General features: G+C 42.3%; 2 protein-coding genes across 3 annotated transcripts in view; one reads left to right on the top strand and one right to left on the bottom strand.

Moving 5' to 3' along the window:
• Positions 1-16,931: 16,931 nt before the first annotated feature.
• On the bottom strand, positions 16,932-59,351 carry dennd2da (DENN/MADD domain containing 2Da). 2 transcript variants are annotated; one of them, XM_079558031.1, is made up of 17 exons: positions 59,252-59,351; positions 44,132-44,192; positions 43,400-43,483; positions 42,089-42,166; positions 32,723-32,770; positions 32,555-32,650; positions 31,715-31,881; positions 30,347-30,459; positions 29,694-29,763; positions 29,374-29,451; positions 28,171-28,311; positions 24,758-24,906; positions 24,416-24,587; positions 22,668-22,718; positions 22,512-22,593; positions 20,986-21,231; positions 16,932-17,935 (listed from the first exon to the last, which is right to left on the bottom strand). In XM_079558031.1, exons 1-17 carry the CDS (start codon positions 59,258-59,260, stop codon positions 17,868-17,870), a joined length of 1,713 nt encoding a protein of 570 aa, XP_079414157.1. In that variant the 5' UTR covers positions 59,261-59,351; the 3' UTR covers positions 16,932-17,867. The 2 variants fall into 2 exon arrangements, with proteins under 2 accessions (XP_079414157.1, XP_079414158.1); XM_079558032.1 differs by lacking the exons at positions 42,089-42,166; positions 43,400-43,483; positions 44,132-44,192; positions 59,252-59,351 and adding an exon at positions 37,798-38,010.
• An 8,443-nt stretch (positions 59,352-67,794) lies between these two features.
• The window catches only part of actr8 (actin related protein 8), a 15,207-nt gene continuing 10,912 nt past the window's right edge, over positions 67,795-72,089 (top strand). Inside the window, exons 1-5 of the mRNA XM_079558705.1 lie at positions 67,795-68,042; positions 69,303-69,473; positions 69,750-69,860; positions 70,933-71,037; positions 71,160-71,333. Of these exons, the coding sequence (XP_079414831.1) occupies positions 67,908-68,042; positions 69,303-69,473; positions 69,750-69,860; positions 70,933-71,037; positions 71,160-71,333 (696 nt within the window). The 5' untranslated portion in view covers positions 67,795-67,907. The remainder of the gene's footprint in view (positions 68,043-69,302; positions 69,474-69,749; positions 69,861-70,932; positions 71,038-71,159; positions 71,334-72,089) is intronic.

The raw sequence follows: 72,089 nt of genomic DNA, 5'->3' as shown, positions 1-72,089 counted from the left end.
GTTCCTATAATGCAACAATATTTTTTGTACATTTTATCTTAATGCCACACTGTTTTAAATATGGCCTCACTCTTGACCTACTTTTCAGCGATATAGAAGTTAAGTTATCTCTGTAGAGAAATCTCTACAGGTCTGCCTACATCTGGTACTCATGTCGATAATTCAAACTCATTTTTTCTTTGTCCTCAGTGGTAAACAGAATAATTTATTGAATATCAAAGAACATTTTCAGAACAAGTTTCCTTCGTTCTTCATACAAGGCAAGAAATAACAACAATTATACACGCATCCCTGGCAGAAGAAGGGCCGATACACCGATGGAAAAAAAAAATCTCCCTATGTTACACAACCCAATGATGGCAAGGATGGCAAAAAAGAAAAAAATGTTTTACTGTAATCTGAAAAGTAAAAAGGACAGTGTCAGTGAGGTCAGCATAATATGGGGCCTTCAACCAATCACCACACAGGCATCCTGAGAGTGTTCGATAGAGAATCATGAGCAGATATAACATAGGCAATAACTTCCCCCACCACTTCTACTACTATGAGTGTACCACTAATGGCTCGTGTTTGTTTCATTTGATTTCCTTTGCTTTGACACACTGTATGTAACGCAATATAAAGCACTGCTGTCGACCATCGGAGCTCGAGAGTAAAGGAGTGTGTGAATAAAGCAGCCCAGTGGACCATCAACTGAACTGTCATCTTTAATAATGTGACACTAAGCCTGTATGTCGGTACTATAACTGTGACTCCAGATAACATTTAACAGTGCTTATTAAGAAGATACGAGACGCTTTTGTGAGAAATATCCACTTCCGCATTCACCACCTCAGGCTCTCAGACAAAAGTACAGACTCAAAACGTAATCTAGCAGTAGCAGTACCATGTTTACCTTAATAAATCCTTTCCGTAATCCCTCTGGGGGTAATACAAGTGTTTATGGGATGATTGGAGGGTCTTTCATCTCCCCCTGGTGTCTCTGGCCAGAAAACCATGCTTGCAACTTGACTGCCACCGGACCGGAGCAACCAATACACACTAATAGAATCACAAAGAAGAAGCTAACGGGCTAACGGGCAAAGCTAACTGCAGGCTAGCGTCACTTAAAACAGTAATTGCAGCCAAGTTTGAGTGAAAAAAAAATGTGTTCCATTGTATAATTGGATGTACAATATCCCTCTGTCCCTTCGCCTTCTCTGTCAGCGTAGTATTTACTCTCCAAGATAATTAATAAGTAAAAAAATCGCAACTTGCTACGACACCTGCAGTTGCGCTGATGGCCTCGAGGGGCAAGAGTTACTTAGTACTGCTTTAACTGGATAATTCATCACCTAATGGCTTAGCATAGCTGAAAATGTAAAAAGGATGTTTGGACTGATAGACTTGATGAGCCTAGAAAAAACTAACAAAGGCTAACAGTTGAAAGAAAAAAAAAACAGTGGAAGGAAGAAAAAGTCAGTACGCCCCTTTGGAATATCAAACAAAAACAACATGGAGAGACAGGAGATGTTTGGTGTTGTTGCCTGAGAGGAGGTGAAAGGATTTCGTCAACGTCATGTCTAAAGGTGGTAGTATTACGATGCTAACTAGCTTGTCTGCGTTAGCTACGGCTTGCGTATTTCAACCCTCGCTGACTTGGACAGACAGTTATCCAATCCACTGTATTTATAGAACAACAAAAAGTTTCCAAAGTGGTGCACACATGACCACAAAATGAAGAAAACCACAAAAATACACATTATTATGTCCCAGGACGTGGACCTTTGATGGAGAGAAGATTCAAGAGTGTGAGGACCATACGACAGAAGATGCAATGTGGAACATCATTCATTCATGTCGTTTTCAGTGGTGCAAAAACTTGTGCAGTTTCAGAATCATACGGGACCAATTCATGCGGCAAATGTGTTTATACAAGCAATGATTTTCTCTCATCTCAGCTACCATAGAACCTCCTGGTCTCAGGCAACAGCCACAACCACCAGGCCTTTGAGACTGATTTACAACAGAGCATTAAAGGTACTAGATAAAACATCTGTCATTGTGGAGGGCTGCAGAGGTTTCATTTTCTTATTCCATAACTTCTAATTGATGTATTAATGCCAAGCCCCTGAAGTTCTCACACGGCTCACTTGGATCAATGGCTCCATCACACGAGGAGCTGCCAACGCTACAAAAAAGACTTTTGGACAGTCGGCCTTTACTGTCCAGGAGCTAAACTCTGGAACTCCACGTCTCCTGAACTGATACAGGACTTAGATCTGGGGCTTTTAAAAATGAACTGAAGCGTATTTGAAAAAGAGATCAAGTTTGTAAATCATTTTTAGTTTGCACTCAAATGCACTTCCTTTAGGTAATTCATGTTACTGTTTAATATATTTTCTGTATCTCTGTGTGTCTGAAAAGCCCTTCCAGGGACAGACATTGCATATTAGCCTTGACTATGAATGTTGTAGTGTGCAGGGCGTAGGTTTGGTGTTGCTATTGGTAGGGACACTCACGTAATAAAGCTCCATAAACAGACAGAACCTCTGCTGCAACCCGAAAATATGAATATCTCCTCAAATATTTGACCAATCAACACGAAACAAAAAGTGTTGTGATGCCGATCGTGCCACATCTGAGTCAAGTCTTTGTGAAAGATCACACAATGTGAACATCTCCACATGAAGTTGGTGAGGACAACTTGGTCATCCTGAAATATTGTGATGTTTACAGTTTGTCATGTCAACATAGTCTCAGTCTGAGTCAGTGTTTAAGCTGCTCAAGACGGTAGCATGCTACCGGTTAGCAACTGTCAATCAACTGGCTTCAACTGGCAACTGAGGAAATACTACAGTAAAAGCTCAGCCCTGTCACATGTTGTATTCTGTGGTTCAGGCCTTTCTCTTGGAGAGGTCGGAGCTGAGCTGTTGAAGCTAAATGCTAACCAGTAGCATGCTAAAGCTGCATTATGCAACTTTTTATGTGTGAAAAAAAAAGTTGACTGTTGTGTGTATTTGACCTTGTAGTGACCCAGCGGCTGTATGAGTGGTCAGCATGGTGCCTTTACTTTTGATCACGGAAGTCTCTACAACACGAGAAATTGTTTTGTAGGTTTTCTGGTGAGAGGCTCCGTCAGCAGTGAAAACCTTCCAAACAATTGAGCCTGGAGCGTCCTAGAGACCACTGTGATGGAAAGTAAAAGCCTCCATGCTGACCACTCATACAGCCACTGGGTAACTACAAGGTCAAATACACACAAATGATGACTCAAAAAAAAACAAAAGTTACTATTAGCGACAGGCTAACATTTGTTCAATTACTGTGTTTAATGAAATATTCAATGCAACTTCATCTTTTTCTATACAGTTCTTTTATTCATCAAACAACCCTAAACCATTTGTTTTCGGGGTTTTGTACACTATGGTCATGTACAACGTAGTCGTACAACGTAAATTCAAAAGATTTATTGTCAATTCTCATCTAAATCCAAAATATTAATTTAGCTCAAGTCCTCGGTGTGGGGGGTGAGGGGTGGAAGCTCAGGGAAGGGAGGGAGTTAAGCTTCCCGATAACCTGGTAGATAAAACTGTTCTTCAGTCGACTGGACCTGGTCCTTGGACTCTCTATATCCAGACCGGTTGCCAGAGGAAATATGTTTAATCTAATTTTCAAAGACCGGGGCAATTTATGACAACGCAACATATTGCAACACATATGTTTTTGTAACTTTTTTGTTGTGATTTCAACACTTTTTTATTGTGTTTTTGTCAATTTTTTGTTGTGCTTTTGTCACCCTTTTGGGTAACACTTTACATTACGGGCCGGTAAGTCCTTGGTACTTACAGAGGTAGTTCTAGATACTTATCATGGTGCTTACGGTGGTACTTACAGTGATACAGTGGTAATTCTAGGTACTTATGGTGGTACTTACAGTGGTACTTACGGTGGTACTTATGGTGATACTTACAATGGTGCTTATGGTGGTACTTACAGTCGTTCTCACAATGGTACTTATGGTGGTACTTACAGTGATACTTACAATGGTACTCATGGAGGTACTTACAGTGGTTCTCACAATGGTACTTATGGTGGTACTTACAGTGATGCTTACAATGGTACTCATGGTGGTACTTACAGTGGTTCTCACAATGTTATGGTGGTACTTAAAATGTACTTCTAGATACAGTGGTAAATCTTAGTAATGAAGGTACTTCCTGTTTTCCCTAATGCTGATTTATGTTGTTTTAGAGTCACACAATCCTAGAAATGACTTCTGTGTGTAGAAGTACCACATTTACTACCTATGAATTGCTGCTGTAGTATCCTTGAATTACCAATAAGTACCATAGATGTATCACTGTAACTACTAGAAACTATCAATTAAAATACTAAAGTAAATAGAAGTACAACCTTCATTACTAAGAGCATTACCACTGTCTCCCTAACCCTAACCCTAATCCTAACCCCTAACCCTAATTACTAGTAAGTACCACAATAAGTACCACTGTCATTACTAGCAATTACCACTGTAGGTACCATGGACTTACCGGCCCGTTGTGTTTTTATAACTTTTTTGTTGAGTTTTTATTGTTTTTTCTCACATTTTTTCTCTCTCTCTTTTTCTCTCTCTTCTCTCTTTTCTCCCATTTTTGTGGAGCCATTTTGAGTGCTCAACCCTTGTTGTGTTGTGTATTCAAAATCCCTCCTCAGCTATTGATGGACTGTCTTTGAGCCTGATTGACGGATGTCCTGTGACTGATGTGGAGTCCCAGAGTCTGGTTAACTCTGGGATTCCACCTGAGCTGACACGTCCTTATGAAGGACCCGCCTCTCTGCCATTCTTGACTGTGGGGATTTCATTTGAACAGCCACTTTGCTCTGTGTCTCTTTGCAAGTGGTCACATTTGTACAGCGCTTTTCTACCAAAAGCGCGTTACATCGAGACAGCACTGACAGAGAGACATGCGGCAAAGTGGCTGTTCAAATGAAATCCCCGCAGCCAAGAATGGCAAGGAGGCGGGTCCTTCACTAGGATGTGGCAGACCTGACTCGTCACCGTCCTGGGTGAAGCTAGACAAATCCAAACATTCATCTATCTCCTCCACAAAGCAGGGTGAGCGTCACTTCTGGACAAAAACGTGCATCAGAGGGCAAAGGGCAGGTCGGGCATGTCGTGAGGGAAATTTAAAGGGATGGTTAGTGGGAGAGGGTGATGGAAAGAGAAAATTAATGTGAATTAAATGCGCTGCCAAAACTTCCACTTTGACTTTCGCTTCTTCTCCATGTGCTGCAGGAGAACTTCTTTCTCCTGCTGTAAAGCTCTCGATGTGGCCTGTTCTGTGGCGAGGGCCTCGGTCAGCTCCTTCATCTGGTTCTTATCGCTCTCCATGGTCTGCTGCTGACCTGCCACTGTCCTGCTCAGCTCATTTCTCTCCATCACAACAGTCTTGATTTGCGCTGAGTAATTGTTGGCAAAGTCTTTGAACTTGTCTCTTTCCGACTTGAGAAGGGCCTTCAGATCTCTCACTGCACCCCTTTGTTCCTCCAGTGCCTTCTCCAGGGCTGCGACTTTGGCCTGGAGCTGTTTCCTGCTCCGCGCTTCTTGTTTCAGGGCTGCCTCAAAGTCCCTAACTTTGTCATTGTAAGATTCAGCTTCCGTTCCGTTCCTCCTTATCTGTTCCTTTAGTTGTACGTTAGCCTGGTGCTCCTTTTGCAGACAATTTCTTTCTTTCTCAATCATCGCATTAGCATCTGTCAGACGTTTTCCCATCTGAGTAGCGTAGGCCTTGTATTCACCTTCCACCTTCTTGAGTTGCCCCTGTGCGTTGCGGAGAGACAGCTCCATCTCACTCTGCTTTTTCTCAAAGGTCTGATTCAACAACTTCAGTTTTTCCTCAAGATTTCTACTCCTGTTCTGTTCTGCCTGCATCTCGGTCTTAAACCTAAGCTCTTGTTTTTGTAGATCGGTGATGGTTCGTTGACGCTCATTCAGCGTCTTCTGAAGGCTTTGAACAAGCTTTTCCTGAATCTCCTTCTGTGTTTGCATCTTATAAAGCTGTTCCTCCTTCAACGCCACATCCCCCCGCACTTTGTTTGCACCATCTCTCTCAATTTGCAGTTGGTGCGCTTCTAGCAGGCAATCTCTTTCTTTCTCGACCATTGTGTCAGCATCTTTGAGACGTTTTTCCATCTGAGTAGCGTAGGCCTTGTATTCACCTTCCACCTTTTTGAGTTGATCCCGTGCTTTGCGAAGCGCTGCCTCCTGATCACACTCTGTTTTCTCCAAAATCCGATTCAACGTCTTGACTCTTTCCTCGAGATTTCTATTCCTGTTCTGTTCTGCCTGCATCTCTGTCTTAGATCTAAGCTCTTGGTTTTGTAGATCAGTGATGGTTTGCTGACGCTCACTCAGCGTCTTCTGAAGGCTTTGAACAAGCTTTTCCTGATTGTCCTTCTGTGTTTGCATCTCATAAAGCTGTTCCTCCTTCAACGCCACATCCTTCTGCATTTTCTCTGCGTCCTCTCTCTTCATTTCAAGTAGACGCTTTTGCAGAGAATCCCTTTCTTTCTCAGTCATCGCACTAGCATCTGTCACCATCTGAGTAGCGTAGGTCTTGAATTCACCTTCCACTTTCCTGAGTTGATCTTGTGTGTTGCGGAGCGCTGCCTCCAGCTCACACCGCTTTTTCTCGAAAGTCTGATACACCAGCTTGAGTCTTGCCTCGAGATTTTCATTCTTGTCTAATTGTGTCTGCATCTCGGTCTTAAATATAACCTCTTGTTTTTGTAGAGTGGTCACGGTTTGTTGATGCTCATTCTGCGCCATCTGAAGCCTTTGAACAAGCTCCCTCTCCTTCCGGTCCCTCTGTATTTGCAACTTATAAAGCTGTTCTTCCATTAGCGCCACATCCTCTCTTAAACTGTTTTTTTGCTCTTTCTCAGTTTCAAGTTGGTCAATTCTTTCCTGGAGTTCTTGCCTTGTTTCATTCAATCGGCAATCCTTATCCTTCAATAGTGCCTCTAGATCGTCAAGTTTTGCCTGCAAGTTTTTAGTATCAGACTCTAGGCTCGCATTGTTGTTGATCTGCTGTGTAGGTGTGCTCTGCAATACAGGGAGGCCGTTCTCCTGGCCTGTCCCGTTGTTCTTTTCACTCACACTTTTGAGTTGCATTTGTAGACCGCTTGCCGTGTCATGTTGCTGGCTTATTTGCTGCAGAACGTCTGAATAGGCCTGCGTTGCCTCAGCCAACTCCGCCTGTGTCTTTTTAAGGTCCTGTTCTAGAGTCTCGTTTAGGTGAATCTGTTCCCTAAGTTTTTCCGGGCCTCTTCTTTCCAATTCTGCCCGCAAATGTTCATTTTCAGCATTTGATTCCTCTAGCTGGAGCATAAGGTCCTCTACTAGCTGCTCTCCCTCTCCAAGTTCTTGATTAACCCGTCTCTGGGGGCGTCGATGCGAGTTTCCCCTTCCGCGCGATCTCCGAAACTCTCGTTCATACGTGCCCTGTGCCTGAGATCTCTGGGGGTTCCTCGAGTTGGTCTGTGGGCTGGGGCCTGGGAACTCCTCATGTCCAGCTGGTTCTTCTTGATTTTGCCATCTCAGGGGTCCGTTGGGCGCTTGATAAGAGTTAGCTCTTCCATGGGGTCGTTGGTGCTGTTGCACAGATGTGCCCTGTGCCTGAGATCTCTGGGGGTTCCTCGAGTTGGTCTGTGGGCTGGGGCCTGGGAACTCCTCATGTCCAGCTGGTTCTTGTTGATTTTGCCATCTCTGGGGTCGTTGGTGCTGCTGTACAGATGTGTCCCGTGTCTGAGATCTCTGCATCTGGCCTCCTGACGCGTCCTGTTGGCTGTACGGCTGCGCTCTGGGAGTTGCGACTTCCCCAGGTCGGACGGGTCCGCGATTTTGCCAACCTGGAGGTCCGTTGGGCGCTTGATAAGAGTCGTCCCGTTCATGGGGTCTACGGCAAGCTTGTGCATATGTGGCAGGCTGATTCTCCATCAGGAATCCTTGGGTGTATCACTTTCTTTCGTTGTTATGTGAAATATTAAGCGAAAGAGACGTCAAAATCTGTGCGCTTCTGTGGACAGACTCGGCGATTGTGAGGACCTGTGTGAAAGCTGTATGAATATTAATGAGGGAATCTGATGACATCACATCGCCATGGTCACCAGATCAAGAATAGATTCCGTTCATGTGACATCATACCATTCTAAAGAGCCTGTTGCAGGTTCTAGAATGTGATGATGTCACAGGACCCAGTTTGGGGCAGGAGCCAGTTTGTCCAGTTAAATGAATGTATGAATTACACAAATGATCATTAATATCAGTCACTGGGTCCATGATCTCTCTATACGTTTGTTAAGTGCAACGTCACGACTTCCGCTTCCCGGGTCCTAGCAGAGGATGCAAATATGCAAGAAAAAAACATAAAAAACATCGATATTTCTGAAACTCAACAAAGAGTTACTGAACCTAATTATTTCAGACTCATTAGCCAAAAATGCCGCACTTACTGCTAAAAAAGTAATATTTACTAAAGTCACTACTTCCGGGGTTCGCGTATAGGTGGAGGGCACCTGATTAAAGTGGAGTGCAGCTGAAAATTGTATGGCAGTAACTATGGTAACTGTCAAAAACACAGATTTCTACATAGTTTGTTGCTAATTTCTCTGTAATTCCCGGGCCAAATCACATGAAAAAAAAGTAATCAGCGTCTCTACTTTCTCCGCAAGTTAAGAAGAGCCAGAGTCCCAGTCTCTGTTAGGTGCAACTTCTTCAGAGCCTCCTGTCCAGCTCCAGCACTGTGTGGCACAGCCCCAGCACTGCCTCCTGTCGTGAGAGCAGCGGAGAACATCTGCAGAGCCCCAGTTTCATACACATGGCCATCCGGAAGCTGGACTCCCCTACATGCTCCAGCAGGAGGATAATACAATACGACATTTTTAAACTCTGTATTGTCCCTTTAATAAATGCTGAATTATGAATAGTTTTATGTGTCTTGGAAAAAAAGGGGGAAAAATATATATATTAAAGTCAGTGCTTGTAGAGTTCCGGACTGATACTATCGCTAAACATCATTGTATTTGCAGTAATATGAAACTGATGCATATTTTTAAAAGTAAAAGCACGGAGACATTGTTCATATTAAAACATTTGGACATTACTGTGTGTTAGATGTATTCACCTGTAGTCACTGGAGTCATTTCGTGGCTTTTTTCTCCACATTTTTATTATGTTTTTAGCAAAAACAAACATTGCGGATCCCTATGTTAACAGTGCATTTTGATATTGATTGATTTTGGTATTGATGCAGAGATACTTCGACTCTGACCCTCTTTTCGCATGTCTTTCAATTTGAATTTGGCTAATAAGACGATCACAATATCACCAACACATTTGCAATGGCAGCTGGAATGTCCGATCAAGCCTTTTTTTAATACATAGAACTGACGTAAACTAGTAGGAGTCTTAACTTTGACTGTCTTTAATTTACTTTATTTGATTGTTTGACATTGACAAGCACATATCAACATGAATCAGGCAAAACATTACGACCACCGGTCTCATATGCAGACTCACAATTGGAAAGAAATCATATTGCCCTAATGTTTTGACACTTTTCTATTATATATATATGTATTTCGACCATTATTGCACGTGAAATTATGGTTATAAATGAAAATTCAATCAAGAATTTTCCCATGTAACCTGAACAAGGAACGATTCATATAAGTGTTTTTAACAACGGTAACAAATGAACGCTACCACGGTGATCTGCCAGGTTAGCGGACACTAGCAAACATTGTCAATGGACTAACTAAGAGGTGACATGATGTTTCAAGTTTCAAGTTTAATGGTTTTGTATAGCCCAATATCAGAACAGAAGTCGCCTCACAGGGCTGCACCAAACATTAAGGCAATAAAACAGAGCAATAAATATGACAATTCAAAGTTCAGGTGAATCCAGGCAAATATAATGTCCAATAGGAGGTAGCGACGAGCGGCGCGGGCGTCCCCCGTCCTTAGACTCTCCAGCACGGCAAGGAAAAACTCAAAAACCCGGCAGGAGAAAAGAGAAACCTTGGGGAGAACCACAGAAGGAGAGATCCACTCCCATGGACGGACAGGCTATAGAGAGGCTATAGAGCAGGGGTGCCCAAAGTGGGGCCCACAATTCTGTTGGCCCGCCAGAGAGTGACCTACTTTTGCGCTGTGTGTGGTTAATACTAACTCTCTCGCAAACCTGGAGAAAGCAATCCAAAAAGAAGAAGGCATGTTAAAGAAAACAATGTCGCTTGGTTGACTAAAAAAATTAACCCAACTTAAAATGGAATATAATGAAATATTAACAAATAAGACTGAGTTTATGCTACACAGGGCAAGACAAAGTTACTTTGAATCTGGAGAAAAAGCAGGGAAGTTATTAAGTAACTACATCAAACAAAAACAATTCAATTCACTTATTCCAGCAATACAAACTAACGAAATGAGCTTAGTAACAGAGCCTGCAAAAATTAATCAGAGATTTAAAGAATACTATAAGGAATTATACAGCTCTGAATGTACCACAACTGATGAAGAAATTGAGGCCTTTCTAGATGTGGATCTGCCCAAGCTGGATGAAAAACAAAAACAGGCTCTGGATTCTCCTATTACCCTTAAGGAAATACAAAAAGCAATTCAGGAACTCCCACTAGGGAAAAGTCCAGGCCCGGACGGCTTTACAGCTGAATTCTTTAAATGTTACTCCGCTGAACTATCGCCATTCTTACTTGAACTATACATGGAATGTTTAATGAGGAGAAGCTAGCACCCTCTCTGGATCAAGCTATTGTTACATTGATACTCAAACCAGGGAAAACCCCCACAGAATGCAAAAATTACCGTCCAATCAGCCTTATCCAAACTGATTGTAAGATTCTATCTAAAATACTGGCAGTCAGACTAGATAAAGTGATTAGCAGTCTTATACATAAGGACCAAGTCGGGTTTATTTGTAAACGCAACTCATCAGAGAATATTAGAAGGCTAATAAATATTATTTGGGCTGTACGAGAATCAAACTCTCCAACAGCTGCTATCTCACTCGATGCGGAAAAAGCCTTTGACCGCGTCGAGTGGCAGTACATGTTTCGGGTCCTGAATAGGTTTGGGTTTGGACAAGTCTTCATGAGGTGGATAAAAATTTTATATACAAATCCTGTAGCAGCAGTACAGACAAATGGAATTATATCATCCTTCTTTAGTTTAGGCAGAGGAACGCGACAAGGATCAAGTCTATCCCCAGCCTTGTTCAATCTGGCATTGGAGCCCCTGGCACAGGCTATTCGTAAAAACTCACAATTCCCAGGAATAAAAATTGGTAGCACATCGCATAAATTGATTTTATATGCTGATGACATTTTATGTTTTGTCACTGATCCAATAACATCTATTCTTATTCTCCTGAATATTATCAACGCCTTCTCAAAAATATCAGGGTATAAAGTCAACTGGAATAAATCTGAGGCTTTGCCCCTCACTTCATACTGCCCTAAAACATTATTCCAAATGGGACCGTTTCAATGGCCTAGGGAAGGTATTCAATACTTGGGAATCCTGTTTCCACCCAAACTGGAGGAAATTATGGAGAAAAACTTGGACCCTCTCATAAAAAAAAATACTTTGGATGCTGACAGGTGGTCACTACTTAATTTATCTTTATGGGGAAAAGTAAACGTTATAAAAATGACCTGTATACCAAAATTTAACTACCTCTTCCAATCTCTCCCCTACACACTCCAATGAAATACTTTAAAATGTTTGATGGATTGTGTAAAAAATTCTTTTGGGGAAATAAACGTCCGCGACTAAGAATGGATAAACTACAAGTCCCAGTAGATCAAGGAGGTATGGGCCTTCCAAAACTTTTATATTACTATTATGCATTTAATCTTAAACATTTAGCACACTGGTCTTTACCACCAGAGAGAGCACCTCCATGGTTAGAAATTGAAAGTGAAGCAAGTATGCCTCTCAAACCCTTAACATGTATGACCACTCGCTTGACCCCTAAGCTGAAGTCCCACCCAGTCTTTGCCCACTTACAAGATATATGGAAAAACATAGCCAAAATGTTCAAAATTGATGCTTTCCTAAACTCAGAAGCAAGCATATGGCAAAACCCAGCTCTCCGTATTAATAAAGCTCCATTTATATGGAAAATCTGGTTAAATAGTGGTATTAAAACTTTTGGTGACCTATTCGAAAACGACATATTGAAGTCTTTTGAAGACTTAAAGCAGGAGTTTCACCTGCCTCAAAACTGCTTTTGGCAATACCTACAACTGAGACACTCACTGAATTCTGTGTTAAGCCACTCATCTGGTATACTAGACAAAACTACTCTGCTCAATGATATACTTAAAATGGCACAATCAAATCATTCAGTCTCCAAGTACTAACAAAATTGTAATCTCCCATTCATCTTAAAGAGTATTTGGGAGCAGGACCTAAAGATTACATTCTCAGAGTTGAACTGGAAAAAAATCGGTCAAAATTTAAAAAAAAAATGTCTAGAGACATGAGGGTTAGGTTGATACAATTTTAAATTATGAATCGATATTACTGGACTCCAATGCGGTTGCATAAGCTTGGCCTTAAAAATACTCCAAACTGTTGGAAATGCCAAAGCTTAGATGGCACACTGCTCCATGCATTGTGGCAATGCTCCAAAATTCAGGATTATTGGAATAAAATTCACGGTTGTATTGAGGAAATTACAGGAGATATCTTTGAGTTTTCTCCTAGGCTCTACGTGCTTGGAGATCCGGCCGTTGTACAGTCCTGCCAAAACGCACAATTCATCCAGACGGCATTAATGATAGGTAGACAGGTTTTGTTAAGGGATTGGAAAAATCCCAGAAATGTTCCCTTTAAAGATTGGTTTTGCGAATTAGGACGTGTGGCTACATATGAACAACTTTTCTACAGGATAAATGATAAATGGAATGAATATGAGGACAAATGGAGAAAATATTATATGTACATTGGACATCAGCAGTAGCGGAGTGCTGTTTAATATCCGAATGTGGCACTTGACTAGGGCTAGTCAGATATTCGATGCTGGCAGTAGACTTAGTGATACTACTGAACCATGACAGATAAATAAATGAAAAGAACTGATAGACAAATACTAGATTACGGCTGCACTCTACGTTCAGTAATGAACTAAACTACTACAGGAATTAACAGTTTGTCTCTTGAATAAACTATTTTAGCATCCTCTCCGGTCCAGCTTTGCCCAGGTCTGGAAGCTTCTTGAGCCAGGCCAGTGTAAGATCTCGTTTAAAGCTGCAAAATTGATAACATATTTAATCTTTTTCTTTTTTTAATTTTCTTAATCCCCTTGCGTTCTGATCACTCTTTTTTGTAGCATCTTTTGCCCTTTTTTTTTTGCACTGTGCCTGCTCCGAATTAATTTAATTTTTTTTCTTAGTATTTGTTTATTTTGTTTAATTTTTAGTTCCTTTTTGCCGATCTCGTCGCTTTTTCAAAATTCAATTACATGTGTATATATATATATACATATATATATATATATATGTGTGTATATGTATATATATATATATCTTTTTTTTTAGTCTATTCTTGTTTGTCACGTTGGCAACGTTGTGGATAAACGATGCCTATTTGTATCTGGACTCCTCCCCTGAATAATTGAGAAAAAACATTTTTTCTTTCTTTTTTTTTTTTTTTTTACAAATATTTGTAATTGTTATATTGTTTTTTGTTTCTTTTTTGGTCTTTATTACTTTATTTATTTATATGATCTCTTTTTTTGTCAACCTTTATCTATATTATCTATTATGTATATTAATGGATTTATTCCTTGACTTCCGCAGTCAATTATTGGTTTTCATGTTCTTTATTGATTGACTGCGGAATTCTTCCGCAGTCAATTCTTCTTATGCAAGTTATGCATCAAAATGTTCCGCATGTTGAGGAGAAGGGTGCTATTACTTTTGGGACTTCTGCAACTTACGGTTTTTCCGCAATCGGCCAAAATGTCGGAGATTTTTGCCATTGACTTATAATGGGGCTGCCGCAAATCCATGCTTTTCTGCACTTTTTTCTGCATTTTATGCAATTTCTGCACTTTGTGCATGTTCAGCTTCTGCAACTTGTGGGTTTTCTGCAGTTTTCCAGTTTTTTTATACGAGAGTTTGAAATTTTTGCATTGGTGTGTATGGGGAAATCCAGCCAATGGGGAGACTCCAGGCCTTTCAGCCATTTGTGCAGCTTCTGCCAATCAAGCACTGAGGCCATTTCAACAGTTTGACCAGTTTATGGAATATAAAAGTTTATGCAATATTAATAATTTATGCAAATTAACCACTTTATGCATTTTAAACCGTTTATGCAACTTAAGAGTTTATGCTATTTAGGATTTATGAATTTTAAAGAGTTTATGCAATTTACATAATTTATGCAAATCAACCCATTCATGCATTTTACCACTTTATGCAGTTTATGCAACATGACATTTTATGCATTTTACCAGTTTATGCAAATTATATAATGCAATTTGAACAGTTTATGCAATTTCTGCATTCGCTTCCCGCATTTCCGCAGTCAATCGTCGGCATTTCTAGTTTATTATATTGTTTAATTTTCTATTTTAATGTCATTTCAAAGATTTGTGTTAATATTATTATAATTATTATTTCCCCCTGGCTCCAGAGTGATGGGAGAATGAACTGATTTTCCCCTCAGTGCCCACCCATTGGAGAGGGGGAGGGCAGCAGAGGGGGGAAAGCCTCCCCCTCCCAAATCATTGAAAATGTACGTTCACGTCACATGCATGTATCACACCACACCGGAGTACCTGGAGGAAATATGCAGACACGGGGAGAACATGCAAACTATACACCCAAAGGCCCCGTCCAGGTGGGAATCGAACCCAGGACCTTCTAGATGTGAAGTACGAGTGCTAAACGCTGTCACAATGGCTCAAAGAGTCTTTTTAAGACTTGTGTGGTTCTCTGGAGGTTTCTCTTTTCTCCCACTGGGTTTTGGAGTCTTTGCTGGCCATGTCGGAGAGGCTAAGGGCGGAGGACGTCCCGGGGCTCGGTTCCATCTGCTGCTGAAGCTTATTTGGACATTAAATCTGCTTGGACATTGCATTGTTTGTTTCGTTGTTAGAATGTTTGGTGTAGCCTGTGAGGCAACTCCTGTTGTGAAACTGGGCTGTAGAAATGTCAAGGCTTTGCTCAGAGAAACTACTGCTTCTTGTAGCACTTTGAAAGAAGACATGCAGATACACCAGCAGCAGACATGTCCAGCAACGACGGCTCATGAGACTCTTGACAAACGACAAACACACCGTAAACATATTTCAGCTTGGCACAAAAGTTAGCATGCAGTTTTTTTTAACTCGGTTATCGGCTTTGAGCGGCGACAAACGGGTCCCACTCTGTTACTTTCAATGGGAGAATATCTGGGACATGTCTGGCAATGGTTGCTGATGTCTGATTGGACAAGATCGTTTTGGGGCGGGAATTTGTGAAAGATCAATTGGAGGAATAGGTGAGTTAAAGGGAAACCCCGCCTCGATCCCAGGCGACACCAGCCAGTGGCGGCCAAGGGCGGAGAGAGGCGTCTTGAATCAAGTCGGACACATCACAGCCCCGAGAAATTAAATCAACATATGCAACTTACACATGGCCATAATGTCTCTCCATTTTTCCATCCATTTTCTTCCGCTTTATCCGGGGCCGGGTCGCGGGGGCAGCAGTCTCAGCAGAGATGCCCAAACTTCCCGATCCACACACCTCCTCCAGCTGTTCTGGGGGGACCCCGAGGCGACACCAGGCCAGCTCGGAGACATAGTCCCACCAGCGTGTCCTGGGTCTTCCACGAGGCCTCTTCCCACTAGGACATGCCTGGAATACCTCCCGCGGGAGGCGACCAGGAGGCATCCGGAACAGATGCCCGAGCCACCTCAGCTGGCTCCTTTCGACGTGATGGAGCAGCGACTCTACTCCGAGCTCCTCCCGGGTAACTGAGCTCCTAACCCGATCTCGGAGGGTGCGCCCAGCCACCCTGCGAAGGAAACTCATTTCGGCCGCTTGTATTCACGATCTTGCCCTTTCGGTCATGACCCAAATCTCATGACCATAGGTGAGGGTGGGAATGTAGATCGATCGGTAAATCGAGAGCTTTGCCCCCCGACGGACGGCCTCGAGGAGATTCTGGCAAACCATCCAGCCATAATGTCTCTGTTACAGTAAATAAAAGGACAATGATAAATATTAACCAAGAATATAGACCAAACATTGCCAATTAAGAAAAATGCTGAAATAAATATAAAACTTGGTAAAAAACAAAAGATGGCTAAATGACATCTTCCCAACACAAGAAGTTCAAAGGGGAGGAGCTTATATAGGCGTGGCGTTCCTCAAGCAGCCCACAAAGAAGACTAGACACAACTAGAGGGCAGAGCACCAACTAATACAGCCGAAAAAATGCCAGGCAACGCACAACCACAAGGACAATTAAAGTGATAGTTTGTACGGTTGCAAAGTGAGGCGAGCGAGTGAAATTTGAAAGTAAACCATCAAATTCCTCCTTGGACCAGAAAGCCACTCCCGGTTTGCAAAACAAGGAAATCAGGAAAAAAATTATTTCAAGCTCTCCTCTGATTGGAACTGACAGACTGGTTTATAGGAAGTGCTCATCTGATTGGTCAAAGTGATAGCCTGGGATTCTGATAAGAGATTAGAAAAATATTATGGAATATTATACCTATGTTAGGTCAAATTTCAGGCGGTCTATTACACGCAATCTATTTAATTAGTAAAACATTGATCTCTTTAAGAATATTTACAAAAGTAGTACCACATTACACCAAACGAGGGCGCTACCTGCGTATGTTTAATAGAACTCCGTTTATTGGGGATGAAAGACAAACCATGGAAATCCTCAAATATTATTTACCACTGGAAATGATTGTAAACTTAACAGAAATAAAATGATGCAAGAATCCTGGGGGATATTCCTTAATCTGCAAATCATTCAAAAAAAGAAAAGATGCTAGAAATATTGAACGCATTAAAACAAAAAAAGTACCAGAAGGTTATCCATTCTAAAAAGAATCTTAGATTAAACCAAATGTCTGGAAGATTCGTCTCATCAGATGTTTTTTGAGATTCTTTTTACACATATACACTCAACACTAATAAAGTGAACTTTAATATGAATTAAAAATATGATTAAAAACAGAAAAGCAAAATGTTCTGTCACAACTAATTGTCCACATAAAATCCCAGCCATTTGAACAAAACAATCTCCGAAGAAATAAGCGTCAATAAATAATATTGTCCGAGTTCAGTCAAACAAAGGCATTAAAACATCCGATCGTCATGGCGATTAACATGATTATGGAGCCCGGCCGACGGTGAAATGTTGTGAGGATGGCGTCCCTAGAGTCCAGCCTCAGTATTGCAGTTCACAGTAGCAGCACTGTACCCTTGTTTACAGTAAAAATTATGAAGAAAAACAGTGCAATACAATCACTCCTATGTACTAGTGTAGTCTTTCTAATGGTCTTTTCAAAATGTGCAAAAGTTCAATGTTAGTCCCAATTTTCCTCATTTACTCCCATTTGAGCCTCGTCTTGGTCCGAAATGTCATTTTTATGGCCTTGTTTTGATACGATTTGATGAAAAATTGTCAGATTTTGGTAGAATTTGAATGGAATGTACAGTGTTGATTGTTAAGTCGCAATATTAAAGACCCCTTCATCTTCCAGTACTGTTGAACGTGATTAAAAGTGGTGTTGTGGGGGCCCCTGAGTGCACGCCCTGCTCGCATACGGGACGGTCCCAGGTGAGGGGGATGAGGGCTAGTGCTTCCTGGCCTTTTCCCGTTTCCTCTTCTCGTGGTATTCAAGGATCTTTGTGTGGAACACTCCTGTGGGACACAGACAGCACACATTCAGAACACCATGGTATCACCCAACAAAGCCGGGCATGACGTGAGGGCGGGTCTGAGGACAGGTGAGGCCCGGGACAAACCCCAAAATGTCTTCATGAAAGCGATCTTGGGGCGTTTACACTTTAGAGTACACACATACTGTGAGGGGAAAAATAATCATTGCTACCTGCCACCCACCCCCTGTGTTTTACTCGCACAGATCATACACATGTTTTTAGAAACTACCAGGTCTTAGCTTTCAAATGAGGCATTGCACTGGTTAATAGGCTGTAACGCAACAAAAATGTGATAAAAACGTGACATAACCGCGGCAAAAAAATTGATTTCAGTTTTGTCGGTCTTAGCTTTCAAATAACGCGTTACAGTGTTTAGATTTGGGTAATGCCGAACTGGAGAAAAATGTGCTTAGTTAAGGTGGGGGTAAGAGGTTGAAAAGAAGATCTAAATAATGGAAAGCCAGGTTTAAATGTATTTTGTTTTGGATCTTGTTTAGGTTTTGAATCAATTAGTTACAACTCAAAAAAATCTGTATAAAATCCAATTTTGTCAGGAATTTTTAAACATCCTTGTGTAAAACCTTCCAATTTAGAGAAAATAGCCCTAAAGTTTAGCACATGCGCTCTGTGTATATTTCTCCCGTCTTTAGTCGCTGCTGTCTCCCACAAAGGAAATGACCATATTTGGAGAACAGCATCATCTTGGTCACAGCCTTTCGTGCTACACGTGGATACCAAACAGGTCAGTATTAGCGAATGAATACAACATTTTTTTTGCTCTGACATTAAAACCACAGTTGTTACTACCTGCAGCGTCTCGCCTTAAAGTAACAAAGCCACTTAGCTGCATTTTTATATAAAACATGAACCGTGGAACAAAATGACACAATAATAACGATTATTACACGTGACATCACTGCTTTCTAAACAGAGGTGGTGGGCAGCTGAGAATTCTATTGTGGTAACTATGATGACCGTGAAAATGATCAATACTGGACTTTATTTATGGTTAAAATCTTAGTAATTCCAGGACATTTCTGCACGAAACTAAAGCATTAAGTCTCCACAAATAAATAAAAAGATTAAATCTCCTTCCCTCATTTATTTGTCATACCTTGTTTAATGTTGTCTTTTGTGCACCCTTTTGTGTTCTACTGTATTTTCCGCAGTATAAGTCGCACCAGCCGTGGGAACTACCTGGGCCTTGAGGCGTAGCTGCCCCGTTGACAAGCCTCTCCCGGCAGCACGGTGATCAAGCAAGTGAACTCATTCCTCTAGCCGTGGCCTTCAAGCTTTTAGCCTGTGATTAGCTTTTTTGTTTACTTTAGTGCAGTTAGAGTAACCTCTGCTTTTTGCCAGTCCAAAACAAGTTTCTCGCTCACTCCAAACTTTCTTTCTGCTGCTCCATGATCGTTTTTTTAAATCTTCAGTGGTGCAGGAGTAACAGATACCTGAGTATAAGTCAGAAACCCAGCCAAACTATGAAAAAAAGTGTGACCTAAGACGGTATCTATTATTTTTGGATAGGTCCCAAACCTGGCATACGTCACCCTTTTGAGCGCCTTTATGAGCAAATAACACATTTGCTGACAGAGAAGACATTGACCATTTTTGCTTCATGTGGATGGTTCCAGTAATACTAATATTTACAGAAAACCAAGACAAAATAAGACATCTGCATTTTGACCGTTACCATAGTTACAACCAGTGCTTAATTTGATCCCCCGTTTGGAGGAACGCATTCCCCCAATACAATTTTTTTCAGGGTAAAGGATCCGGGAAATATTTTGGAGGATCCGGCAAAAATGTATCTGATATAATGGTGTCTATTGAGAGTGTTCTGGCAAATGTTTTGGCCTGTTCCCCCAACAACCATGGAATTCTCAGCTGCCCTTCACCTCCATTGACTCTGTGCATAATGTTAGAACCAAGCTAACGGTAGGCCCACAGCCGTTCTGGTCCAGCAAACATGAATAAAAGCACAGGTCGTCTCATTCAGAAGTTCATAGTTCACGCACTTGCTACTTTACACTGTAATGCTAACAAGACACACGTCTGCTCTGACTTTGTCCAGTGACTACAATAAAAAAGGGGGTTTCAGAACCAGGAGCTTTTTGTTTGTGGTTTCCACTTGTTGCAGCAGACAAACAGAGTGGAGTTTAAAGGATACATCGCAGAATACAGGTGAAACTCGGAAAATAAGAACATCATTCAAAAGTTCATTTATTTCTGTAATTCAACTTAAACTGTGAAACTATAATATGATATAGTCTCATTATATTATTACATGCAAAGTGACATTAGCCTTTGTTTGCTACAATTTTGATGATTATGGCTTACTGTCAAAATATGATAAAGATTTTTGATTTGGGGTTTTTACAAGCTCAGCCATAATCCTCAAAATTACACAAATAAAGGCTATACACATCGCACTTTGCATGTAATGAGTCTATATCACATATTAGTTTCCACAGTTTAAGTTGAATAACAGAAATTAATGCACTTTTTAACTATTCTTCTTTTCCGAGTTTCACCTGCATGCACTAATAATTAGAACCAAACGCAAATAAACCCACAGGCTAATGCAGCAACAGCTTTAGGCATTAGCGCTATCAGCAGAGCGAAAATGAATGTTTTAAATAAACTTTAATACCATCATTCGTCCATGGGACAAAGGGGTAAAAATGTCTCAAGATCATCGCAGCGGCTTCACTCAGAGCCGAGCTTTCAGTGTGGGCGACCAAGGGACAAGAGTGAGGGGAAAGAGAGCTGCAGAGCGAGGACGGACCAAATCACCCAAAATCAGTTTCTTTCAGTTGAGAGATTCAAGATGTTTGTCTGTTAATATAAAGAAAGGGCATAAAGAATGAACTGCTAAACTAATGAGACGACCTGTGTCCTTGCCGTGCTTTTATTCATGTGTGAAATCAGTGTATGGGCTTGACTCTAACCCATTTGAATTTGTAGCCTCTTTATTTTATGTTGTGAGCTATAGCCACCCCCCACAGGAGAGGACACACTGGGAGAGACCTTGCTGAGGGCCCGGCTGCTGCTGCTCCACCTCCTGGATGAAAAGGTCGAACATCTGCGTCTGGATGAACTTCTTCACAAAGTGCCTGGTGCTCTTGGACTCGATGGCCTTGTAGAATTTCCTCTTCTCGAACACGCCGCGCTCCCCGGGGCGACTGTACTTGACGTAGGACGCGTAGTGCCCCACCGTCCTCACAAAGAACTGCAGGAAGGCCTCCGACACCACGCGGTTCAGCTCCTCCACCGCTGACAACACAACAGCACAAGTCCATTATCCAAACTGCCTTGCTTCAGGACCAGCAGAGAGCCATCGTTCATACAAATAAAGGATTTTGGCCCGCTGGGTCAAGACAAATTCTGGCCTTTAATGAGAAATACATAATAGTTTAACGAAAACTGTGACATATTATCAAAGCATTTTAATAAGAGGCGAGTCCAAAAACACATCACTGTCACAAAAAGGATGCAATTATTATTCAGAATTAAATATTGAAGAACCTCATCAGAACAGGCTGAATCCAAATCCCTTTTTAGCATAAAGGGATATTTCCGGATTTTTGAAATATAGACTCATTTCCTGGTTATCCAGAGTGTTGTTGATTTTTTTTTTTTTTTAATTCATGCAGTTCTTGTATTTGAAGAGTTTAGTGGTGCTAGGCTAGTGCTAGGCTAGCGCATGTCTATGGTAACTAGTAGCCTGCATTAAAAACCTCTTCAAAATCATGGGGCAGTCCTCCAAACGTTGCCATATGTTATTTGTAGAAAGCTCCTTTGTGAATTCCACGTGTATTAATGTCAACTGCAGGTAAACAAACTACTGTAGATCCGGTAACCCGGTTGCGTACTTACAACCTGGAAGCTGATGCTGCTCAAATAAAAGTTATTTTAAATTCAAAATGGTTATATTTAAAACATTATTCAGTCGACACAGACATTTATATTGGTAGTCTGGTGTTCTAAGTGATTTCCTCAGGTGCACTGTGCTTGGGTCAGACTGTTAATGCAGGCTACTAGTTACCATACACATGTGCTAGCCTAGCGCTAGCCTAGCACCACTAAACTCTTATAAATATAAGGACTGTATGAATGAAAAAAAATCTCCAGAAACCAACAACACTCTGGATAACTAGGAAATGAGGCCCTATGTCAAAAATCCTGAAATATCCCTTTAACTTTCAGCTCAGAGTGCTTAAGACTTGAAGACAAGAAAAGGTTAGTCCGTGATTTTGGCTCTGAATTCAAGCGGCCAGTAACAAACCTGTCAAGTTTTGGATTCGAACATACGAGACATTTTCTAGCGCCCGCTGTGAGCCGTCTCATCAGCCTAACCAAGCTCCAAGACGAGTAAAAGTACAGTAGTTTCGGTCATATTTGAAAACAACGGAACTGTGTCGCTCAGACGGTCATGATCAGATCAGATTGTGGTCTCTTCAGCCTACAATATTACTGAGGGACAAAGCGGAGGTCAGGGGATTCACTGTGGACCCAGCTCTGACACAGGGAAACTCTGGGGATGTTCCACTCACTTGAAGCTTGTTTCCTCCCTTTTAGAGACTCCAGGATCTCGGCCTGGATCTTCTGGGGCAAAATGCTCTTCTCATCACCAATCTGCCAGAGAAATGTTCAGCTTTAGACAAACCTTAGCTATAATGGAGTTTGCTATTAGAGGTGAGGTTTCTCACCGAGAACATGAAGGTGTCCCTCTTGTCCTCAGACAGGTCCACCAGCAGCAGCTGAGGGCAGAGAGTAATGTTAAGCTACAACATTCACTCACTGGATTATTATTATTTTAGGTCACTACATCTCCATGTGTACACACAGGACTTATGTTTCAAACCTTTGAATCTTTACAAACATGTTGGAAATGGGATTCTTAAGTTGAGCAGTTCATATTTTAGTCTCCTCTCGAGCTCGAATGCTGATGTGAACTTCTTCATTTTAAAACAAAGTTTCAAATTACAATACAACATATTTTTCCCAAACTGCTTCAGATTTAAAGCACAAAGGGCCTGGTCTTCTGCCTGACGTAAGGACAGTGTTGCTCTAAACGAGACGGTCATCTGGCCCGTGCGCAGATGTGCCTGAGCCACTATGTTTATTAATATCAGCACTGAGAGCATCACCCCTCCTCACATGTTTTTCTCGTTTACATCACACTGCCTCATGTTCTTCCTTTAGTTAGTTAAAGACTGCCCCGAAAGAAAGATGTAGAGCCGGCCCCGCTGTCTGGACTCAGCCAAAATGCGATCCAAACAATCTGTACGTCCTGCGTCTGGGCCACAGATATAACAGACCGAGGCGCAGGCGCTGCCCATCCACCTCGCTCTCACACAAAGTCAGCACATTTCCGTCACTATGTTACTGCTATTGATCTGCTCTGCACCGGTGCATAACTCTTAATCAATACTATATTAACTTATTATTAGCTAACATTGTGTGAGTTTGCAATTTCTAAATCTACAAGCACAACAAATGATGTGTGTGAGTGAATGTATGGTGGTGGTCAGGTGGTGGTGTAGTCGCGAAAGCGCTTCTGTCAGTCTCCCCCAGGGGAAACTGAAGCTACAAACGTAGTTTACACCACCGAGTATGGAGTGAATGTCCCACTGTCTCATGTAAAGTGCTTTGTGACCATGTCTGTGAAAGGCGCTATATAAATAAAGATCTTCTTCTTCTTCTTCTTCTTCTTGTTCGTGGAAGAATGGGAATATAAAGTTCTGTTGGGCCTGTTTTTTTTATTTTTTTTATTTTTTATTGTTGGGACTGTTGATAACCGCTAGAACCTTAAACATGTATAGACTTTCAAATCAACTGTATATTACTTATTATAGCAATAATAAGAGTGTTTACTATTCAAAAAAAGGCTTAGTCTGTTGAGACCCCTAGAGAGCGAGCGAGTGAGTGAGTGAGTGAGGTGAGTGAGGTGAGTGAGGTGAGTGAGGAGAGTGGAGTGAGGTGAATGAGGAGAGTGGAGTGAGGTGAATGAGGTGAGTGGAGTGAGGTGAGTGTGTGAGTGAGTAAGGTGAGTGAAGTTGAGTGAATGAGGTGAGTGAGTAAGGTGAGTGAAGTTGAGTGAGTGAGGTGAGTGAGTGAGGCGAGTGCGTGAGTGAGTGAATGAGTGGGTTGAGTGAGGTGAGTGGAGTGGAGTGAGTGAGGTGAGTGAGGTGAGTGAGTGAGTGAGTGGGTGAGGTGAGGTGAGATGAGTGAGATGAGTGAGATGAGTGAGATGAGTGAGATGAGTGAGTGAGTGAGTGAGTGAGTGAGTGAGTGAGTGAGTGAGTGAGTGAGTGAGTGAGTGAGTGAGTGAGGTGAGTGAGGTGAGTGAGGAGAGTGGAGTGAGTGAGGTGAGTGGAGTGAGGTGAATGAGGTGAGTGAGTGAGATAAGTGAGTGAGGTGAGCGAACGTGCGTGCTTGCGTGTATATCCCTCACATCAGTGGTGTCAATGATGTCGTCCACCTGGCTCTTCTGGACCCCCAGCAGATATGGAGTGGGAGCCATAACCACATCTATGAGAATCTGAGGCACGATGGAGATGAAGGTGTGCTGCCAGGTGAAGGGGTAGAGGAGGGCGGCCACGGCATGGAGCACCTGGGACAGAGTGCTGCCAAACACACAGGATCAACACCTCACTTCTTCTATCACTATGTGGGCATGGCATTTAAACATGTGCGTGATGTACTGTATGTTTTACGAGCAAACAAAGCACTTCCTTATTGCTCCCGGGGACCTACCGGACCTTTCCAATAAAAGTAAACGTCCTGCCTAAATTACCCGAGCTCGTCGGCCATGAAGACGATGCGTCTCTCCAGAACAGCAGCAGAGAAGACCAGCAGCACCTCGGCCTCACTCAGACACTGGAACAGAGTGGAGAAAGTCACATGCTCCAGCCACGAGTCCAGAGGCCGGGTCAGCCTGATGATCTGAGGAGGACACGGGGCAGACTGTGAGGAAGGAGCATCCCCCTGAAAATAGATATACTCTATCCACAACGCCACTACTGAGTCATTATGTTTAGTTTTGGCGTCTGGAGAGAGGAGGCGTCAGAAACTAAGATTGTACAAAGTCTAAAAATCCCAGTCAAGACTAATGTGAGGCCGAGCAACAAAAGAACAGACTCAGACACTTTTAAAGAACACTAAAGGACTGTCCAATCAGAGCTCAAATGAATTGGTTAGAAAGTGGCTCATCAGGAAATCTTGTTGAAAACTCTTTAGTCCTAACACTGCAGCTGAGCACATTGTTGTAAATGTTTGCCGTTGAGACGTTCCTATTTTCAAAAAGCACTGCAGTATTTATTTACCAAACCAGGAAAGCCAGAGATTGCTGGTGGTAAAGCTCTTTCTCTGAGATATTCTTGGAACTTTTCCTATTTCATAAACTATGCTCATCATACACACATCCTTTAATGTGAATAAAGCAATATGCATTTTTGCATTCATATTTTTGTTTCTGAAGATCCATGGTGAAAGCATCTATATTTTGGCAGAAGTTATAAATAATTGGTTCAGACGGTCACAGTTTGAAAATACACAGTGACACAGTGTCATTTGGTCCATGTGCTTCGTGAAGGACACAAACAAACAGAGCGATGACTGCGTGATACCTGTCTCTTCCCTCCTGTTCAGTGCACTTGCTCTGAGCTGCCCCGGCAGCAGCAGCTGACCGCGGGGCAGGTGGGCAGGTGCACACGCTCAGGCTAAAGCAAAACATGGATATTGTGTCCTACACTGACATAACGAGATCCTACCACTGTAGAGTTTACAGACTGCCTTCTGCCTGTCGAGAGCTTCATTATCCTAATATCTCTGAAACTGGCTTTCTCCCTGTGGCCCTGTGCGCTCCACATGTTGTAAACAACGAGACACGCTCCAGTCGTGGCGTGCATCGCATGGAAACAAACGTGACAGTCCTCGCACACGACAGACAGATATACAGCTCCAGTTTTGACTTGGTTTTGCTCTGCCGTGTCACTACAGCCGCCTGCAGCAGCGCATGTCATCAGGCCCGTCATTTTCACGCTTCGATTCATTTATTTTAACGCGTTAATTTGATCATTTTAACGCAATTCGTTAACACGATCACTTTCCCGGCCTTAGTTTTTATTTTATTGACATATTAGTAACAGATAAGAAAAATCTGTAAAAGCTTAAATTTTGCCCTCTTTTTTTAGGTTCAAAGTTTTTTAATGGTTGCGGGTGCGGGGCGGGTTGTAAAAATAGAAACAACGTTGTGGGACCTGCGGGCTAAATAAAACCCTGACATCACTAGCGGGGATCATTCGAGGACACGTGGATGTAAAATCTGTAGGGCTGAAACAACTCATCGATTATTAAAATAGTTGATAATTATTCAAGAAATCTATTAATCATTTTCTGCTAAACACAGACTCAAATAGAGCAAAAACGACATAGCAATTCTGTATTTTTGATGAAAAACCACTTTGATTTTATAGTTGGGGCATGTTGTAAATTTCATAAATATCTGAAAACTAAGCTGTACAGCGGCTGTATGAGTGGCTATCATGGTTATCAATGGTTTGTAAGGTTTTCACTGCTGACTGAGCTGGCCACTACAAGTACAAATAAGCACAAATATCAACTTCTCTTCCACATAAAAAGTCACATAATGCACCTTTAAGAGCACTATGGTTAATGTTTCTATTTTGTTTTGCATATTCATACTGAGGAATACTCACAATGACTCATTTCATACTGATATCATCAATACTGCCTAATAATGAACATTTAAGCAATTTTATTTAAAAACCAGGGTATTACTAATATCACACTGAACCTTTACATCCTACTAAGTGAACATACATATAATCCTGTCACGATAACAAATTTGAAGTTCGATATATTGAGCCAGGAAAGTATCGCGATAAACGATATTAACGATACTAGATACAGTCAACTCTCAGGCATAAAAAAATGACAGTAAACCTTTGTTTTAAAAATAATAAAAATGCATCATAATATCCTAAGCTACCACACGATATAAAAAAGAAACATCACAATAACAATATATCTGACGATATAATTGACAATGGACAAATGACTTAATATTTTTTTTAACGACATACTAGCTTCCTCGCAAATATGATCTACTCAAGCAGTTTACATCCTTCATTTCATTTTACTTTCTAAGCACTTGTCTCCGTGTTCTACACTCAGTGTTTCTGCTGCTCTGATGGAGCTGAGCGGAACATCAATTATATCGTGTCCACAACGATATCAAAAACTATATCGCGATAACGATATGCGATACGATATGGCCCACTCCAACCACACAAGCTGCAATAAACATGAAATACAATGTAACTCAGTTTGCTTCTGTTAGAAATCAAAGTTTTACATAGAAAAAATAGGGGGGTAAATACCGAGCGCAAAATTATATTGTTTATATATAGCATAGATATAGCAATTATCATGACAGCCCTACATACATAGCATTTTTTTTGGTGAATGAAGTAATATTGCAATAATATCGATATCGCACACCCATGTCGCACATCGCAGCACGTAGCATTTAGTCAGAGGCTAATGCTAGTGTAGGTACTTCCAGGCATCACACGGCAGCACGACCCTGAACTTTGACAGTCCAACCCGAGGACAAGTGCAGAATACAGGCAGGTCCCGACAGCAGCCAGTGCGGTGCAGGAGGAGGGTGTGTCTGCAGGCAGGACGCGCCCGGACATGTCCCAACACCCACTTTTACTCTCACACTACACACTTCAGTTCATGAGCGGAATCCACTTTGGAATAAGGCTAGAATGTGACAAAATGTGGAGAAAGTGAAGGTGGTTGAACGCTTTCCTGGATGCACCGTATGATCATGTTCTGATATATCACTGTTCGTTTAGCAGCTCATACTTGAGACCTTTTCCAAACACAACTAAGTCTCTCTGTCCGATTACCAGCCGTATTCAAATTGTGAGCATGGATGTACTAATGTACTATGGATGTACTAATGATCTGGAGAGGGTGCCGCCCCCTCTGGCCTGTCGCCGGTGTCTATTCCATGGTACTGCAACAGGAAATATGCAAACCATATTCCTGACATGAATCATCTGCTACTTTTAAAGAAAGTTTCAAAGTATCTCGATATGGATAGGTATTCAGAGTGTGGAATGGAGTGGAATGGAGTGGAAAGTCCATGCCCCTGCCCGGCCGAGTGATCCTGACCTCTGTGCCCGACTCCGGGATGAAGCTCTTGACCTCCACAGTGTTTCCCGGGGCGGGGAACGGAGACTCACGCAGCTTCTGCATGAACGGGTAGATCATTGCCATGGAGATCTGCCGCCGCTTCTCCACCTCATCAAAAATCTAAGCACACATACACACAAGAGAGTTACGTTACATTTTAACACCGTAGTTTCAGTATAAGTGCGAAAAACTAAAGAGGACAGTCAATGATGAAGACTGAAAATATGCTGAGTAATGATTTTGTTTGAGAATTAAAGGAATATTTCAGGATTTTTGACATAGGGCCTCATTTCCTAGTTATCCAGAGTGTTGCTGGTACCTGGAGATATTTTTTTTGTAATTCATGCAGTTCTTATATTTGAAGAGTAACGTGGTGCTAGGCTAATGCAAGGCTAGTGCATTTCTATGGTATCAGCTAGCCTGCATTAAAAACAGTGTGACCCGCTCCACAGAGCACCTGAGGCAAATCACTTATAACACCAGACTAACCATATAAATGTCTGTGTCCATAGAGTCATTTTTGGAATATAACTGACCTTGCATCACATGAATGATCTCATTTTGAGGGACTATTTTGTAGCAGATCACTCCGCAGCTGCGTAGCTTATACAACCACGAAGCTGATGCTGCTCAAATATAAGGTATTTTAAATGCAAAATGATTAAAATTGTTCTATGGACAGACATGTATATGGTTAGTCTGGCATTAAAAGTGATTAGCCTCAGGTGCACTGTGGAGCGGGTCAGACTGTTTTTAATGCAGGGTAGCGGACATCGTAGAAATGCGCTAGCCTAGCATTAGCCTAGCGCCACAAAACTCTTCAAACATAAGAACTGCATGAACTACAAAAAAAATATCTCCAGGTACCAGCAACACTCTGGATAACTAGCAAATAAGGCCCTAAGTCAAAAATCCTGAAATATCCCTTTAAGAAGGGACAAGTTCCAGCTTTTTTATAAATTACTTGAACCTCTGTCCCACAGTGAACACATCACCAGACAATATAATGGACTGAAACTTTTGCTATAGAATACTATTGTAATAAAATCTGAACAAAAAAGTTTTTGTCATTTCATCTTTTTTTTTCATTTAAAAATTAAGCATTGTATGCTGAAAACAGCCCAAAGTATCAATCTTTTCAGCGACAAAAATCGACATAATGCGTGCGCTGTGCGTGCTCACCTTAGAGAAGAGCCCGAAACAGGCCACGCGGCTGATGATGCAGTAAGCCTCTGGAGGACGAGCTCCTTTCCCACTGGGCTGCAAGAAAACCTCTGTCAGTTCAAGGCACAAAGTGGAACCTGATCATTTAGAATACAGGCATCGTTCATTATCCAACACACTGACTCAATCTGAAGGAAATCAGCTCGAGGAGTCACAGCACTGGCTGATACAGGCCCCAATATGGTACTGTAGTAGGACTTGACTTGTCATGTATCGAATCGACCCCGGGCCCCCGCATAATGGTCCTGTCTAATGCTCACAGAGGTACATGTACTGACCAACAGTCTTCTGCAGTATCCGTTCCTCCGGCTTCCATCGATCTCAGTGAGGACAAAGGAGAAGGTCTCACTGAAACAACACAGGGGCCCAGAGGGGCCGATTAGACACGGGTACAGAGAGAGCTTGTTGTCAGCAAATATAAAACCGCAATCTTTATAACAATACTGTCATGTGATTGGCTCAAACTCACCATAGGGACTAAGAACAAATCAGAGGGAGCTGCACAATCCATCATGCAACATTACAATGATCAAATATGTTTAGCTGTGGCACTGCAGCGCAGCCCAGAATGACTTTTGCTGTAGTCCGTAGTGAGAAACCACTAAACCACCAAACCAAACCACCAAACAGCAACTTACAGCATCCATAGAAAAAAGAATGTATTATTTTATGACGAACATCATCTGTTCACGCAGGGATTTTCTTCCCGTTTTAAATATGCCATTATCAAATCATTATCTTAAAATCCTGAGTGAGATCTAGCTTAGCCAGATTGGTCTGAGCACTCGGTCCGTGAGTGGTGGTAAGTGCTGTTCTAACGGTAGAATCAGGGCTGCAGTCACGTGTAACTGTTTGATGCAGGAGGAGCTACTGTACATCTACAAGTCCTTTGTGTGTGGATGGAACACTATCCGGAGAACTGTGGGGGTACCTGTGGTACTCGGTCAGAGGAGCCCAGTTAATGCCTTCCGGAAAACAGAAGAGTGTGATGGCCTTCAGCGTCTTCTCTTCCTCCTCTTTCTGGGACCGTGCCATTCCATCTCTCTGAAAGAACAGTCATTAGACTTCCACAGTTCCCCAGTAAAGGTCCCCCCAGAACATCTCATTAGTCATATACTGTATAATGTAAAACAGTGATTCTCAACTGGTGGGTCAGGACCCAAAAGTGGGTTGCGGAACCATTTTCAGTGGGTCGTAAGCCTAGGGAACGTTTTTTCAATATTTTCCATCTGAAACTGCATGGAAACACACGGGAGTCTGTTAAAATGGGTTGTTTTGATCTCTTTAAAGCATATCTACTGCTTGTTCAATAAAACTTGTGTGGAAAATACAATATTTTATACGATATTTGGCACATGTTGTCATACTGCTTGAGCCATCCCACTTGAGAACCACTGATGTAAAACAATGTGATTTTCAGAAAAAAAGTTATTTACTTTAGGTTACGATGGTGAGGTTCGGACCTTGATGTTTTGACAATGAAAATCGTCCCTCCACGACACAAACTTGCCTCGCCCTGCCCTAAAGCATGTACATGTGGAACTCCGATTTGTCAAATTTGTCAAATCAGAGAAGCATAACTGGAGAATGCCGAATGTTTCTGGAGCATCTATCCAGCCCAATGTGACTGACGGACAGGTCTTTCTGCACAGACTAACACTCGTCACTGTGCTGATCTACTTCACTTAGGTGAGAGCGTCCCTGGCTGTGCTCAATGGAGCTGAGGGAGAAGCACTTAACATGTGCGATGTCCATTTTCTAACTGTTCCAAATGTATTTACTGAAGCACTAGTGTTTTAGCTTATACTGTTTGTGTAAAGCTTAGCCAAATGTTTCACAAGTACATCTACACAGTTCTACTGTCAAGGCTTTATTCTGCACATGCCTTAAACCTATGCTACCCGTTCCTCTGGAGAAATCACACTAGGATGGAACAAAGTTCTGCTATAAATCACGCTTTACAGTCCTAGTTGGCTTGGGGTTCTATGGCAGGCTCGGGCAGGCAAGTGTGTGGACGGGGGAATCGCCTGGCCCATTCACCTAGGGGGGTAGAGGGGGGAGGCGAGGGGGGAGGGATAGTTGGCTATACCTTCCCCCTCGCCAATCGCCTCCCCACCTCCCTTTTTCTTTTTTTTCTAATATACTTTTAATCTTTCTTTGTTGTAAAAGGTTCAAAAAAACTTTGATGGGAAGATTAAAAATAATAATAATAATAATAAATTCATCGGACACAAAATCCGACTGCAAAAAAAAAAAAAGTCCTAGTCGGCTTGCCCGGATAAAAGTAAACTGCACAGACCTTGGGGAACTGGTAGGAGATCTGCGGCTCGTAGCTGCTGCCACTCTTCTTCAGACTGACCACCACCAGGTACTCAAAGAAGTACTGTCCACTGACGTAGCGCTGCTGCCTGGATGGACCCTCACACAGGGGGCCCGGGGCCTCCGGTAGCTCTGGCTCCTTGGACCCTGTACAGACAGGTGGAATAAACACAGTCACAACTCCTGACATGTGAGCTGACTTGTACTACAATCATTATGGGTTTTCATGAGATCTTAGCTGTGACTCTGCCCTAGTGTGAAGAGCTCTGGGTGACTTCCTGTGAAAAGCGTAATACAGTGTTCCCTCGTTAATCGCGGGGGTTACATTCTAAAATAACCTGCAATAAATTAAATCCACGAAGTAGTAAGCTTTATTTTTACAATTATTATACATGTTTTAAGGCTTTAAAACCCCTCACCGCACACTTTATACGCTTTCCTCGTTCACGGGTTCTCCCTTATGCCTGGTGAACACTTCACTGGCATTTTCAGGGCATTATGATGCATTGACAGACCAAAGTCTCCCTTCACAATGTTTATTTGATGACGTTTTTCGATTTTGTATGAAATTTCTCCAACATGGCCACTCTCCGCCAGGCAATACTGTCACGTGTGGTGCTAAAGGAATCCCCCCGACAACACTCTATAATCCACATATGGTCATTTCATTTGTGGGAGACGCCAGCCACCAAAGTCCGTGGGATATATGTGCAGACGTTACTAAACTTTAGGTACGTTTTCATTCTACGTTCGCTTTCGTAGCTCCTACAGGATTTCTCCTTCACAAACAGAGACTATTTACAGCAACAGTTTTACTCACTGTCTTTCTTTCCTTTGCGGAAGGAGGAGAACATGGCGCTGACCCTTTTGAGGGCGCCTTGCCGACTCCCAGCATCTTCAGCTGGAGGGCTAGGGCCTGCAAGAGAGACAGGTAACAATAACAGCAGCACAGAAGGGGAAAGAGTGACCGTGGAGAACAGGTACTGACCGTGCTTCCCAGAGACGTCGGAGATGAGGGCTCCTCGGGGCTGCTCACCTGCAGCACAAACACGATTTTTAAATATAGATTTAGACTGTGCTTTAAACTCCATCACATTTTCAACTGTATTAAAAGTGTTCTGAAGAGCGGTTTAAAGTCGGCACATAAAGGAGGCAACAGGTGCGTAAAAATAAATAAAATAAAAATAATAATCAAATAAAGCTCCTGAACACTGTCTCACTCAAGGTCAGCTTGGCTGAAATTTTGCAGCCAAAATAAATCGATTAAAGTGTGACTGTGTAGGAGCGTTTGGATTTCAGGGCAGTGATGATCTGAACACATCGACTGTCAGTGAACTCTTTGTAGATGCAAAAACATCAGGAGAATAAGGTAAAAACTCCAGCCACACATTCAGACTCTGTCGTAAAGGTTCAAGTCCTCGAACCCAGTTTCATTTGATTTATTTCATTTTCAAGAAAGTTGAGAACTAATTGACAAAATATCGATCTGAGAGGGTAAGACTTTTATAAATTCCCCAACATTAGTCAGTTAAAAAAAAAAAAGAAAAAACTATTTAAAACAATTATCAATGATATGTATAGGTTCCTTCATCTACACACCATGTAAAACACCATCCACTTTCATAGCTACACATTTGCATAAACGTATGATCCGTGCTGGAACACAGTACGATGTGTGCTGCTTCGGTTTGTCGCTGCCGTTTTGTTGCGTCCCATATGTTGGTTTTCACCTCGGAGGCGACGGGTTTCACCAGTCGCTGTCGTTATTCGCCTCGCGTGTGTCGAGTCCATTAGCCAAAATGTCTCGCTTTGGCCCAGGTGGTTCCAAAGAGTCGATGAGCACTGCTGGTCCCTAAGTGTGCTATTATAGTTATTTATTTGGATTTTGGTTGTGTTAAATCTTGAAGGGCAAAGACGATGCTGCTCCCGCCCCTCCGTCAGCCAGCTCTAACACCTGTAGAAAGCTGGATAACGTGGGTCATTATTTTTTGTTTTAAAAATAAATATACTGCCTATTGGATCTCGAAAACATAGAAATCAGCTGATTGGTTCATTTGTTTTGTTCTTGATGACAGGGCACCTGCTTGTTGGATTAGGCACTGCCCTGGTTTATCAGAAAGATGGAAAGTCGACGGCTTCCCCCCCGCTGCTGTCGGTTGAAATTAAAGAGCACTTTGGAGCAGGGAGTGACCGAGTGATAGAATTACACCGGAAAGCAGCGCACAGCGATGAACTGTTATATACGACAAAAGAAGGTGGATTGGTATATTTTGTCAGGAAAAGGGATGAACTGTGGAGGGAACTACCTGCTCTGGAGAACTGAATTCATGCTGACACCAAGTAAAAGCTAGTTAACTATAAATATATGAACTACTTCTGGAATCATTATTTTCCTCCTGGGAGGAAAGCAGCTGGACCTCTTATCTCTCCTACACCGTCAACACTTTCCCTTCAAGGTCAAGCGGCTTAAAGACAAATAAGGACTGAGCTCTCTGGCTATACTGTATTTACAAAACACTGATTTCAAGGATTGTAAACAACGGCACACACATACCCCCCACTAACCACACCCCCGTCGTTCTACCTCTGCCTCAACACGTTTCCTCCGCCAGTTTTTATAACTTTAACCTGAGTGTAATTGCGCATATCTTCTTTTGTAAGGCGCATTGAGTTGCCTTGTGTGTGAAATGTGTGGTAAACATGCCGTGCCTGTTTAAGAACGTGTTTGTGATTATAGTGAATCCATGAGACAGATCAAATCGATGCCTGTGAATGTACCATGTGGTCCGTGAAATGTGATGAGAAAGAAAAGACCGAAAATGATTCAAAGCGAGGTGAGTGACGCTGAAGCTCAGTTCAAGTCGTGCGTAACAACAAGGAAATCCAGGATGGCGGTGTGCGCACGTGAAGGATAAATGGAATAAAACCCTTTAGTTGGACGATACTGATCGAGATGAGTTGTAAAGAAACTGCATCGACTGAAACGGCTGTCGACCAATGTAAAACTGCTTGTGAATATGTGCAGCTTTACTGAAGGCCGAACACTGAACTGGTATAAGCTTGATGTGGCATTGCAAATTCATTCAGCTACAGCAGAGTGAGAACAGCCCCGGGCCCCTCAACAAGTCCCAACACAGGACTGTGTGAGATGAGAGACACTGCATTCCTCCTGCTTCTCGCCAAAGGCTCTCCTGAGTGGCAGTGTTATAGTTTACAGAAAATAAATCTAATAATCATTAATCCAATGTGCAAAGAGCAAATAATCTACATTTTCGCTTGATAACGGCATAACATCCACAAAGGAAGAGTCCCAAAAGAACCATTATGCAGCCGTGTTTGTAATGTCATGCTAAAAATGAAAGTGAAACTGTGAGTGCACGGAAATCAGCTGATTTTATTTGTTTAGAAACTCTTTTGTGATTATAGTAAATTCAAGATAGAGGAATATCCAATCATAGAACTTCTGTTACAGTATATTCTACTAGCCCGGCTTTCAGAATAATCCTCCTCTGTATATTTTATACACAGGGATATCAGTCTGAGCAAGGAGCGGGCTTTCGCCACTACAGCCAAACTCAAAGGAGCCTGTGTAATCAATAACAACCTACAAGCAGCGGTAAATGATCAAAAACACATTGGCAAACATTCTGTTTGAATATTAACGCAGAACGCTATAACACCACTGACTGCCCTTTGCTGATTGGTTTACTCCACTTCCTGTTTGCTTGCGTATGTCAAGTTGATGCGGAGTCTTCTCTACTGCCTCTTTCTTATTTTGAAGTCATGATTATTTATTTGTTTGTACATAAGGATAAAAGCGTAAAGATAACACAGGCTGAATGTTCAATAGGTTTTCAACACAAACAACCCTTACATAATCTGTAAAATGCCTTGTTTGTTTTGTGAACGTTTAAACCAGGGGTGTCCAAACTTTTTTCACTGACGGCCACATACAGAATAATATACAAACAACTGGGCCGCACTCAGTAGAGGTCAGATATATAACTACACCTCTATTGTATTAAGTTAGAAAATTCAATAAAATGTTAACTGTGCTTTTTCATTGAATATGCTTAAAGGAATAGGCCACCGTTTTTACATACTGAGATATGTTCTTACCTGAGCTTAGACGAGTTCATGTGTACCTGTCTGGTCTTCACACGTGTCCTCAGTCACGTAAACACAGCACAGACGGCGTTAGCATTTAGCCTCTCCTCCTCTCCTCTACAGCTCCAAACCAGGTGAAGATAGAAGCTACCAAGCTCTTCCACGTTTCACGTGAAGTGCTACACATCCACACAGTAAAGTGAAGATAGTACTAAGCGGATGTTGAACTACTCCTGGTATTATTACGCCTTACAATATAGTTCCCCTTTTTATCCGATTAGAAAATCCACATTGTTAAATTTTGTGTAATTATACTTTGTAGTGTAACACTTCATGTAACCATATTTAAATAGGGAAAACGTGGAAGAGCTTGGTAGCTTCTATCTTCACCTGGTTTGGAGCTGTAGAGGAGAAGAGGAGAAGCTAAATGCTAACGCCGTCTGTGCTGTGTTTACGTGACTGAGGACACGCATGAAGACCAGACAGGTACACATGAACTCGTCTATGCTCAGGTAAGAACATATCTCAGTATGTAAAAACGGTGGCCTGTTCCTTTAAAGTGAAAAACAGTCTTCATCACAGCTTTCTATTGATGGATTTTCATTTATTTTTAACAAAAGAAAAAAGGTAATCCAATTACTCACCATCACAGACTGAGGTGTACTGCTCACAGTAACTTAACATGAATCCCTTCTAAAAAAAAATAATAATAATAAATTTATTAGGAATTGCGATCATTAACACATGAATACTGTGTTCATTACTGCAACAGTATCGCTGCAGATTAAAAACACATATCTCCCATTTACCTGTGAAGAAATAATCATTTCCCCACTGTGGCCCTCATGAAAAAAAAAAAAACATATATTAAACAACATTTTAAGAACTTACGTAGTTTGGACAGCCCTGATTTAGACAGAACTGTTAAAGATTTGAGAAAGTTTGGATATTTTCTCCTTTAACCTCTTGACTGAGCGCATTTTGTCTGGTTCGGCTTTACCCAAATCTAAAGGCTCATCGACTCGAACCTACAGCCTATAGGCCAGTATAATGCCTCATTTGAAAGCTAAGACCAACAAAACTGATTTGTTTTGCTGCATTTTTTTTTCCGTTTTTCATCACTTCTTTATCGCTCTTTTGTTGCTTTTTTTTGCTGCGTTTGCATCCTCAGGTTAATTTCAATCATCTTGAACAATCATATGATAATCCTGACATCCTTCCTGGACAGAGCACAGTGAACTTAAATCATACGAGGCTCTGATGCTTTTACTTTCCTTTTGACCACACTGGAGTTAGGAAGTTAGGAACAACTCACGTTTTACTTCAGTGACTTCCTCTTTCATCATTTGTAATTAATGTTTAGTCCCATTTATTCCCATGGAAAAATTGGGTCTGGGTCAAGGAATTGGAATAGAGTCCATATGTGTGTTTCCAAACTGGTTTTAGCCATAGACCCTGCCAACGACATACAAGCATCTTATTGAAAACCACAACAAAAATGTGAACATGAACCACTATGGCATCATGGACGATGGTGTCAAAGTTGAACCAATATTTGATCTGAACATCTGGGACACAGCTGGAAGGGTTGCTTGTGGAATATTCACACAAATGTATCTATGGGAGTTACAGCAGGACTCACAGAAAGCCCACGCACCACCGTTTGGGAAGCGCAGGTACACCAAAAGTGCCTTGTGCGCTTGATCTAACTTTTCTATTGATCCATATGGCGCTAAAGTCAACATGTCAGAGCGTCATGTTGACTCAGGGCGGAGAGCAGCAAGGTGCATGTCCTCAACCGCAGAGCGAGCTCTTGGGAAACGGCGGAGACAAAACAAAGCAACGGAGCAGAAACTTTCCCGGGACGACGCCGGGCTCGTCAATCCCGTCCGCTCGAAGTGAAACGTGAAACCGTACTGTTTTGGCTCCGTTTAGTGACGTGCGGTTCAAACTCACTCCATCGGTTCCTGAGCTCCCCCAGGCGGCCCTTGCCCTTGCGTCGCTTGGCCACGCCGTTACTCATCGCGGAGGGGGGTGGCGGGGGCTGAATCCGTCCGCGGACTCCGGTGGGCGGCGGGCCTCATCGCTCCTCTGGACTGTCCGTGTGCTGCGGGTGTAGGGCAGGCTGCGCGGGGCTCACGGTGCGCTCACGGTGCGCTCCCAGCGTGCGCCACGAGACTGCAAGGGTGAGCGGGGCGTGGTTTGTGTCTGCGCTGACAGTGCGTCTGAGGCGGGGCTAGGGGCGGGGCCATGGGCTGGTATCGGAGGCCGTGTTAACGGATAGTTTAGCCTCTTAATCCAGGGGCGATTTTAGAGTGTCAATTTAGCACCTGAGGGTTCTGGGGAGGGGGTTCTCCCTCAGAACACTTTGAACACTTTGTAATTTGATGCATTTTAGAGGAACGAATTACATTGAAACATAACTGTAAAAATACATAAGCCTATATTCAAAATGACACATTCATTTTTATAACAATTTATGCTAATCAGATTGTGGCATGATTTCAAAAGCATATGACAGTTATAACTATTTATTTTTGGCTAAAGGCTACTGTTAAAAAAGTACAATATAACATGTAAAAATGCTAAATATAATTTTGAACTAACAGGACAATTCTTTTTTGCGCAGGCTCGTTGCGCTAGTTTTAGTTTGTATTGTGTTAGCCGCATTAGCATCAAGGCAAAAACATCCACCGTTATGAACACGTGAAGTCCTTACGTCTCATGTAATGTTTTTAAACCTGCTCCAGTCACATCTCAACTTTTACTCGCTGTCCTTTACCAAATCTTGAGCTTTCACTTCATTTCTGTGGGACCTGCTCATTTTTAATGGGAAGAGATAAGGGACAGGAAGGACAGTGCCGGGTTTACTGTCCAGGCGGAAATCACGGGGGTCACTGTGCATAGAGCCCATTGTGCAGACGTGTCACCAGTGAGTTAGAGCTGTATGAGTTTCTCCCTCTTCTTCTGAAACAAATGAAATAACTTTATTTTCATACAAATAAAATTTGATCAAATCGATCATCAGGAATAATAATAAACCTGTCATATTACCTCTAAACCTCAGTCTGACACCTCTGTCAGGCCTCCTGTCCTAATGTTTTACAGACTGATGCTTCTATAGTGAGAAATGCGTCGCGAGTCGCTGCGCTATTGAATGCACAAACATCTGTTTATCAGCTGGTATAAGTCCGTGTATATGAAATGTGGATTTTCAAAAATTAAAAATTGGCCAAAAGCTTGTGATGTGGAGCCTCTCTATAACATCTACATTCCTACAATCACTATTTAGTCCGTATGAGCTGTTGCAGCACCACAACTCCAGGGAGAGACAGAGCAGAGTCTGAGGAGAGGGGAGGGGAGGGGGAGAGCTCAGCTACAGCAACAAGACACAAGACCAAATCCTTTACTAAAGAGGGGTGTTTATGCTTTAATTTTAAACAAACATATTTTACTAAATCTCCGCAGAAATATATAATAGAAGTACATAATATGTTTAGTGTGGATTTTATTTCTGTTATTAAAATAGGCCTAGCCTCACCCCTGCCTTAACCGAGCGCATTTTCTTCAGATCAGCTTGACCCAAATTCATAAGATCACAGCCTATATAGGCCAGAGCAATGCCTCATTTCAAAGCTAAGACCTACAAAACTCTCCTAAATAGAGCTTTTTCCTTGCGTTTTCATCACGTTTTTGTCACTTGTTAATCCCTTTTTTTTACATTTTTGTCACTATTCCATCACTTCTTTGTCTCATTTTTGGTGCTTTTTTGACACTTTGTTCAAGAAGCTTTTAGATTTGGGTAAAGCCAAACTAGAGAAAATGTGCTGAGTTCAGGTGGGGGTTAAGAGATTTAAAATCAAACCAAAGATGTTGTTAGCACATGGCCTCTCCCAATGTTTTCCTATAGCACCAAACGGGGTGAAGTTAGAAGCTCCCACGCTCTTCCACGGGTACAGGTACACATCAACTCGTCTAAGCTCAGGTAAGAACATATCTCAGTATGGAAAAACGATGAACTATTATTTAATGTTCTTCTGATATACACAAATGTATTCTACACCTTACATATATATACTATGTGTGAATATTTCGGCAGTGGCTCAGGTGGTGGAGTGGGGGTGATCAGATGGTGGGGGGTTTGAATCCCAACTCCCCCAGGTGCACGCTGTCACAGTGTCCTTGGGCAAGACACTTCACCCACCATGCCTCCAGTGTCCTGCAGTACTGTAGTACCTGAGTGTAGCCAAACAATGTTCAGACAATGTTGTGGTGAGGAGGAGAAACCTAACCCGCCTGGAGCAGTGACTCACACGGCGTCTGTCCTGCTTAATTCATGACCTGCTTAAACAACAACCACGCGGCAGTACCGGATTTACTCAGATGATCGGGACAGTAAAACACAGGCTAAAGATGCATCAGCCACCAGGCTGGTTCCCCTCTGAGACAAAGGCCTTGGGTGACAGTTTCAAGTATCTCGGAATCCCACAAGCCTCAAAGCAGTAACAAGGCAGTGTGAGGTCGGGGTGCAGAGTAAATCAGGCTTGAAGCATCTTTTTATATCTTTATTGGGTACCATGGATGCACAGGAGCCCATAAAGACATGGTCTGGAAACTTTTATCTGGAATAACGGCCATGCTCCAAGTGACTTCATTTCTTCACTTACAGAATGAACTCTTACAAACAACAATTTGTGTTTCAGGAGAAACTTTATGAATAAGAACAAGGAACTGCTGTCGGCACAGAATACACCCCAAGTTATGCAGGAGAAGCCTCTGGGAGAAGAGAATGGTTTATTGATGATTTGTTTATGATCTTTAAGTGAAAGGTTGAAGAACAACTGGTGTTCCATACATACATAAATCCTACTAATATTCATCTAAAATTGATCATGGTCTATAGTGATTCAGATATTTATAAATGATCCATACATTACACTATACTGAGTGCAGATAGTTTACATCCTTCTCACCTCATTAACAGTGGATCAACAGGCCTCTGTCATTAGGAAAGAGGATATTCTATTGAAACACTCGCACCGGCCTAGACAAGGGGGAAATCCCTGTTTCACAAAGGAGGAGTAGGAAAAGGGCGGGGCATTTCTGTGGAGCTTGCATGTTCTCCCAGGGTCTGCGCAGGTTTCCTCCAGGTGCTCCAGTTACCCCTACTGCTAAAACATGTACAATAGGTGAATCCTCCAGCCAGGTGAAACTGACCATCCGCCTGGCCCCCAATCACTGCGGTCGCACACTTCTCTTACATGCCGCCCCAGCTTCACCGTAACGTGAGCCTTTAAGTGCCACTCCCTGTATACTGAGACATCTGTGCCTCTGCTAGCACCCTGAGTAAGGTCATCTGAGCAGAAACATTTAAAAAGGCTTTTTCAATCATTGTACTTGTTTAGAATGAATGATCAAGGTCATTCACAGAAGCCATACCTTTACATGAGCAATGAGCATTCTACAATCGAATAGCAGCAGGGATAAAGCGCTCCGCCCTGCTGCACATGGAGAGGAGACGGTGAGTCCCATACAGCTCAGATGTTTTAAGGGTGAGAGCCACTATCAAGGATGAAACATCCAGGATCCATCAAGGAAAAGGCCCCGACAGATGACGAGCTCAGTGTAACTGTTATGTCCCAGACAATGGAAGTAAAGTGGGAAAGACCTGGTATAGACGGTCCTCTGTAAAGACAAACCAAGCAGACATGGTGGTGGTGGACAAAGAGCAGAGGAAAGCTGGTGCATAACAATACCAAGTGATTGCAACATCCGGAAAAAGGAACAGGAGAAATTGGAGAAATACCAGAAGTGAACACTTTCATCACAGCAGTGTGACTGGATGTAAGATCACCAGGTGACTCCTGAGGGGTGTGGTTAAAAGTATATATTAGAGTAGAAAGAGCAGACTCTAGGTCTAAAATATAGTATAGTTTTGACTGTTTTTATAAAGAATAATGGATGTTGTCAGAAAAACTAGAAAGTTTCAAATAAACATTGGAATTGAGTGCTCTTACAACAGACCCAGGTCAGCTGGTTTGAGAGGTGTTTTGTGCTTTACCAAAACCTCTGTCCAATTTAGTTTATTTATTTAGAAAAACAGGGACAGTGTACAATAAACATTAACCTCAAGGGGAGAGAGGCATTGTACCAGGTTATAGAACAAGTGCTTATTTCCACCCGTAGTCCCTGGACAAACGGGTAACTCATCCCGACCAGGGCGGGTGACGTGAACACTGAGTGTTACCTGCTAGAGGAGGGGTCCTGCTGCTCTCCTGTGGGCTCCGTGGGCTCTGGGGCGGAGAGGTGTCTTCAAACACGACGTCTGAACAAAACATGGAGATCAGGAGCCACCAACATTGGAGAAGCAACAATACATGATTGTTCGACAGGTCAGAATTGTCTTCAGATGTGATATCTTTAGAAAAATACAAATGCAAAATCTACAAATGTTTAACCATTATAACTGCCATTCCACACAGCCCGACCATGCACGCCACGATCTACGTGCACGTGTCGACTCTACCCCGCACACACTTCTGTTTCCACCACACACACACCCACATGTGTTGTGTGCTGCGCCCCCACAGAGGAGCACACTGTACAGATCGGCATTATTCCCCTCTGGGGCCAGGACTCCCCTGAAAAAGAGATTCTTAATCTCAGTGGGACTATCCTGGTTAAATAAAGGTCAATTAATTAATTAATTAATTAAAAGTTTTGTGAACTCGAGAACAAATGTGGACAAACACTGCCCTCTGGTGGGAGCTATGGAATCATTCAGAGGAGCCAAACTGTATTCAAACAGAAAAGAAACCGCTAAATACAACAATAATTCATATAAGGAGGTAAACTACATGCAAATGTTATGCTAGCATCAGCTAAAGCTGCGCTAACAGCAGCTAAATGCTAATATTGGCAAAATCCCCTTTTAGCACAGCCGTATGATGTTGTGAAATATTAAATCCTATGACATGCGTGTCAATAGTGAGGACTGTCCACTCTGTCGTTTACAATCAGAGGCCAGAGTCTGTTCACGTCACATCAGACACGGGTCAGTGGATGGATTAGCTCTCATGCTCTAAGAAAGTGCTATCCTTTATTTCCTGATCCAGGTCGTTCCAGAGATCAACTCCACACCTTGTGATAAACATTTCATGTCTGAAGGTTTTCGATTTCAAAAACACTGAGTTTGGGTGATTTCTGTTACCTACATTACGTCCATTATGAATAGCTCTTTTCTGCAGAATGATAAGGCTCTGTAACTTTCAGTATTTCCCCAGACTTCAAGGCAGTAAGTGATGTGTGGCAATACCAAGAGCAATAGACAGTATAAGGAGAATTGTCATTTCCACTTTTACTATAACTCCAAGAAAACTGTGTGTTTGAACATATTCTATATCTTCATTATCTAATTTCATTTAAACCTCTCTATATATTTTTTATTTGCAAATATCATTAACTTTTTTGTGAAACTTTGTTTGTTTCTGAAGTATCTAAAAGACATGTGACTTCCCCCCGTGCCCACACTTCAGGGAGACTGGGGTGCAGAACATACCTCTCCTGGGGCGGTTTGGCACAGACGAGAAGGACCACAATCCTCTGCGGTGAGTGAAGCCATCCTCCTGACTGTGGTGCCTCCCTGTGGACAGTCCCAGTCACGCAGATTAACCTCTGTACTCCCACCTGTTCCTCCTGTCTGGCTTTACCCAAATCTAAAAGCTTCTCAGAAAGTATGTGGAAACGCGCCACAAAAAAGTGACAAAAATGTGTGACGAAAACGCAATGAAAAAGAACATTTTAAAAAAGTGACAACACCGTCAGGAAAAATATGTTTTGTAGATCTTTAGCTTTCAAATGAGGCACCGGCCTTTAGGCTTTAACCTTTTAGATTTGGGTAAAGCTGGGCTGGAGAAAATGCACTTGGTTCAGGTGAGGGTTAAGAGGTTAAAGGGGCATTATGCAACTTTTCATGTAAAAAAAAAAAGTTGGTAATTGTGCATATTTTACTATGTAGTGACCCAGCGGCTGTATGAGTGGTCAGCATGGCGCCTTTACTTTCCAGACGCTCCAGGATCAATTGTTTGGAAGGTTTTCACTTCTGACCATAAAACCTACAAAACAATTGATCCTGGAGCCTTGTAGAGACCACCGTGATTGAAAGTAAAGGCGCCATGATGACCACAGATACAGCCACTGGGTCACTACAAGGTCAAATACACACACACATCAACTTTTTTTTCCACATAAAGAGTTGCAGACTGCCCCTTTAAGAGACAGCGCTACTTACGCTTGATGCGCAGAGACGAGAAGCTGAAGCTCCTTCTGGAGGACGGGGAGAACTCTGCCTTCTGAAACACACACGTCCACAACATTAGGACAGGTCTCAACAACAGAACATTTACTCCCCCTGATCATCCGGACAAATGACCCCACCATCATCAGGGACCACACAGACAAATAATGGTCAAACTCCAATCGAGAAATGTTTTGATTAGGGTAGAGTCGAACTGGAGAAAATGTGCTTGGTTAAGGCGGGGGTTAAGAGGTTAAAAAGTGATTTGATCCTGTCCCAAAAAGGATTAAAGACCAGCGAACAAAAACACCTGTGACTCTGCAGGAGACAGGCCTCCAACTACAGCTAATCAACTATTGAAAAATAATAAACACAAACTCAAACAGAGCAATAATGACATGACAATTATGTATTTTTGATTTAAAGCTAGGGTAAATAAAAAACATATAAATATCTGTCTGTCTCATCCAATCAGAAGCAGAATTAGCACGAGGAGTCTCCTACAAACGTTCACTTTAAGTTTACTCATTGACATGTCCCACAGCGGAGCTTTATGTGGGAGAAAAATGTTTAAAAATATATAACTATTTCCATGCACCTTTCACAGCCAAGATAGTGGCAAGTTGCAGCCCTACACTAAAACACCAACCCAAAACGCACACAAACCAGACAACGAAAAGATGACAAAGATATGGCAAAAAATGCAAAAACTTGATAGCAAAAACTTACTTAGAGATTAGAGAAGTTGTGTTGGTCTTAGCTTTCAAATGAGGCGTTACCCTGGCCTATAGGCTGGAAGCTCTCCAGTCAAGAAGCTCTTAGAAAATGTGCTTGGTTAAAGTGAGGGATAAACAACAACATTTTTTTCACCTGGTTCTCCCAACAAGGACCATACAAATATGACAACTGCAACCACGGCCAAAACAGAACCATCGACATCTTTACCAACAAGTCCTATGTATGCACTAACTTTGCCAAACCAAAACTCAAGGGAAGGGTTGCAGAGCACAAATACGCCATTCCAACTCAAAACCTCAATTATCCTATGGCTAAACATTATAAGCAAAGCGGACACAGTAACCCGACCAGCCTAAGAGCCGTGGTCATTGAATGCATCCCACAGGACCCTAGGGGTACGGACAGATTGAGAACCCTCCTGCAAAGAGAAACATTTTTGAATGCCACAAGTCCCCCGGGTCTGAATGAGGAGATTGATTTCCTACCATTTCTTTAAATCTCTTTCTCTATGGAGCTGCTGTTAGCTGCAGTGTTTTGATGATGCAGCCTCTTTACTTATTTCTCTGCTGTGTTATACCACACCATACCTTTTTGTAAAGGTTTGTTTCTTCTCATAAGGTGCACCTTATCTGTGATTGTGTTTTTAAACTACTAGATTGTTCATGTAGTTTTGATCAGCCTGGTCTACCATCACTGTATATGATCTTCTGCTTATTGCAATTGTGTCCATCCATCTATCCATTTTCTTCCACTTGTCCGTTTCCGGGTCATGAGGGAGCTGCCCACATCACATTGCACCCCCCCTGTGGCTCCTCCTGCAGGTGGTGGGTCCACAGAAGGACGGCCTCATGGTTCTAACCGGGCCTGTTGGTCTCTCATAAGGGGCTTCTTAACCACTCTTTGTCACTTAGGACCTGTTTGCCCTGGGAGACCCTGCCAGGGGCCAGAAGCCCCCAACAACAGAGCTCCAAGATCATTCGGGTGCTCAAACCCCTTCATATCAATTGTGTTTTTACAAGTAATGTTTTGTCACATAATCAATTTGGTCACATGATCTACCAATTTAAGTTGATCATGCAGCTGGTGTATTCACATGTCCTGATGAAAACTCGTCCACGTTTTTTTGATTTAACATTTTACTGTTGGGAAAACACTAGTTTTAAAGGGGCAATATGTAAAAGTTGATATTTGACCTTGTAGTGACCCAGCGGCTGTTTGAGTGGTCAGCATGGTGCCTTTACTTTCCATCACAGTGGGCTCTAGGACGCTCTAGGATCCACTGTTTGGAAGGGTTACACTGCTGACGGAGCTTACAAAACTATTGATCAGAGCATTGTAGAGACCAGCCACTGGGTCACTACAAGGTCAAATATCAGAATTACCTTTTTTTTAAACTAGTTCTTCCCCCACAATGAAGTGTTAGTTAAGTTTATAATTGTGTGGAATGATGAAAGTTGCAGTGAAAAAGACCATCTCTGGTGATGTGTGTCAACTGAGTGAGAACTCATGAGGGCCACTAAAGGTTGGTTTGAAGGCCACACTTTTGGACCCCCTGACCTATAGGCCTTTAAAGGGATATTTCAGGATTTTTCACATAGGGCCTCATTTCCTAGTTATCCAGAGTGTGGAGATTTCTGGAGACATTTTATTTTGTAATTCATGCAGTTCTTATATTTGAAGAGTTTTGTGGCGCTAGGCTAAACAGTCTGACCCGCTCCACAGAGCACCTGAGGCAAATCACTTATAACGTCTGTGTCGATAGAATAATTTTTGGAATATAACTGACCTTGCATCACATGAATGATCGTATTATGAGGGACTATTTTCTAGCAGATCACTCCGCCGCTGCATAGCTTATACAACCACGAAGCTGATGCTGCTCAAATATAAGTTATTGGACATCAAAAAGGTTAAATGATTCTATTGAAGTACAAAAAAATATTTCCAGAAATCAGCAACACTCTGGATTACTAGGAAATGAAAAATCCTGAAATATCCCTTTAACCTGACCAACACAGCTCCAACAGCTCGGAGAACACTGACCCACCACGGATCATTCATCATTCACACAGAGCTCAGGAGAGAGAGATTTGAGTTTTCAAACGCAAAAACAAATATCAATCTACAAGTGTGACTTTTTTAACCTCCGCCTGAACTCAGCACATTTTCTCCAGTTTCTTTACCCAAATCTTAAATAGTGTAATGCCTCATTTGAAAGCTAAGAGCACATCACAAAATTCTAAAGAGCGTACCGGACCAAGAGAGAGTACAAAAACAAGAGAGAAGGTCCGCACAGTATCCTTTGATCCACAGAGAAGTTATTGCTCACACCGTTTGTTTTTTTCAAATATTCCACTTAAGACTTTTAATTTTGAGAATACTGTATGATATTAATGTATTTTTGGAGGCTCAGTAAGTCCAGTAAGCAAAAAAAAAAAAAGTAAATAAAACTTACTGTGGGAAAATCACATGATACATGTATGACGAGAGCAGAAGTCGACAAAGAGATCTGAGATTTGAAAGTAGAAATATCTATGTGGGTTTTGAAGCCATTGTTCTTTGGGAACCCAGAGGACTAGGAAGTTATTTCAATGTCAGATATCATCTCCCTCTCCGTTATGGATGTGGGCACTTGTACGTTGGTCTGTTTGTTCAAATACACAATAATGAAGAGCAAATGTACATTAAATCTGCTGTTCAAATAAAAAATGCATTTTTTACTTTGAATATCTTGTAAATGCATGTCACGTTTTTCCCCATTGAAAATTAAGTTTTTTTTAACTTTCAAATTTGTTTATTTTTTACATTTTAAATGCATGTCTGATTTTTTTTTATTTTATTTTTTTTCCCACATTGAAAAAAAAAAAAACTAGTGCTGCCCACAGACATGGTTTTAATGTAGCCTAAGTGAAAGACATCTTATCACGTATGCCGTGGAAGCTGTGCGAGGTCTGGGAGGGCGTCCCAGAGTCATGAGAGGCCATCTCGGACAAGCACCAGGTTCATCTGGAAATGCTCCAGCACTTACCATCCCATCAGGAGCATGAACGGGGGACTTTCATTGATCTTTATTTAGAATTGGGTTTAAAATACAAAGAATTAAGAGTAGTGCTGGCCAACAGACATGGTGTTCCTGTTGGCACTCAAGGCGTAAGGAATACTCCAACCTGGCAGCTCTGGTTGAATTCATAACCAGAATGATACAGTCGTGTGCACGGTTCTGGACAGCAGGGACACCGGAGGATTTTACGCCAAGTGCAGAGAAAATGGTTTAGGTGTGAGAAAGGAAGACGTGCATTATCCTCAGGGAATGGGATCCAAGCGGTGTGTCCAGAAGGCAAACCAGGAGACTTTTTCTGCCATATTGACGACAAGTTGAAGAATTCATAAATTCAGCATTGACAGTAGTATAGATTTGTTATCCCCGGGCCAAAAGAGCGCACTATGATTCAGAGGCGGTGGTGCGCGCTGGGAGATGGCTGTTTTCGTACTCAAACAGGCCAAACTTTTGATTCAAGAGTAGCCAGCGCCTCTGGATGGGATGGGTGGAAGTGCTGGAGCCTTTCAGGACGATGATACCTCTGACACGGGCAGGGCAGGATTTAAGTAAAACGGGCCCCGGGGCTAAAGTTTTTTCAGGGCCCCCCATAATCAATCAATATTTATTTATATAGCACCTTAACAACCTCTGTACATATACTGTATGTCTGTCTGTCGGATACTCTCTCTACAATTAAAGGATAAATGAATTATATATTTTATTTGAACATGCACAAGTAACTTCTTAAACATAGGACTAGTTTAAAAAAATGACAAATTTGTGAAAAATATACGTGGGTTAGGAAGAACCTCTGCGACTGGTGGGGGGACTCCTTTAAAAGGGGGTCTTAGGGTCCTACCACAGATCTTTTTTATTTTAATGGTGCATTTTAACAGACCAATAGGTATATGTTCTTCCCAGTGTCAACTTAATGAAAATGGCCCAGATCTTGTTTAGTCCTGGCTTAGTCCTGGTTTAGACCTGGCTTAGTCCTGGTTTAGACCTGGTTTAGTCTTGGTTTAGCCCTGGCTTAGTCCTGGGTAATCCTAGTTTACAGGCCGCACAGAGCATGCATTTTTCTCCCTATGCCCACGGGCTCTTCAACCTGCTGGGCCCCTGGGCTTAGCCCCTGTAAGCCCCTTCATAAATCCGGCCTTGGACAAGGGGGCCACACCGTCTGTGAGCGAACACGTTGCTTGCGTTTGTGAACAAAGTGGGGCGATGACGCAAGAGTGACCACACAGCAGCAGCATCTGCCGCGCCACAAAGAGAACAGGCTTCCTGTCAAATCAATGCACATGCATGAAACATGACATGTCTAATTGAAATAACATCACTACACTCGCTTTATCTCGCTTTTCAAATTATTTGAGTGACTTTTGAATGGTGATTAGTAACTAAATATAATTACAACACAGTCCGGGAATGTTGTTTACTGTTGTCCTAATGCTGGATATGGAAGTCTTTCTTTCGGGACACTAGATCCACGCCCCCAAAAATACGATTGATTCTATCTTCTAAACACGCTGTGCCTCACGCGGACATTGTAGCCACTTTCAAACCGCTTAAATGAAAGCTAAGAAAAACTCGCAGCGCAGCTCTTTGCACGGCGCCGGTGTGGCCCCGGCCTAAACAAGCGTCAACAGTGGATAGTTGATCATAAATACAGGCCAGTTTTGTGCAGAGACTGACTGAAAGCTGCCGGTGCTGAATGTGTATTCTGTAGGCTATGAGGTCCATGGGATGTGGGGCTGCACAACGCAGGAATCTGGGCTGACACCTCCACAATCAGCTAGACAGTTATGTCGCAAAGTTTTGCGAAATAAAGCAATAAAAACATTTCTCGTCATGTTTCCTGGCGGGAACCATAGTACTTGTTTTTGATGGAAAAAAATCGTAGGTGAGTTGGTCAACCAATCAATTATTAACCAATCACAAACTATGAGAGTGAACCGTCATACATATATCAACCAATCGACCCTGCCGTAGGAACTAACCCACAGATATAATATACAAGAGCTAGCCGGTGTTCCATTCAGCCCCATTCATAGTACAGGTCCTGAGTCGTCTGTTAAAAACGTACATGGCTGCTCTCTCTCCTCCTACGCAGTCTGTTCCATAAAAGGGCAAAAAGGCGGGAAGCCCCGCAGAGCTCCAGAGCTCAGAGTTAATGCACTGAAAATACTTCCACTATTTCGGGCCGATAAACAAAAACCAGCGTGGTTAAAAATATTTGGCCTACTCCAGTGTGGTCACATGGGTCATAGCAATGTTTAGAGAAAGAAAAACTCCAGGCTTTTAAGCTTTTCTAGAGAGATATAGAGAGGCTCTCCACGTCACAAGCTTTTGGACAGTTTTTATTTAGAGCAGCCTGTGTCACAGCCCTGTGTCAGTGAGAGGACCGGGGGCGGGGCCTCCACTGAGAACCACTAAAACTGGACATGTGTCACAACACAGACTAAAGTGCATATGACAGGTTTATTATTATTCCTGATGACTGATTTGATCAAATTATATTTGTATGAAAATAAAGTTGATTTCATTTGTTTCAGAAGAAGAGGGAGAAACTCATACAGCTCTAACTCACTGGTGACACGTCTGCACAATAGGAAAGCAAAATAAATAGTTATAACTGTCATATGCATTTGAAAAACAATCATGCCACAATCTGATTAGCATCTTAACATTGTTATAACAATTAATGTGTCATTTTGAATATGTGTATTTTTACCATTATGTTGCAATGTAATTAGTTCCTGTAAAATGCATTAAATTACAGGAATTGCATAAGTTCAGTTCAAAATTTTCTGAGGGAGAACCCCCTCCCCCGAACCCTCAGGTGCTAAGCACCCCGAAAGTTGAAAGTCTAAGATTGCCCCTGATCCTAAGATATTACTACGCCTTGCAATATAGTTCCCCTTTTTATCGGCTTAGAAAGTTGACATGTTTACTTTTGTGTAACTATACTTGGATTGTGTAACCGCTCACAAAGCCGTATTTGAATAGGGGAAACGTGGAAGAGCTTGGTTGTTTATAACTTCACCCCTGTTTGGGTCCATGAAGAGGACAGACATGCTAGGGTTGGGCGATGTTCCCTTATTGGCCGTTGACGATGTTTACAGTGAACCATCGTGATGGACGATGATATCATCCATTTCTCATTATAAGCATTTTTTTAAAGACATTTACATAGCCTATATATAGCCTGTATATGCTGCATATTACTATGTGAGATTGCAGGATAAATGGATCTAAACAAACATGATCTGAACAGAGTCATGGAACATGAATGTTGCAACAGAAATGTGTTAAAACTGGTGCGTAAAATCTGAGAAAAGAACGACTTATTCAGAGCGTCAACTCCTCCTCAATACCAAGGCTCTTATCACACTAATACAAATGTAAATCGGAGCTTATTATTTGCATTTGCTCAATTTTAACGTAATGTTTAAGAAACAGTGGGTGAACGGGACAATATGTACACGTTTGCGTCGTAGCTACATTTTTAAAGCTGCTCCACGCACCGCCCGGTCCGTGAGCTGTAACCTCGTAACTCCTGCACCGCGCCTCTTTCTCTCCTCTCTCTCTCCTCTCTCGGTTCTTTGTCAGAATAATCCAAACCCATGGGCGCTCAGCTAGCTCCGATGTGAGAGCCATCTCGTCATTTTAAAACGGTTTAAGTTTCCATATGAAGCAAAGCAAAACCACGCACTGTTAAACTCTGAGCTGCAGAGAGAGAGAACACATTACGGCGAACACATCATGGCTTCTGGCAGGCTACTGACACTAGCGTGCATATTAGTTATATTCGTGATTTAATTTACAGTGCAATCCCTGCAAAGTTTGCAGGTTTACAAGGCCCACAGAAGACCAGTGCGTGTTTCTGACAGGAGGGGGCGTGGCATCACGATGGTGGCTCTCCATCGTGATGTTGCCCATCCATCACGATGGACGATGATATCGACAACCCTACTACATGCTGACAATATCTTTGGTCTTTTTGCGTGACTGAGTGCACGTGTAAAAACCAGACAGGTACGCATCAACTCATCTAAACTCAGGTAAGAACATATCTCAGTATGGAAAAACAGAGGCCTGATCCTTTAATACATCTCCGATTGGATGATGAATGTCCACTGTGTACTCACCTACAAAAAATATTTTGCTTGCTGGAGGGCTGATTTAAATGCATTAAAAATATATATATATATAGTAGTAATAATAATAATAATAATAATAATAATAATAATAATAATAATAATAATAATAATAATAATAATAATAATAATAATAATAATAAATAAATAAATAAGCCTTCCGGCAACAACAGGTACTTTCCGGTCACATTAAACCACTTCCGCTTGCACCCACAATCTGACTGTATGCGGTGCATTTTTTGTGTGTGCACCAAATACAGAAAAAAAAGCAAGCTCCATTTTCAAAGTAAAAAAAAAAGTGACATGTATGCGAGCAATTGCTGTCGCCGGATGTTTTGGTGAATGGTCGGCAACAGCTGAGGCATCCAGGCCTCGATCACGGTTTTATGAAATGATAGATCTGTTACAGCGCAAGAGAAGCAATGCCCTGTTTATGGACATTGTTTTTCCTCATCATAGGATTTTTATCATTTGTTTAAAACATAAAATGCCTACCACGGCCCCCGGATATGACGAATTCGCAATCGCTCGTATTTTGAAAGTAAATAAAAAACACACACATTTTCAATGGGAAAAAAAAAACAGACCTGCATTTTCAAGATTTTCAATGTAAAAAAAAAACATTTTTAATTTGAACAGCAGATTAAATGTACATTTGCTCTTCATTATTGTGTAGGCAGTGTATTTGTGTTTCAAACAAGACCAATGTACAAGTGCGCCATCTAATGTATAAAAATATGGTTTTCGTTTCACATTTGTAATGTACTTTCTGTGTTTTTTTCCTAAATGGCCTTCCATAGAAAAATGCAATTGGAAAGTTCTTTCTAATTTGATTTAGCTTATGATCAAATCTGGATCGACAAACTTCCACTCATCATAGACACAAACATATGTGTGGCATGTTTTGCTCTGCATGTGTTTATTTTCATTGTTGAAAAGAATGTTTGGGAAAGAAATGTCATTTCACACATCATTGCACCTTCAGCCCTGGCCTTTTACGATGAAGTAAACTTGCACACCCCTGCTATAAAGTATAGAGCTCATTTCTTCGTTATCTGCATGGTTGAGCACCATAAAGATAACGATCACTGCCGCAACACAAGTTTAACATGAGCCTGGCCCGGCTTCGTCTTCCTTTCTAATAAATGCTTCGAAGATAAATCCATTGAGCTGAGTTGTTAAAAACTATATCTGCTTCAGACATGACGGTGCAGGCGAGAACGGGGGAGCCAGCGATGCAGAGCAAAATCAACATGTGCGCTAAGGGAAATAGTTCTAATATCCAGGCCTCTGTTGTAAAAGCCCAAAGCAGTTCAAAATCAGTAAATGTTTTTTTTCTGTGTTTAAATTAAAAGGAGCCACTGACTCTGACACTGACACAGCACTGACACTGACACTGACTCTGACACTGACACAGCACTGACTCTGACACTGACACAGCACTGACACTGACTCTGACACTGACACTGACACTGACACTGACACTGACACTGACTCTGACACAGCACTGACACTGACTCTGCCACTGACACTGACACTGACACTGACACAGCACTGACACTGACACTGACACAGCACTGACACTGACACTGACACAGCACTGACACAGACTCTGCCACTGACACTGACACTGACACAGCACTGACACTGACACTGACACAGCACTGACACTGACACTGACACTGGCACAGACACTGACTCTGCCACTGACACTGACACTGACACTGACACAGCACTGCCACTGACACTGACACAGCACTGACACTGACTCTGCCACTGACACTGACACAGCACTGACACTGACTCTGCCACTGACACAGCACTGACACTGACTCTACCACTGACACTGACACAGCACTGACACTGACTCTGCCACTGACACTGACACAGCACTGACACTGACACTGACTCTGGCACTGACACAGCACTGACACTGACACTGACACAGCACTGACACTGACACTGACACTGACTCTGGCACAGCCACTGACACTGACACTGACACTGACACTGACACAGCACTGACACTGACTCTGCCACTGACTCTGACACAGCACTGACACTGACACTGACACTGACACAGCACTGACACTGACACAGCACTGACACTGACACTGACTCTGACACAGCACTGACACTGACACAGCACTGACACTGACACAGCACTGACACTGACACTGACTCTGACACAGCACTGACACTGACACAGCACTGACACTGACACAGCACTGACACTGACACTGACTCTGGCACTGACACAGCACTGACACTGACACAGCACTGACACTGACACAGCACTGACACTGACTCTGGCACAGCCACTGACACTGACACTGACTCTGACACTGACACAGCACTGACACTGACACTGACACTGACACAGCACTGACAATGACACAGCCACTGACTCTGACACAGCACTGACACTGACACTGACACTGACACTGACACTGACGCTGACTCTGCCACTGACTCTGACACAGCACTGACACTGACACTGACACTGACACTGACGCTGACTCTGCCACTGACTCTGACACAGCACTGACACTGACACTGACACAACACTGACACTGACACAGCACTGACACTGACACTGACTCTGACACAGCACTGACACTGACACAGCACTGACACTGACACAGCACTGACACTGACTCTGACACAGCACTGACACTGACACTGACACAGCACTGACACTGACACAGCACTGACACTGACACAGCACTGACACTGACTCTGGCACAGCCACTGACACTGACACTGACTCTGACACTGACACAGCACTGACACTGACACTGACACTGACACTGACACTGACACTGACACTGACACAGCACTGACACTGACTCTGACTCTGACTCTGGCACAGCCACTGACACTGACACAGCACTGACACTGACTCTGCCACTGACACTGACACAGCACTGACTCTGACACAGCACTGACACTGACACAGCACTGACACTGACACTGACTCTGACACAGCACTGACACTGACACTGACACAGCACTGACACTGACACAGCACTGACACTGACACAGCACTGACACTGACACAGCACTGACACTGACACTGACTCTGGCACTGACACAGCACTGACACTGACACAGCACTGACACTGACACAGCACTGACACTGACTCTGGCACAGCCACTGACACTGACTCTGACACTGACACAGCACTGACACTGACACTGACACTGACACAGCACTGACACTGACGCTGACTCTGCCACTGACTCTGACACAGCACTGACACTGACACTGACACAGCACTGACACTGACACAGCACTGACACTGACACTGACTCTGACACAGCACTGACACTGACACAGCACTGACACTGACACAGCACTGACACTGACTCTGACACAGCACTGACACTGACACTGACACAGCACTGACACTGACACAGCACTGACACTGACACAGCACTGACACTGACTCTGGCACAGCCACTGACACTGACACTGACTCTGACACTGACACAGCACTGACACTGACACTGACACTGACACTGACACAGACACAGCACTGACACTGACTCTGACTCTGGCACAGCCACTGACACTGACACAGCACTGACACTGACTCTGCCACTGACACTGACACAGCACTGACTCTGACACAGCACTGACACTGACACTGACACAGCACTGACACTGACACTGACTCTGGCACAGCCACTGACACAGCACTGACACTGACTCTGACACTGACACAGCCACTGACTCTGACACAGCCACTGACACTGACTCTGACACAGCCACTGACTCTGACACAGCCACTGACTCTGACACAGCCACTGACACTGACACAGCCACTGACACTGACTCTAACACAGCACTGACTCTGACACAGCCACTGACTCTGACACAGCCACTGACTCTGACACTGACACAGCACTGACACTGACACTGACACTGACACAGCACTGACACTGACTCTGACACAGCCACTGACACTGACACAGCACTGACACTGACTCTGCCACTGACTCTGACACAGCACTGACACTGACACTGACACAGCACTGACTCTGACACAGCACTGACACTGACACTGACACAGCACTGACACTGACACAGCACTGACTCTGACACAGCACTGACACTGACACAGCACTGACACTGACACAGCACTGACACTGACTCTGACACTGACACAGCCACTGACTCTGACACAGCCACTGACTCTGACACAGCCACTGACTCTGACACTGACACAGCACTGACACTGACACTGACACTGACACAGACACAGCACTGACACTGACTCTGACTCTGGCACAGCCACTGACACTGACACAGCACTGACACTGACTCTGCCACTGACTCTGACACAGCACTGACACTGACACTGACACAGCACTGACTCTGACACAGCACTGACACTGACACTGACACAGCACTGACACTGACACTGACACAGCACTGACACTGACTCTGACACTGACACAGCCACTGACTCTGACACAGCCACTGACACTGACTCTGACACAGCCACTGACTCTGACACAGCCACTGACACTGACACTGACACAGCCACTGACACTGACTCTAACACAGCACTGACTCTGACACAGCACTGACTCTGACACAGCCACTGACACTGACACTGACTGCAATCAATATTTCCCCAAAAAACACATTGAATAATCAATCAGGGCACATTGAGCATTGATACGGTAGAGCAGGTCATCTCGTCATCTGTGTACACTGGTGTATGAATGAGAGTGAATGAGTGACTGGTTCCTTACTGTAAAGCGCTTTGGGCCTGATAAAGATAGAAAAGCACTGTAATAAGCTAACTCCATTTACCATTTATCGCAATATATTGCAGAATCTATTTTTAACTCCCCTAATGGATCATCTCTCAGTTTCCTGGTTTTCTACCAGGAAGGAAATGGTATAAATGTCGTTTTTTACAGCCTTTGTCACGGTCACTCACAGCCAACACAACTGGTTGGACTGGATTGGTGATAACTGCCAGGGTGGATACAACAATAGCATTAAAATCATATTCTGGGAGTTGTGAAGGTGTGCCAAGTATTGTTCACGGTTATGTTTGTCACCTCTGAACACAGGTCTTACAGGTTTTTTTTTATTATTATTTTTTAGTTTATTATAGTTTTTTTTATTTATTTTTTCACTGTGTTTATTGACTTCTTGTGAAGCACTTTGGAAACTCTTGTTTAGGAAACGTGCTATAGAAATGAAGTTGGACTTGGAAAGAGAAAATGTCACCAAGCAGCACAAAACATCACACGCACCTGTTCCTTTAGCCGTCAATTTAAATATGAGGCTCTGGACGTTTAGAGGTTTTAGTCCCTTCTCCTCACCAAATCACTTATTCTGTGAAACTCAATCATATAAGTGAAGTAGACTGAGATTTTGAAAAGTAATTGATAAAAGCACTTTAACTTGCGTTTTACATTCCCTCCCATATTACTGTATACTGTCAATCTGAATGTTTATTCCACTTCAATTATTTGGCTCGGAATCACTTTAAAAAAAAAAATAGTTTAATTTAATTTAATTCATATCGGTGACCTAGACTTCACTTTGACTATTAAAGGGGACTTGTTTCTCAGTTCTCTAAAAAGGTCATTTTTGAAGCATTTTGATGGGATTTTTGCCGTTACAGATGCTCTACTATAACAACTATGTCTGTGAACTGTTGAGTAAAGTGTCTTTATTTTTCAATGTAAATGTGTTTCAGTTTCTAGTTTGCTTTACTGCAAAAAAAAAAGTGGGGTGCTTCATCATTTGGCATGTTTTTAATGAGGGAATGACATAATAACATGATGTAAAGCTTGAAAAAGTCGATTTTGCATAACACCCCCCCTTTAAAACATTTTTTGGTGAAGCGGGAGGAGACGAGTGGAGCAGCAGAACCAGAGGATCTTCATCTCATGAACATCGATGAAAGGACAGCGATGGAGAGCATCACATCACAAGCCACATATGAGACAGTTCTTGTTTTGGATGTGTTAAAGGGACTATACAGAGTTTAAAAATGTTAATATTATGTGTTCTCCTCCCCCTACATGTTTCAACAATGTCCTAATGTGCAGAATGAGCTCAGACCTGTTCATCACAACTGCCTTTAAAATCCTGCACTGTCACCCAAAAAGGTCTTAATTCGGGTCCGAAATGCCGTCATGCACGAGCTTAAGATAGAAGGTGCAGTTACACGTATGACCTGAGGTGGCAGTAGTGAGTATAAAATGGCTAACTTGCAACTAGCCCCTTTAAAGTAAAATGTAAAAAAAAAAATCACTGTATTTTGCGCATTGAGGTATCTATGTAATAATGATAGCAAAACAATAATAAAAAGTTAATTTACATTATGCAACTTTTTACATGGGGAAAAAAAAGTTGATATTTTTGCATATTTCACTTTGTAGTGACCCAGCGGGTGCATGAGTGGTCAGCATGGCGCCTTTACTTTCGATCACAGTGGTCACGCTCCAGGCTCACTTGTTTTGTTGGTTTTCTGGTGGGACGGTCCATAAGCAGTGAAAACCTAACAAACAATTGATCCTGGAGCGTCTTCAAGACCACTGCAATTGAAAGTAAAAGGCGCCACGCTGACCCCACACTACACTACAAGGTAAAATACGCACACACAAAAACTTTTTTTCCACATAAAAAGTTGCATAATGCCCCTTTAACATATTAAGTTATCTTCACTTAAACAAATGAGTTTTCTTATGTATTACTCAGAGCTAACTGTTGTTTGTAACCTGCAGTTGTGATGTTTGACCCATTCACTTAAGTACTGCACTGAAACAATGAAGTACTGATTTGGATTGACTGGTTTAAGTTTGAAATAACTCAAACCATTTGAAGGAAATCGGTTTCCTCAAACCGTTTAAGTGTGTTCTACTTATTCAGGCTTACAGTCTATTTTGCTTTCATTTTCGTCTCTTTAACTACTTTTAATTTAGTTTTGGTTGTGCATAGTCACAAAAATATAACTTGCATTGTTCTAAAGTCAAGCAAGAAGTGGATCTAAAGTTAAAGAAACCGCCAGACATTGCTGAATGCCCGGGAACAATACGTCTGTCACATGCACCTGCTGCTCAAAACCGATCAAAGTCCTGCCTCCGGCCCCAGCCAGCACCGCTTCAAGACGGTATCCCAAGAAAGAGGACCGGACTTTCACTCACCCCCTCCATGTGACCTGCCGCGGGTCCTTGGCGCGCGCTGCACTATAGCGGGGGGCCCCTCATGATCCTGGGCCGGAGAGCAGTAAGTCAGAATATAGCAACAACAGGGACAATTCAGGAAGTGCGAAAGTGAAGTGCGCTGCTGCGTGGCCCAGCGCGGTGTGATTTCCTCTTTCTCAGCGCTGTGTGTGTGTCGGCGGCGTGTCGTGCGTGGGTGTGCGCGCGTCTTGACTGTGCGTCCCGTGGGCGTGTTGAACCTGCCGGGCCGCTCCGCACACAATAACCATTAACTGTGTGTGTTCTCAGGCCAACGTCTGCGACAGTCCATGCACAGCGTCAGGAGAACTTAAGTCTGTTAGTAAGTAAAAAGTTTTTAAAATTTAGTTCATCAAAAATAATATCAGCATCTGGTCGCTCAATATCCTGCTGCATCTTTTTTTTGCAAGATGCAGATCATAAATGTGAAGATATATTGGACTTGGTCAGTGTGGTCAGTGTTGTTATGATGTTCTGTGCCACAATCAGACACATATAAGTATTATTGTGATATTTCAAAGATCCCATTTACATTCCTTGCAAAGGTAAGAAACTATGGAACAGTTGTTCTCAAGCTTGTCACACTAAAAGGGACATTTATGCAGTAGCACAATAATAACAATGCATGTATATATGTGCGTGTGTACGTGTATGTACATGTGTATGTACATATGCATGTATAGGGACATGTATTTTTATATGCATATTTTATATGTATACAAAAATGAGGGGGAAAAAATATAATAAAAACAAAAAGTAAAAAAATATATATATTAGATACAAAATAAATACAAGTACAATAAAATACAATACATATAGTACAAATGATGTTGATTGGTTACTACAATAATTTGCATGATTTTAACAATGTATTTTAAAAACAAATGGTAAATCATTTAACATGACAGAACTGTAATGTAGAAAATTGTGTGCTGTGAAGTAGCAGATCAAAAAACAGTGCCACAGTAGATAATTTAAAAAAAACATTTTATTTTAAATACTGCATTTAAAAAAAAAAATCACACAACAAATGTAAAAATATATCCGGATAAAGCGGAAGAAAATGGATGGATGGATGGACAACAAATGTTAACACTTATTATATACTTATTATAACTCCAGTGTACAGCGTGGGTAGAAGAGTAGTAACACCTCTGGTACATGACCATCATGTCATCCTTGGTGATACCAACATTCATCATAGTCCTGCCAGCGTTGCTGCGGTGGTAGGCTCCGTTGTGGATAACTAGGAAATGAGGCCCTATGTCAAAAATCCTTAAATATCCCTTTAATATAGAAGGTGCAGTTACATGTATGACCTGAGGTGGCAGTAGTGAGTATAAAATGTCTACCACATTGCCCCCATCATGTGCGTACAGGAGTGTGGTCCTGTATTTGTTTTCCAGGGGAAGGTTTATATTTTAAGGCTCTTGACAAGGACCAAATTTTAACCTGGACACTGAAGACACTGGATTTTCTTCTGTAGTGTCTCCCCTTAAATGTTCTTGAAAGCATGTTTGCTGAGTTGTAAATGTGCAGGGTTAGCAAGTTGTATGCGCTACAAATCCAAATGTTCTGTGTATATTTTTATACTTGTGTATCTGAAATGGGATGGGCCACTTTGCCAAAATGGAAACAAATTGATGTAGGGGTGCTTTAATTTGCCCCAGTACAGGAGGTCTAGTGACGCCCCTGGAGCAACATCTTTAAAACCATGTATTTCCACACGATTTTTGAAGATACCAAAAAATGATACCAAAAAATATATATTCTTGTATGTTTATTATAGGCCACTGTTTTTATACAATAACCAATAAAGCAAAGAGTCTCTCCCCAATTTTAGAACATAAAAAAAAAAAAAATGAATATCAGCCTATTTTAGTTTTTCGTATCACTGCCCAGGACACAAATCCCGGTAGTTGTAGAATCACCCAATCAGTCATTTAATATTATTTATATTTTGAAACCCTGCTGCTGCTGCTGCTGCTGGAGCCCGAGGATGGCGCGCTGTGTTCGGCCTCGGTTCCGCTCGAGTCCCGGTCTCCCTATTGAACCGCGAGCAGACCGAGCCTCGTCAGAACCAGCGCCAGAACCAAAGCCAGGCCGACTCCCCGGGCTACAGCCTGAACACGCGGCCGACCTCCGCTCGCACGCTATTCCGCCGCCGCTCATTTGAAAGCTAAGACCTACAAAAGTAATCGTAACTTTTTTGTCACATTGTCACCATATTTTTGTCGTGTTTCATTGCTTTTTTATTTGTGTTTTCGTCACATTTTGGTCACGTTTTGGTCACGTTTTTGCCTTGTATGAAGTTAGCCCCCGTAGTGTCATAAACGTTGACAGTTGTATAGGCCTATATTCTATTCTATTCTATTCTATTCTATTCTATTCTATTCTATTCTATTCTATTCTATTCTATTCAATTCAACTTTATTACGGACTCGAGGTCCAAAGAAAAGAAATACAGCAGTGGATGCAAAATCACTTTTTGAGCTTAAACAAAGCTAAAACTGAAATGATTGTCTTTGGACAGTCAGACCTCCTGATGACGTGCGATAGCGCAGTTGGACCCTTGGTTTCGTTCCAAAACTCATTCTCTAGGAATGTTGGCGTTATTGTTGACCATGATTTTTGCTCGATTATTGTAATGCCCTGTATGTATATCACCCCAATTCTTAAATCTGTGCACTGGCTCCCTGTGTATTTTAGAATACATTTTAAAGTATTACTGATTGTTTTTAAAAGCTTGAATGGCTTGGCCCCCTCTTATCTTAACATCATGTCCTGACCAGAGCCTACGGTCTGCTGACCAGCTCCTCCTGGTTGTTCCCGGGACCTGACGCAGAGCTAGAGGAGATAGAGCTCTCTCTGTGATTGGGCCTAAGTTATGGAATGGCCGACCTTTGCACATTAGACTTGCACAAACACTCGAGCACGTTAAATCTGCACTTAAGACACATCTCTTTTCACTGGCTTTCGGTGCCAATTATTGATGTGTCGTGGCATTGTTGTGACTGCTGTAAGTGTAAACTCTTGTTTTATGATTGTTATTTGCTTGTCTCTGTACAGCACTTTGGTAAGCTTTGGCTGTTTTTAAATGTGCTTTATAAATAAAGGTTATTATGTAGATGTTACTAAGTAGGCTCTCTGTATGCACACAATAAGATGGTTTCCTCTTGTGTAGTACTACTTTGATTGTCATGATTAACAGTCAGAGTCAAAGCCTGAAAATGAGTTTCCATCCCAAAAGGTATATGATCAGTTGTTGAAAGCTCATAAAAATGTTCATGTCTGTCAGTGAGGCATGTAGCAAGACCAAGAAGTTTCATGCCAAGCCTCACTTACATATGCAAAACTATCCGCAGTCAAATGGACTTTGGATGACAGAATTACTCCATTATAGTTGATACGTACTACCTGTCTGGTCTTTGTGCCCGTGGAAGAGTGTAGCTCCCAACTTCACCCCCGTTTGGAGCTAAGCTATAGGAATATATTGGGGGAGGCCAAATGCAAACAACATCTTTGGTCGTTTTGTGTGACTGAGTGTACGCACAAAGACCAGACAGGTAGCCTACACATCTACTCGTCTAAGTAAGTCTCTAGCCCATGCCTTTGCAGAGTTATGATTTTTTAAAGACATTACCAGAATGCTCACTCCAGCCACTAGAGGGCTGCTTAAATAAAAATAAAAGGAAAGAATCCAGCAGAGGGCGCTGCCATAATTTTGAAAAGCCTTGCATTAGCCTAGCACCACGAAACTCTTCAAACAAAAGAACTGCATGAAATACAAAAAAATAAATATCTCCATCAATCAATCAATCAATCAATCAATCAATCAATCAACCTTTATTTGTATAGCGCTTTACAACAGCACCCGCTGAACCAAAGTGCTTTCCATAAGTGCAATTTAAGGTATCAGCAACACTCTGAATAACTAGGAAATGAGGCCCTATGTCAAAAATCCTGAAACATCCCTTTAAGGCTGTCAATAGATTAATTTTCTTAATCACGATTAATCGCACTTGTGAAATGCGATTAATCGTGATTAATCACAGTTCATTTTTTTATATAAATTATATTCCTTCTCCTTGTCCTTGTCCTTTCATGACCGAAAGGACAAGATCGCAAATACAAGCGGCCGAAATGAGTTTCCTTCGCAGGGTGGCTGGGCGCACCCTCCGAGATCGGGTGAGGAGCTCAGTTACCCGGGAGGAGCTCGGAGTAGAGTCGCTGCTCCTTCACGTCGAAAGGAGCCAGCTGAGGTGGCTAGGGCATCTGTTCCGGATACCTCCTGGTCCCTCCCTCGGGAGGTGTTCCAGGCATGTCCTATTGGGAGGAGTTTGTTTCAGTAACGGGTAATCTAATGCATTACTTTTTGTCATTTTCCTTTGTAAAAATATGTTTTTGCTTTTTAGAATAGAATAGGTAATAGAATATTGTTTGCCCAAAATAATGTTTTCCAAAAGATATTCTATAATAGGATATTACTCTGATCTGTTGTCTCATAAATTCACTATAGAGACATTACATAAGAGCTCCTGAACAAATGAATCAGCTTTCTATGCACTCGTACAGTTTCACTAACAAACACAATGTTGCACATGGTTCTTTTGGGACTCTTCCTTTGGCAATGTTATGCATTTATCATGAAAATGGATAAGATTTTCTTTCTGCACATTGGATTATTGAACCTGCTGCTGAATTCAGATACACCACAGCTCACAGCAGACGTGACGGCCGTTTACACTGGGCCCTGATATTATTACGATTAACTTACTATGAGCTTTTAAAACATCTAAAGATAAAGATGACAATATTAAGGTTGGCTGTGTGTACCCTCTGTGCTGACAACAAAGTGTTGTGGAACTTCAAAGACACAGTCAAAGTCCCGCCAAGTAACACAAAGCAAACAGCTAATGCATGAGGAGGCGGTCATTGTCAGTGTCAGGACCGGAGGTCAGACGGCCGTGACCTTCCAGGAAATGGGTCATTGACATGACGTGTACGTGTTATATTTCATTTTTTTTAAATCAATCTTTTCAATACAAGTATCACTTTATTCTACAAAACCTATTTAGTTTAAACACATTTTCATCACATTTCAATAATATACTTTTTTTTTTTTATGTTTTCACACAAACACCTACAATGTCAGGTGGTGCAACCGTCTAATAATAATAATAGCTTTTGAAAATTGTATTTTCAGGGTAACAAATTAAAAATAAAACATGGCATAATTGTTAGATAAAAAATTAAAAAGTTAAATATCTTTCAAATAAATAAAGATCTTCTTCAAATAAGCCATCATTTGTGAATATTAATAGTTTTAAAGCTTTTGAGATCACTAAAAAACTTTTGTCTGACAATTTGTAATCGTAAAATGATATGACATCAGCCAGAAGAACAAGTTGTTTTTATGGCTGAGGGAAAAGGTTTGAAAATCTCTATCAAGAATTGAGAAAAAATAGCTTTTTCCTGACTCAAATGTCACACTTTCGCTCTCTGGTGGTGCAACCAATGTAAATATGGGAAAATCCGAAGATCAGATATTGGTTTAACATATTCTAGTAGAAATATTCTAATATTCTAAACGGAAACACTGTCTGAAAAGAGGAGGTATTCATGACGATCCGATCAGAAGCTGTGGATTGAAATGCCTTTCTCGTGCCCAGGCATTCAGATCAGAGGAATCAATAACGCTTCAATAAACTTATGAAAACAGGAATGTGGGCACATTAAACAAAGAATTACAGCATGTTTAAAATGTCATGATCAAATCGATCATGACATGAGGCTGGACAGACAGGTACTACACACTCAAACCACACATATTGAAATAATATCCAGGAGAGGGAGAGAGGAAAGAGGCGAGATTTGTCTCAAGTGTCAGAGAAATGTAGGCTAGTTCAACAATTCCACTGTCACCAAAGTACAAACAAAGAATCAGGAAACCGTTTCCATTCATACCTTAGTATTACCTTACACTGCGCAGTTTTTTTTCTACAGAATCGCGCAGCAGTGGCTCCGCCTGAAGTGAACACATAAGATTTGATTTACAAGCCTTTCAAGCGTCCAAATAGAAGCAGCAGCGCGGTCCGTGTGCTTAGGTGTGCAGGCACCATTATGTCTTTGGCCCTATTAACCACCACAATGGATCTGAAATAAAGCATGTAGTTTCAGCTTTCATTTGTAGGAATTACAAGTGTTTTTATGTGAGCCTCCCACTTTTCAAGGGACCATAAGTAAAGGGACAAAGTAACAATTATGAAAGTCTTTTTCCTTTTTAATATTTGATTGCAAATCCTTTGCAGAATTCCAGCCTGAAGTCTAAGGCACAGACGTCACCAGACGCTGGGTTTCATCCCTGGTGATGTTCTGCCAGGCCTCTACTGTAAATGTCTTCAGTTCCTGCTTGTTCTTGGGACATTTTCAGCAAGTGAAATGCAGCTCAATTGGATTCATGTCAGGTGATTGACTTGGCCACTGAAAAACATCCACTTCTTTGCCTTAAAAAGCTCTTTGGTGGCTTTGGCAGTAGCTTCGGGTCATTGTTCACCCGTGGACATTACGCGACATGTAGTACAAGAAAGACTAATAAAAGTCTGGACATTAAAGAAACGCATACATTTGGCAGTAATGGAGATCATGGAACTTCTGACTTTGATAGAGAAATCAACATATTTTCAGTACAAGAGCACATTATACAGACAGAGGAGGGATTCTCCATAGGGGTTCCCCTGTCAGCAGTCATGAGTCATTTTCATGGAGGATGTTGAAGAGAGAGCAATAGAAACGGCCTCGAAGCATCTACCCTGAGGAAAGAGCAATAGAAACGGCCTCGAAGCATCTACCCTGAGGAAAGAGCAATAGAAACGGCCTTGAAGCATCTACCCTGAGGAAAGAGCAATAGAAACGGCCTTGAAGCATCTACCCTGAGGAAAGAGCAATAGAAACGGCCTTGAAGCATCTACCCTGAGGAAAGAGCAATAGAAACGGCCTCGAAGCATACCCTGAGGAAAGAGCAATAGAAACGGCCTTGAAGCATCTACCCTGAGGAAAGAGCAATAGAAACGGCCTCGAAGCATCTACCATGAGGAAAGAGCAATAGAAACGGCCTCGAAGCATCTACCCTGAGGAAAGAGCAATAGAAACGGCCTCGAAGCATCTACCCTGAGGAAAGAGCAATAGAAACGGCCTCGAAGCATCTACCATGAGGAAAGAGCAATAGAAACGGCCTTGAAGCATCTACCCTGAGGAAAGAGCAATAGAAACGGCCTCGAAGCATCTACCATGAGGAAAGAGCAATAGAAACGGCCTCAAAGCATCTACCCACTACACTCATGCCCCAAAACCCTCAACCAGCTGGTCTGATCGCCTGCAGAGCACCGCAGAGCGGCTTAACCAGGGAATGGGTCCTAGCCGTGAGGTGGCCAAACTCCCCATGCCCGTTGTAATGGCCGCTGCAAACACTGCTAAAATGTCGGCAGCCACCTGCCACCTGACTGGAGAAATGCAGGAACACCTTCCGCACAGCTTCCATCTCGAAGAGATTGATGTGCCCCAAGGGTGACTCCCTTGACACACACCTGCTCTTCTTGGGAACTATGAAATACGGGGACTACAACCCCTTTCCTACCGCGTCTGAAGCCACCTCTGCTATAGCTCTGCGCCGCAGCAGAGAGGCTACCTCACCAGTGCATCGTGTTCAAGTGTTTTTGTGTGGTAGCAAAGTGAAACATTTAAAAAGACACACCAATACACTATAAAAAAAAGAAATTCACGTGAGAAAGTCATCTACAAACTTTTAGTGCTGCTACTTTGCAGCTGCTTTCATTGGAAAAACATATTGTTTAAATATTTATTTTACAAGAGGAACATTTTAAATTGAGTAGCTAAAGAGCTTAATGCATAGTGTAAGTGCATAGTGTAAGTCAGCTAATAGACATCAAAAATGCATTATTGCTGCTCTCTGTCATGTTGAAAGGTCAAAGGTTATCTCATCTCTGGAGCTCTGGCATCAAAATGATCTCCCAGTTTCCCAGTGGAAAATACAAGACGAGGTGGCGTTCATATGCAATTTTCCACTCGACGACGACAACTGGCATTTACCATAATTAAATGAGCACATGAAGGCAGCACCAAGAATGTTTTGGTGCAGGAGTATTGTGTATGGTATTGTGTCCATGATCTCCAGATTAGTGCAGCTTCACTATCCCCAGTGCCCAGGTGCAGACTGGTATCTGTTGGATTAAAGAAAAAGGATAAAGGAAAGGTTGATAGTTGCAGCTTTTAATCATCATGTGAAGCAACTATATTTTGGCCATGTTCATGTTTTTACAGATGGAACCAAGGAGTGTGAGCTTACTGTTACTGACCCATCCTCCGGAACAGAAGGGGGCGGTAATGCCCTAACATTTGGTTGCAAACCGCCAGAATAATCCCTAAGAAGAAGAAGAAGAATGTTGTGATGTCACGTGAATACGATACGGAGTCACGTGAACAAACGCGGAAGTTGTATCACGGCATGAATGAAGGAACAAGACCCCGCTAATGTTTTGGTGACTGCGCTGCGGTTTTGAAAGGCTCATACGGATTAGGCGGTCAGCATTTGAACAAAACAATGACCCAGGCTGAAAAGGACCAAGAAAATGGCAAAGAGAAGGAAAAGGAGCGAGATAAGGACAAAGAGAAGGAGCAGCAGCGCGGAGTGAAGAGACCCATCGCCCCCGCAGCGGTGCCCGAGCCCCCGCAGGAGGTCAGTCTCACACCGCGGCATGGCTCCACAAACTGCACACACGGACAAAAGTACATCCCACTCACTCATGACTCTGTCCTGGCACAGTGGCTCATCATGGCTGACTAAAGTATTGATATGTGCTTGTTATGTGATTTTTATGATGCTGTGTTCCTCAGTTTACTCCTGTTAGCTTTGTGTGTACACAACATTTCATGCAGTAGTTTGATCAGTACCTGTTTGCCTTTCTAAAATGCCCCATGTATGCATTAACTACACACTTGCTAGTGCAAAATGGCACATCAGTTTTTGGAGTATTTGAGTCTGAACTACTATTCAGACATCCTGTTTTGCTATCTTAGAAATATGTTGCTTGCATGAGGTAAATACTGTAAAGAGGTTGGTAACTTCAGGCCCGGTCGCAAATAAGTACAGGTATCAAAGAACAAATGCCTATTAAAGTACACAAATATGCAGAAAATAGTCTTCGACCCGTTATCTGCCAGATTAGGGTTAGGTTTAGAGTTGGGGTCAGCAATTATGCAAATCTCAAAGTGTACTGACAGGAGAGCTTACAGCCCATATTTCAGTTTGAGACCTCATTTGAAAGCCCAGACCTTCTAGTTTCTAAAACTATGCGTAAGATCTGTGTGAGTGAAACACAATTTACATGTAACATCCCAACAATAGATTAACATGTTCTTCATTAATGGTCCCTGTAGGGAAATTCTTTCTCTGCATCTGACCCATCCTTCAGGGCCGCTGGGCAACCTGTAGTGGCAGTAGGCAGGCGCCCGGGGCTAATGGTCGGAAACACCTGGCTGGAGGACTTCTTATCACTCTCTTCAGTCTGACAGATCCTGATGCCGGCTCCAGAGACTAAACCATTTTACATTTTCCCACAGACGTGCAGAGATTTGAATTCTAAAACATGACAGCTAAGCTAATGTGGAACCACCACACTACAGTATATTGACTATCACTGTTAATGTGTAGTAGTAACTCAATGCAAATGATCAAAAACTGAAAGAGTACAGACCCATCCCGGCCAAAAAACAAATGAACTAATGAACTTACTGCACATCTAAGAACTGACTAAGATGTATTTATTTTGCTGTATTTTGTTTTTGTTCCTCTTGCAGAAAGCAGGTGGTGCGTGGCTTTTCTTTCCTTTTGATTTATTGTTTCTTTTGTCGTTATATTAACAAATAAATGTATATATTAAACTCCTGTATAATTATTTGTAATTATGCCTCTGTGTTTTTTCTGTGTCTCCTTCAGCAAATCCAGAGTAACTTTGTGATTGTGATGCACCCGGGGTCGCGAATTCTGCGGATCGGCCGGGCCACGGACAACTTCCCCTCCACCGTGCCTCACGTGATCGCCCGCAGACACAAGCACAGCGGACAGGCCCGCTACGAGGACCGCTGGCTGCTCAGGGAGGGAATCAATGTACGTCAGCCATCCCTCACGAGGATTCAATACAGGGGCACCACAGTCGCCACAAGGATCAAATGTTTGTGCGAAATGAGAGAAATATTTGGAGAATTGAATTTAGCTGACATATTCTCAAATATAGCTACTTCTTTATACTGATGTTTCATAAAGTAGTTGTACGACAGTTTTATGAATTGGAGCTCATTATTACAGTATGTGATCAGTTGTGTAGTAAAAGTTGCTGTATTGTTTGTTATATTTTAAACTCTGTGCTTTTTGTTTGTTTGATAGAAGCCAGAGAGCAATGAGCAGAGGCTGAACGGGCTCAAAATGGTGGATCAGGCGATTTGGTCCAAAAAGATGTCCAATGGCGTGAGGAGGACGCCAGTGTCTGCTGAACAGGTAAAAAAAAAAAAAACTGTTACAAACATTTCAGGCAAATAATAAAAAAACAAAATTAATATTAAAATAGAGTTATCCACATATTCACGGGCTATGGCAAGAATGGGATATACTTAATACATTATATACTTTTTATATACTGCAAAAACTATCCATATATAATTTCTTTGATGATCCAATTTTGATCTATTGTCTTTGTCAATGTTGCCTTTATGAGTACAGTCGTCATCATGCAAGTGTGAAAAATACAATCTGGCAGCATTAGTTTTTTCCAACTTGAAAATATTTTTGTTTGAAGGACATTTTCTAAACATGCTCTCCAGCCTGTAGCCCTCCTGCCCCCCCCCCCCAAATAGAAGCCATGGATGAGTCATGTTGGATCACTGTCTGGTGGACAAATTCCCAGCTCAGTCTATACGCCTTGTTTGAAAGCTAAGGCCTACAAAACTGATCTAAACAGATCTTTTTCCGTGCACTGTTGCCGCACATCTCATTTTTGTCACTTTTTGGATGCGTTTATGTTCATTATTGTTCCTCTTTTGTTGCTTTTTTGTTTTTCTGTTTGTGTTTTTTGACACTATTTTGTTTTAATTTTTGTTTTAATCCTGGTTTTCTTCTAATTTGTTCAGGCATGTGCTGTAACATGTTGTGTGGTGCGTTCAGGCGTGTGCTGTGTTCAGGCGTATGATGTAACATGTTGTGTGGTGTGTTCAGACGTGTGTTGTAACATGGTGTGTTCAGGCGTGTGCTGTAACATGTTGTGTGGTGTGTTCAGGCGTGTGCTGTAACATGTGTGGTGTGTGCAGGTTTGTGCTGTAACATGTTGTGTGGTGTGTTCAGGTGTGTGCTGTAACATGTGTGGTGTGTTCAGGTGTGTGCTGTAACATGTGTGGTGTGTTCAGGCGTGTGCTGTAACATGTTGTGTGGTGTGTTCAGGCGTGTGCTGTAACATGTTGTGTGGTGTGTTCAGGCGTGTGCTGTAACATGTTGTGTGGTGTGTTCAGGCGTGTGCTGTAACATGTTGTGTTGTGTGCTCAGGCGTGTGCTGTAACATGTTTTGCGGTGTGTTCAGGCGCGAGCGTACAACTGTCAGATCCGCCCGGCCGTCCTGGACAGCAGCTCCAGAGTCAAGTGGACAAACACCAGTCAACAGCAGCAGTATCTGGTGGGAGAGGAGGTCAGTGCGTACTCGCTGCTTTAACGTAAAAACATTATTATTACTGCATACAGTACACTGTCTGTAAGAGCCAAGACAAAACATCCTGCCACATAATCCATTGACCCTTCCCTCCTCTGCAGGCTCTGTATGTGAATCCTGCAGACTGCTACAATGTGCACTGGCCCATACTGCGAGGTCAGCTGAACGTGCACTCGGGTGCGGGCGGGTCGCTGAGCGCTGTGCTGGCCGACCTGGAGACTATATGGAGCCACGCCATTCACAAACATCTGGAAATACCTCTCAAAGACCTGAAGGTACTGCACTTACATTTGCTCTAACACAGGCTTCAGTCTTGGAGTATTCAGCTGTGGTCATGACATTTTAAATGAACACGCATCAACCTGGGTGTGATAGTTTATAATAAAAGGACTGATGTTTTTGCCTGTTTGGAGCAGCAAATCTGGATTTTTTCTTAAATAAAAAACTTGATTTGCGATTTGCTTCGATTCGATTAGGGTTATTTAAACCAAAATACTACAAACTGTAAATATATTTTTAAAATATATATTTATATTTATATATTTGTCCAAAAAATAGTTTGTGGAAGCACAGATACTCACCCTCGATATTTTTTTGGATGATTTGTTAATGTACTGCAGTTTTGATGCCTGTGCAGGCTTTAAACACGCATGAGGCGTTTAAAGTGATAGTAAACACCTCATGCGCCGTATTCTTTACAGTGCTCATGCTTTTTTTTGAAGAGCGAGAGCAGAGAGATGGACCTAATGCTTTAATCCTGGGGCGACAGTGGCGCAGATGGTAGAGCGGGTCGTCTCATGATCGGAAGGTTGGGGGTTCGAATCCCACCTCCTGAAAGTGCACATTGTCGTTGTGTCCTTGGGCAAGACACTTCACCCACATTGCCCCCAGTGTCTGCGTAAATTGGTGTATGAATGAGAGTATGAATGGGTGACTGGATCCTTGCTGTAAAGCGCTTTGAGTGCCTAATGTAGGTGGAAAAGCGCTATATAAGTTGAGACCATTTACTATTTAATCCTGATCTGTTCCTG

The sequence above is a fragment of the Gobius niger genome, assembly GCF_951799975.1.
Source record: "Gobius niger genome assembly, chromosome: 6".
NCBI lineage: Eukaryota > Metazoa > Chordata > Actinopteri > Gobiiformes > Gobiidae > Gobius > Gobius niger.
The sequence above is the reverse complement of the archived record's forward strand: the minus strand, read 5'-3'. Positions and strand labels throughout refer to the sequence as shown.

Bases quoted from the DNA above. Each gene is read 5' to 3' on its own strand.
- dennd2da (XM_079558031.1), bottom strand. The intron at 32,771-42,088 runs GTAACACTCAGT...TTTGTGCTGCAG, and splicing joins CAGGACCCCTCCTCTAGCAG to GTGAGCAGCCCCGAGGAGCC. The intron at 22,594-22,667 runs GTGAGAAACCTC...TTTCTCTGGCAG, and splicing joins GGGACACCTTCATGTTCTCG to ATTGGTGATGAGAAGAGCAT.